Source organism: Eubalaena glacialis, chromosome 11 (genome assembly GCF_028564815.1).
Source record: "Eubalaena glacialis isolate mEubGla1 chromosome 11, mEubGla1.1.hap2.+ XY, whole genome shotgun sequence".
Lineage (NCBI taxonomy): Eukaryota > Metazoa > Chordata > Mammalia > Artiodactyla > Balaenidae > Eubalaena > Eubalaena glacialis.
This window is the reverse complement of record NC_083726.1, coordinates 83,723,314-83,794,591: the sequence shown is the minus strand read 5'-3', so window position 1 is coordinate 83,794,591 and position 71,278 is coordinate 83,723,314.

Genomic DNA, 71,278 nt, shown 5'->3' with positions numbered 1-71,278 from the left:
AGCACGGTAACAACAGTGCTTTTCACGTAGCTTCTGGGCCGCATCAACGGAGCTTTCATAATGGGAAAACTAGCCTTGTGTCATCAGTCTCTAATTTCTAGGTTGACAGGCAGCATACACGCAGGAGCAGGGCTTCCTGGTTCTACGCAGTCTTCTGGTACTGAAACGGGTGCTGAAGCAAGGCCCCTAGGAGTGTTGAAAAGCTTACTACCTTGACACTAAAGCAGAACAACGATGAAGGCCTCATGGAGCCGCTGCACGCCTCTCGTTTTGCAAGGATAATCAGGGCCTTACTTCGAAGCTTGGGCTCACGGTGACTTTCACTTTAGGTATACAGCAGAGCAGGGTGAGCTTCCAACAAGGAACTGGAAACCCAAGGTTTCTTAGGAGAAAACTCATTTTCTTCTCAGAACCATGCCGGCAGTGAGGAAAACCCCGGCAACAACAATGCTTTTCAGGTAGCTTCGAGGCCGCATGAACGGAGCTTTCATAATGGGAAAAGAAGCCTTATGCCATCAGTCTCCAATTTCTAGGTTGACACGCAGCATACACGCAGGACCAGAGCTTACTGTCTCTACGCAGTGTTCTGGTACCGAAACGGTTGCTTAAGCAAAGTCCCTAGGAGTCTTGGAAAGCTTACTACCGTGAAACTAAAGCAGAACAGCGATGAAGGCCTCATGGAGCTGCTGCACGCCTCCCGTTTTGCCAGGATAATCAGGGCCTTACTTCGAGGCTAGTGCTCACATTGACTTTCACGTTTGGTATAGAGCAGAGCAGGGTGAGCTTCCAACTAGGAACTGGAAGCACAAGGTTTCTTTCGAGAAAACTCATTTTCTTCTATGAGCCATGCCGGCTGTAAGTAAAAGCACGGTAACAACAGTGCTTTTCAGGTAGCTTCGGGGCCGCATCAACGGAGCTTTCATAATGGGAAAACTAGCCTTGTGCCATCAGTCTCTAATTTCTAGGTTGACACGCAGCATACACGCAGGAGCAGAGCTTCCTGGTTCTACGCAGTCTTCTGGTACTGAAACGGGTGCTGAAGCAAGGCCCCTAGGAGTGTTGAAAAGCTTACTACCTTGACACTAAAGCAGAACCACGATGAAGGCCTCATGGAGCCGCTGCACGCCTCTCGTTTTGCAAGGATAATCAGGGCCTTACTTCGAAGCTTGGGCTCACGTTGACTTTCACTTTAGGTATAGAGCAGAGCAGGGTGAGCTTCCAACAAGGAACTGGAAACCCAAGGTTTCTTAGGAGAAAACTCATTTTCTTCTCAGAACCATGCCGGCAGTGAGGAAAACCCCGGCAACAACAATGCTTTTCAGGTAGCTTCGAGGCCGCATGAACGGAGCTTTCATAATGGGAAAAGAAGCCTTATGCCATCAGTCTCCAATTTCTAGGTTGACACGCAGCATACACGCAGGACCAGAGCTTACTGTCTCTACGCAGTGTTCTGGTACCGAAACGGTTGCTTAAGCAAAGTCCCTAGGAGTCTTGGAAAGCTTACTACCGTGAAACTAAAGCAGAACAGCGATGAAGGCCTCATGGAGCTGCTGCACGCCTCCCGTTTTGCCAGGATAATCAGGGCCTTACTTCGAGGCTAGTGCTCACATTGACTTTCACGTTTGGTATAGAGCAGAGCAGGGTGAGCTTCCAACTAGGAACTGGAAGCACAAGGTTTCTTTCGAGAAAACTCATTTTCTTCTATGAGCCATGCCGGCTGTAAGTAAAAGCACGGTAACAACAGTGCTTTTCAGGTAGCTTCGGGGCCGCATCAACGGAGCTTTCATAATGGGAAAACTAGCCTTGTGCCATCAGTCTCTAATTTCTAGGTTGACACGCAGCATACACGCAGGAGCAGAGCTTCCTGGTTCTACGCAGTGTTCTGGTACTGAAACGGGTGCTGAAGCAAGGCCCCTAGGAGTGTTGAAAATCTTACTACCTTGACACTAAAGCAGAACAACGATGAAGGCCTCATGGAGCCGCTGCACGCCTCTCGTTTTGCAAGGATAATCAGGGCCTTACTTCGAAGCTTGGGCTCACGTTGACTTTCACTTTAGGTATAGAGCAGAGCAGGGTGAGCTTCCAACAAGGAACTGGAAACCCAAGGTTTCTTAGGAGAAAACTCATTTTCTTCTCAGAACCATGCCGGCAGTGAGGAAAACCCCGGCAACAACAATGCTTTTCAGGTAGCTTCGAGGCCGCATGAACGGAGCTTTCATAATGGGAAAAGAAGCCTTATGCCATCAGTCTCCAATTTCTAGGTTGACACGCAGCATACACGCAGGACCAGAGCTTACTGTCTCTACGCAGTGTTCTGGTACCGAAACGGTTGCTTAAGCAAAGTCCCTAGGAGTCTTGGAAAGCTTACTACCGTGAAACTAAAGCAGAACAGCGATGAAGGCCTCATGGAGCTGCTGCACGCCTCCCGTTTTGCCAGGATAATCAGGGCCTTACTTCGAGGCTAGTGCTCACATTGACTTTCACGTTTGGTATAGAGCAGAGCAGGGTGAGCTTCCAACTAGGAACTGGAAGCACAAGGTTTCTTTCGAGAAAACTCATTTTCTTCTATGAGCCATGCCGGCTGTAAGTAAAAGCACGGTAACAACAGTGCTTTTCAGGTAGCTTCGGGGCCGCATCAACGGAGCTTTCATAATGGGAAAACTAGCCTTGTGCCATCAGTCTCTAATTTCTAGGTTGACACGCAGCATACACGCAGGAGCAGAGCTTCCTGGTTCTACGCAGTCTTCTGGTACTGAAACGGGTGCTGAAGCAAGGCCCCTAGGAGTGTTGAAAAACTTACTACCTTGACACTAAAGCAGAACAACGATGAAGGCCTCATGGAGCCGCTGCACGCCTCTCGTTTTGCAAGGATAATCAGGGCCTTACTTCGAAGCTTGGGCTCACGTTGACTTTCACTTTAGGTATAGAGCAGAGCAGGGTGAGCTTCCAACAAGGAACTGGAAACCCAAGGTTTCTTAGGAGAAAACTCATTTTCTTCTCAGAACCATGCCGGCAGTGAGGAAAACCCCGGCAACAACAATGCTTTTCAGGTAGCTTCGAGGCCGCATGAACGGAGCTTTCATAATGGGAAAAGAAGCCTTATGCCATCAGTCTCCAATTTCTAGGTTGACACGCAGCATACACGCAGGACCAGAGCTTACTGTCTCTACGCAGTGTTCTGGTACCGAAACGGTTGCTTAAGCAAAGTCCCTAGGAGTCTTGGAAAGCTTACTACCGTGAAACTAAAGCAGAACAGCGATGAAGGCCTCATGGAGCTGCTGCACGCCTCCCGTTTTGCCAGGATAATCAGGGCCTAACTTCGAGGCTAGTGCTCTCATTGACTTTCACGTTTGGTATAGAGCAGAGCAGGGTGAGCTTCCAACTAGGAACTGGAAGCACAAGGTTTCTTTCGAGAAAACTCATTTTCTTCTATGAGCCATGCCGGCTGTAAGTAAAAGCACGGTAACAACAGTGCTTTTCACGTAGCTTCTGGGCCGCATCAACGGAGCTTTCATAATGGGAAAACTAGCCTTGTGTCATCAGTCTCTAATTTCTAGGTTGACAGGCAGCATACACGCAGGAGCAGGGCTTCCTGGTTCTACGCAGTCTTCTGGTACTGAAACGGGTGCTGAAGCAAGGCCCCTAGGAGTGTTGAAAAGCTTACTACCTTGACACTAAAGCAGAACAACGATGAAGGCCTCATGGAGCCGCTGCACGCCTCTCGTTTTGCAAGGATAATCAGGGCCTTACTTCGAAGCTTGGGCTCACGGTGACTTTCACTTTAGGTATACAGCAGAGCAGGGTGAGCTTCCAACAAGGAACTGGAAACCCAAGGTTTCTTAGGAGAAAACTCATTTTCTTCTCAGAACCATGCCGGCAGTGAGGAAAACCCCGGCAACAACAATGCTTTTCAGGTAGCTTCGAGGCCGCATGAACGGAGCTTTCATAATGGGAAAAGAAGCCTTATGCCATCAGTCTCCAATTTCTAGGTTGACACGCAGCATACACGCAGGACCAGAGCTTACTGTCTCTACGCAGTGTTCTGGTACCGAAACGGTTGCTTAAGCAAAGTCCCTAGGAGTCTTGGAAAGCTTACTACCGTGAAACTAAAGCAGAACAGCGATGAAGGCCTCATGGAGCTGCTGCACGCCTCCCGTTTTGCCAGGATAATCAGGGCCTTACTTCGAGGCTAGTGCTCACATTGACTTTCACGTTTGGTATAGAGCAGAGCAGGGTGAGCTTCCAACTAGGAACTGGAAGCACAAGGTTTCTTTCGAGAAAACTCATTTTCTTCTATGAGCCATGCCGGCTGTAAGTAAAAGCACGGTAACAACAGTGCTTTTCAGGTAGCTTCGGGGCCGCATCAACGGAGCTTTCATAATGGGAAAACTAGCCTTGTGCCATCAGTCTCTAATTTCTAGGTTGACACGCAGCATACACGCAGGAGCAGAGCTTCCTGGTTCTACGCAGTCTTCTGGTACTGAAACGGGTGCTGAAGCAAGGCCCCTAGGAGTGTTGAAAAGCTTACTACCTTGACACTAAAGCAGAACCACGATGAAGGCCTCATGGAGCCGCTGCACGCCTCTCGTTTTGCAAGGATAATCAGGGCCTTACTTCGAAGCTTGGGCTCACGTTGACTTTCACTTTAGGTATAGAGCAGAGCAGGGTGAGCTTCCAACAAGGAACTGGAAACCCAAGGTTTCTTAGGAGAAAACTCATTTTCTTCTCAGAACCATGCCGGCAGTGAGGAAAACCCCGGCAACAACAATGCTTTTCAGGTAGCTTCGAGGCCGCATGAACGGAGCTTTCATAATGGGAAAAGAAGCCTTATGCCATCAGTCTCCAATTTCTAGGTTGACACGCAGCATACACGCAGGACCAGAGCTTACTGTCTCTACGCAGTGTTCTGGTACCGAAACGGTTGCTTAAGCAAAGTCCCTAGGAGTCTTGGAAAGCTTACTACCGTGAAACTAAAGCAGAACAGCGATGAAGGCCTCATGGAGCTGCTGCACGCCTCCCGTTTTGCCAGGATAATCAGGGCCTTACTTCGAGGCTAGTGCTCACATTGACTTTCACGTTTGGTATAGAGCAGAGCAGGGTGAGCTTCCAACTAGGAACTGGAAGCACAAGGTTTCTTTCGAGAAAACTCATTTTCTTCTATGAGCCATGCCGGCTGTAAGTAAAAGCACGGTAACAACAGTGCTTTTCAGGTAGCTTCGGGGCCGCATCAACGGAGCTTTCATAATGGGAAAACTAGCCTTGTGCCATCAGTCTCTAATTTCTAGGTTGACACGCAGCATACACGCAGGAGCAGAGCTTCCTGGTTCTACGCAGTGTTCTGGTACTGAAACGGGTGCTGAAGCAAGGCCCCTAGGAGTGTTGAAAATCTTACTACCTTGACACTAAAGCAGAACAACGATGAAGGCCTCATGGAGCCGCTGCACGCCTCTCGTTTTGCAAGGATAATCAGGGCCTTACTTCGAAGCTTGGGCTCACGTTGACTTTCACTTTAGGTATAGAGCAGAGCAGGGTGAGCTTCCAACAAGGAACTGGAAACCCAAGGTTTCTTAGGAGAAAACTCATTTTCTTCTCAGAACCATGCCGGCAGTGAGGAAAACCCCGGCAACAACAATGCTTTTCAGGTAGCTTCGAGGCCGCATGAACGGAGCTTTCATAATGGGAAAAGAAGCCTTATGCCATCAGTCTCCAATTTCTAGGTTGACACGCAGCATACACGCAGGACCAGAGCTTACTGTCTCTACGCAGTGTTCTGGTACCGAAACGGTTGCTTAAGCAAAGTCCCTAGGAGTCTTGGAAAGCTTACTACCGTGAAACTAAAGCAGAACAGCGATGAAGGCCTCATGGAGCTGCTGCACGCCTCCCGTTTTGCCAGGATAATCAGGGCCTTACTTCGAGGCTAGTGCTCACATTGACTTTCACGTTTGGTATAGAGCAGAGCAGGGTGAGCTTCCAACTAGGAACTGGAAGCACAAGGTTTCTTTCGAGAAAACTCATTTTCTTCTATGAGCCATGCCGGCTGTAAGTAAAAGCACGGTAACAACAGTGCTTTTCACGTAGCTTCGGGGCCGCATCAACGGAGCTTCCATAATGTGAAAACTAGCCTTGTGCCATCAGTCTCTAATTTCTAGGTTGACACGCAGCATACACGCAGGAGCAGAGCTTCCTGGTTCTACGCAGTCTTCTGGTACTGAAACGGGTGCTGAAGCAAGGCCCCTAGGAGTGTTGAAAAGCTTACTACCTTGACACTAAAGCAGAACCACGATGAAGGCCTCATGGAGCCGCTGCACGCCTCTCGTTTTGCAAGGATAATCAGGGCCTTACTTCGAAGCTTGGGCTCACGTTGACTTTCACTTTAGGTATAGAGCAGAGCAGGGTGAGCTTCCAACAAGGAACTGGAAACCCAAGGTTTCTTAGGAGAAAACTCATTTTCTTCTCAGAACCATGCCGGCAGTGAGGAAAACCCCGGCAACAACAATGCTTTTCAGGTAGCTTCGAGGCCGCATGAACGGAGCTTTCATAATGGGAAAAGAAGCCTTATGCCATCAGTCTCCAATTTCTAGGTTGACACGCAGCATACACGCAGGACCAGAGCTTACTGTCTCTACGCAGTGTTCTGGTACCGAAACGGTTGCTTAAGCAAAGTCCCTAGGAGTCTTGGAAAGCTTACTACCGTGAAACTAAAGCAGAACAGCGATGAAGGCCTCATGGAGCTGCTGCACGCCTCCCGTTTTGCCAGGATAATCTGGGCCTTACTTCGAGGCTAGTGCTCACATTGACTTTCACGTTTGGTATAGAGCAGAGCAGGGTGAGCTTCCAACTAGGAACTGGAAGCACAAGGTTTCTTTCGAGAAAACTCATTTTCTTCTATGAGCCATGCCGGCTGTAAGTAAAAGCACGGTAACAACAGTGCTTTTCAGGTAGCTTCGGGGCCGCATCAACGGAGCTTTCATAATGGGAAAACTAGCCTTGTGCCATCAGTCTCTAATTTCTAGGTTGACACGCAGCATACACGCAGGAGCAGAGCTTCCTGGTTCTACGCAGTCTTCTGGTACTGAAACGGGTGCTGAAGCAAGGCCCCTAGGAGTGTTGAAAAGCTTACTACCTTGACACTAAAGCAGAACAACGATGAAGGCCTCATGGAGCCGCTGCACGCCTCTCGTTTTGCAAGGCTAATCAGGGCCTTACTTCGAAGCTTGGGCTCACGTTGACTTTCACTTTAGGTATAGAGCAGAGCAGGGTGAGCTTCCAACAAGGAACTGGAAACCCAAGGTTTCTTAGGAGAAAACTCATTTTCTTCTCAGAACCATGCCGGCAGTGAGGAAAACCCCGGCAACAACAATGCTTTTCAGGTAGCTTCGAGGCCGCATGAACGGAGCTTTCATAATGGGAAAAGAAGCCTTATGCCATCAGTCTCCAATTTCTAGGTTGACACGCAGCATACACGCAGGACCAGAGCTTACTGTCTCTACGCAGTGTTCTGGTACCGAAACGGTTGCTTAAGCAAAGTCCCTAGGAGTCTTGGAAAGCTTACTACCGTGAAACTAAAGCAGAACAGCGATGAAGGCCTCATGGAGCTGCTGCACGCCTCCCGTTTTGCCAGGATAATCAGGGCCTTACTTCGAGGCTAGTGCTCACATTGACTTTCACGTTTGGTATAGAGCAGAGCAGGGTGAGCTTCCAACTAGGAACTGGAAGCACAAGGTTTCTTTCGAGAAAACTCATTTTCTTCTATGAGCCATGCCGGCTGTAAGTAAAAGCACGGTAACAACAGTGCTTTTCAGGTAGCTTCGGGGCCGCATCAACGGAGCTTTCATAATGGGAAAACTAGCCTTGTGCCATCAGTCTCTAATTTCTAGGTTGACACGCAGCATACACGCAGGAGCAGAGCTTCCTGGTTCTACGCAGTCTTCTGGTACTGAAACGGGTGCTGAAGCAAGGCCCCTAGGAGTGTTGAAAAGCTTACTACCTTGACACTAAAGCAGAACCACGATGAAGGCCTCATGGAGCCGCTGCACGCCTCTCGTTTTGCAAGGATAATCAGGGCCTTACTTCGAAGCTTGGGCTCACGTTGACTTTCACTTTAGGTATAGAGCAGAGCAGGGTGAGCTTCCAACAAGGAACTGGAAACCCAAGGTTTCTTCGGAGAAAACTCATTTTCTTCTCAGAACCATGCCGGCAGTGAGGAAAACCCCGGCAACAACAATGCTTTTCAGGTAGCTTCGAGCCCGCATGAACGGAGCTTTCATAATGGGAATAGAAGCTTTATGTCATCAGTCTCCAATTTCTAGGTTGACACGCAGCATACACGCAGGACCAGAGCTTACTGTCTCTACGCAGTGTTCTGGTACCGAAACGGTTGCTTAAGCAAAGTCCCTAGGAGTCTTGGAAAGCTTACTACCGTGAAACTAAAGCAGAACAGCGATGAAGGCCTCATGGAGTTGCTGCACGCCTCCCGTTTTGCCAGGATAATCAGGGCCTTACTTCGAGGCTAGTGCTCACATTGACTTTCAAGTTTGGTATAGAGCAGAGCAGGGTGAGCTTCCAACTAGGAACTGGAAGCACAAGGTTTCTTTCGAGAAAACTCATTTTCTTCTATGTGCCATGCCGGCTGTAAGTAAAAGCACGGTAACAACAGTGCTTTTCAGGTAGCTTCGAGGCCGCATGAATGGAGCTTTCAAAACGGGAAAACAAGCGTTGTGCCATCAGTCTCTAATTTCTAGGTTGACACGCAGCATACACGCAGGAGCAGAGCTTCCTGGTTCTACGCAGTGTTCTGGTACTGAAACGGGTGCTGAAGCAAGGCCCCTAGGAGTGTTGAAAAGCTTACTACCTTGAAACTAAAGCAGAACAACGATGAAGGCCTCAGGGAGCTGCTGCACGCCTCTCGTTTTACAAGGGTAATCAGGGCCTACTTCGAAGCTTGGGCTCACGTTGACTTTCACTTTAGGTATAGCGCAGAGCAGGGTGAGCTTCCAACAAGGAACTGGAAACCCAAGGTTTCTTAGGAGAAAACTCATTGTCTTCTCAGAACCATGCCGGCAGTGAAGAAAACCCCGGCAACAACAATGCTTTTCAGGTAGCTTCGAGGCCGCATGAACGGAGCTTTCATAATGGGAAAAGAAGCCTTATGCCATCAGTCTCCAATTTCTAGGTTGACACGCAGCATACACGCAGGACCAGAGCTTACTGTCTCTACGCAGTGTTCTGGTACCGAAACGGTTGCTTAAGCAAAGTCCCTAGGAGTTTTGGAAAGCTTACTACCGTGAAACTAAAGCAGAACAGCGATGAAGGCCTCATGGAGCTGCTGCACGCCTCCCGTTTTGCCAGGATAACCAGGTTCTTACTTCGAGGCTAGTGCTCACATTGACTTTCACGTTTGGTATAGAGTAGAGAAGGGTGAGCTTCCAACTAGGAACTGGAAGCACAAGGTTTCTTTCGAGAAAAGTCATTTTCTTCTATGTGCCATGCCGGCTGTAAGTAAAAGCACGGTAACAACAGTGCTTTTCAGGTAGCTTCGAGGCCGCATGAATGGAGCTTTCAAAACGGGAAAACAAGCGTTGTGCCATCAGTCTCTAATTTCTAGGTTGACACGCAGCATACACGCAGGAGCAGAGCTTCCTGGTTCTACACAGTGTTCTGGTACTGAAACGGGTGCTGAAGCAAGGCCCCTAGGAGTGTTGAAAAGCTTACTACCTTGAAACTAAAGCAGAACAACGATGAAGGCCTCAGGGAGCTGCTGCACGCCTCTCGTTTTACAAGGGTAATCAGGGCCTACTTCGAAGCTTGGGCTCACGTTGACTTTCACTTTAGGTATAGCGCAGAGCAGGGTGAGCTTCCAACAAGGAACTGGAAACCCAAGGTTTCTTAGGAGAAAACTCATTTTCTTCTCAGAACCATGCCGGCAGTGAAGAAAACCCCGGCAACAACAATGCTTTTCAGGTAGCTTCGAGGCCGCATGAACGGAGCTTTCATAATGGGAAAAGAAGCCTTATGCCATCAGTCTCCAATTTCTAGGTTGACACGCAGCATACACGCAGGACCAGAGCTTACTGTCTCTACGCAGTGTTCTGGTACCGAAACGGTTGCTTAAGCAAAGTCCCTAGGAGTCTTGGAAAGCTTACTACCGTGAAACTAAAGCAGAACAGCGATGAAGGCCTCATGGAGCTGCTGCACGCCTCCCGTTTTGCCAGGATAATCAGGGCCTTACTTCGAGGCTAGTGCTCACATTGACTTTCACGTTTGGTATAGAGCAGAGCAGGGTGAGCTTCCAACTAGGAACTGGAAGCACAAGGTTTCTTTCGAGAAAACTCATTTTCTTCTATGAGCCATGCCGGCTGTAAGTAAAAGCACGGTAACAACAGTGCTTTTCAGGTAGCTTCGGGGCCGCATCAACGGAGCTTTCATAATGGGAAAACTAGCCTTGTGCCATCAGTCTCTAATTTCTAGGTTGACACGCAGCATACACGCAGGAGCAGAGCTTCCTGGTTCTACGCAGTCTTCTGGTACTGAAACGGGTGCTGAAGCAAGGCCCCTAGGAGTGTTGAAAAGCTTACTACCTTGACACTAAAGCAGAACCACGATGAAGGCCTCATGGAGCCGCTGCACGCCTCTCGTTTTGCAAGGATAATCAGGGCCTTACTTCGAAGCTTGGGCTCACGTTGACTTTCACTTTAGGTATAGAGCAGAGCAGGGTGAGCTTCCAACAAGGAACTGGAAACCCAAGGTTTCTTAGGAGAAAACTCATTTTCTTCTCAGAACCATGCCGGCAGTGAGGAAAACCCCGGCAACAACAATGCTTTTCAGGTAGCTTCGAGCCCGCATGAACGGAGCTTTCATAATGGGAATAGAAGCTTTATGTCATCAGTCTCCAATTTCTAGGTTGACACGCAGCATACACGCAGGACCAGAGCTTACTGTCTCTACGCAGTGTTCTGGTACCGAAACGGTTGCTTAAGCAAAGTCCCTAGGAGTCTTGGAAAGCTTACTACCGTGAAACTAAAGCAGAACAGCGATGAAGGCCTCATGGAGTTGCTGCACGCCTCCCGTTTTGCCAGGATAATCAGGGCCTTACTTCGAGGCTAGTGCTCACATTGACTTTCAAGTTTGGTATAGAGCAGAGCAGGGTGAGCTTCCAACTAGGAACTGGAAGCACAAGGTTTCTTTCGAGAAAACTCATTTTCTTCTATGTGCCATGCCGGCTGTAAGTAAAAGCACGGTAACAACAGTGCTTTTCAGGTAGCTTCGAGGCCGCATGAATGGAGCTTTCAAAACGGGAAAACAAGCGTTGTGCCATCAGTCTCTAATTTCTAGGTTGACACGCAGCATACACGCAGGAGCAGAGCTTCCTGGTTCTACGCAGTGTTCTGGTACTGAAACGGGTGCTGAAGCAAGGCCCCTAGGAGTGTTGAAAAGCTTACTACCTTGAAACTAAAGCAGAACAACGATGAAGGCCTCAGGGAGCTGCTGCACGCCTCTCGTTTTACAAGGGTAATCAGGGCCTACTTCGAAGCTTGGGCTCACGTTGACTTTCACTTTAGGTATAGCGCAGAGCAGGGTGAGCTTCCAACAAGGAACTGGAAACCCAAGGTTTCTTAGGAGAAAACTCATTGTCTTCTCAGAACCATGCCGGCAGTGAAGAAAACCCCGGCAACAACAATGCTTTTCAGGTAGCTTCGAGGCCGCATGAACGGAGCTTTCATAATGGGAAAAGAAGCCTTATGCCATCAGTCTCCAATTTCTAGGTTGACACGCAGCATACACGCAGGACCAGAGCTTACTGTCTCTACGCAGTGTTCTGGTACCGAAACGGTTGCTTAAGCAAAGTCCCTAGGAGTTTTGGAAAGCTTACTACCGTGAAACTAAAGCAGAACAGCGATGAAGGCCTCATGGAGCTGCTGCACGCCTCCCGTTTTGCCAGGATAACCAGGTTCTTACTTCGAGGCTAGTGCTCACATTGACTTTCACGTTTGGTATAGAGTAGAGAAGGGTGAGCTTCCAACTAGGAACTGGAAGCACAAGGTTTCTTTCGAGAAAAGTCATTTTCTTCTATGTGCCATGCCGGCTGTAAGTAAAAGCACGGTAACAACAGTGCTTTTCAGGTAGCTTCGAGGCCGCATGAATGGAGCTTTCAAAACGGGAAAACAAGCGTTGTGCCATCAGTCTCTAATTTCTAGGTTGACACGCAGCATACACGCAGGAGCAGAGCTTCCTGGTTCTACGCAGTGTTCTGGTACTGAAACGGGTGCTGAAGCAAGGCCCCTAGGAGTGTTGAAAAGCTTACTACCTTGAAACTAAAGCAGAACAACGATGAAGGCCTCAGGGAGCTGCTGCACGCCTCTCGTTTTACAAGGGTAATCAGGGCCTACTTCGAAGCTTGGGCTCACGTTGACTTTCACTTTAGGTATAGCGCAGAGCAGGGTGAGCTTCCAACAAGGAACTGGAAACCCAAGGTTTCTTAGGAGAAAACTCATTTTCTTCTCAGAACCATGCCGGCAGTGAAGAAAACCCCGGCAACAACAATGCTTTTCAGGTAGCTTCGAGGCCGCATGAACGGAGCTTTCATAATGGGAAAAGAAGCCTTATGCCATCAGTCTCCAATTTCTAGGTTGACACGCAGCATACACGCAGGACCAGAGCTTACTGTCTCTACGCAGTGTTCTGGTACCGAAACGGTTGCTTAAGCAAAGTCCCTAGGAGTCTTGGAAAGCTTACTACCGTGAAACTAAAGCAGAACAGCGATGAAGGCCTCATGGAGCTGCTGCACGCCTCCCGTTTTGCCAGCATAATCAGGGCCTTACTTCGAGGCTAGTGCTCACATTGACTTTCACGTTTGGTATAGAGTAGAGCAGGGTGAGCTTCCAACTAGGAACTGGAAGCACAAGGTTTCTTTCGAGAAAACTCATTTTCTTCTATGTGCCATGCCGGCTGTAAGTAAAAGCACGGTAACAACAGTGCTTTTCAGGTAGCTTCGAGGCCGCATGAATGGAGCTTTCAAAACGGGAAAACAAGCGTTGTGCCATCAGTCTCTAATTTCTAGGTTGACACGCAGCATACACGCAGGAGCAGAGCTTCCTGGTTCTACGCAGTGTTCTGGTACTGAAACGGGTGCTGAAGCAAGGCCCCTAGGAGTGTTGAAAAGCTTACTACCTTGAAACTAAAGCAGAATAACGTTGAAGGCCTCATGGAGCTGCTGCACGCCTCTCGTTTTACAAGGGTAATCAGGGCCTACTTCGAAGCTTGGGCTCACGTTGACTTTCACTTTAGGTATAGCGCAGAGCAGGGTGAGCTTCCAACAAGGAACTGGAAACCCAAGGTTTCTTAGGAGAAAACTCATTTTCTTCTCAGAACCATGCCGGCAGTGAAGAAAACCCCGGCAACAACAATGCTTTTCAGGTAGCTTCGCGGCCGCATGAACGGAGCTTTCATAATGGGAAAAGAAGCCTTATGCCATCAGTCTCCAATTTCTAGGTTGACACGCAGCATACACGCAGGACCAGAGCTTACTGTCTCTACGCAGTGTTCTGGTACCGAAACGGTTGCTTAAGCAAAGTCCCTAGGAGTCTTGGAAAGCTTACTACCGTGAAACTAAAGCAGAACAGCGATGAAGGCCTCATGGAGCTGCTGCACGCCTCCCGTTTTGCCAGGATAATCTGGGCCTTACTTCGAGGCTAGTGCTCACATTGACTTTCACGTTTGGTATAGAGCAGAGCAGGGTGAGCTTCCAACTAGGAACTGGAAGCACAAGGTTTCTTTCGAGAAAACTCATTTTCTTCTATGAGCCATGCCGGCTGTAAGTAAAAGCACGGTAACAACAGTGCTTTTCAGGTAGCTTCGGGGCCGCATCAACGGAGCTTTCATAATGGGAAAACTAGCCTTGTGCCATCAGTCTCTAATTTCTAGGTTGACACGCAGCATACACGCAGGAGCAGAGCTTCCTGGTTCTACGCAGTCTTCTGGTACTGAAACGGGTGCTGAAGCAAGGCCCCTAGGAGTGTTGAAAAGCTTACTACCTTGACACTAAAGCAGAACAACGATGAAGGCCTCATGGAGCCGCTGCACGCCTCTCGTTTTGCAAGGCTAATCAGGGCCTTACTTCGAAGCTTGGGCTCACGTTGACTTTCACTTTAGGTATAGAGCAGAGCAGGGTGAGCTTCCAACAAGGAACTGGAAACCCAAGGTTTCTTAGGAGAAAACTCATTTTCTTCTCAGAACCATGCCGGCAGTGAGGAAAACCCCGGCAACAACAATGCTTTTCAGGTAGCTTCGAGGCCGCATGAACGGAGCTTTCATAATGGGAAAAGAAGCCTTATGCCATCAGTCTCCAATTTCTAGGTTGACACGCAGCATACACGCAGGACCAGAGCTTACTGTCTCTACGCAGTGTTCTGGTACCGAAACGGTTGCTTAAGCAAAGTCCCTAGGAGTCTTGGAAAGCTTACTACCGTGAAACTAAAGCAGAACAGCGATGAAGGCCTCATGGAGCTGCTGCACGCCTCCCGTTTTGCCAGGATAATCAGGGCCTTACTTCGAGGCTAGTGCTCACATTGACTTTCACGTTTGGTATAGAGCAGAGCAGGGTGAGCTTCCAACTAGGAACTGGAAGCACAAGGTTTCTTTCGAGAAAACTCATTTTCTTCTATGAGCCATGCCGGCTGTAAGTAAAAGCACGGTAACAACAGTGCTTTTCAGGTAGCTTCGGGGCCGCATCAACGGAGCTTTCATAATGGGAAAACTAGCCTTGTGCCATCAGTCTCTAATTTCTAGGTTGACACGCAGCATACACGCAGGAGCAGAGCTTCCTGGTTCTACGCAGTCTTCTGGTACTGAAACGGGTGCTGAAGCAAGGCCCCTAGGAGTGTTGAAAAGCTTACTACCTTGACACTAAAGCAGAACCACGATGAAGGCCTCATGGAGCCGCTGCACGCCTCTCGTTTTGCAAGGATAATCAGGGCCTTACTTCGAAGCTTGGGCTCACGTTGACTTTCACTTTAGGTATAGAGCAGAGCAGGGTGAGCTTCCAACAAGGAACTGGAAACCCAAGGTTTCTTCGGAGAAAACTCATTTTCTTCTCAGAACCATGCCGGCAGTGAGGAAAACCCCGGCAACAACAATGCTTTTCAGGTAGCTTCGAGCCCGCATGAACGGAGCTTTCATAATGGGAATAGAAGCTTTATGTCATCAGTCTCCAATTTCTAGGTTGACACGCAGCATACACGCAGGACCAGAGCTTACTGTCTCTACGCAGTGTTCTGGTACCGAAACGGTTGCTTAAGCAAAGTCCCTAGGAGTCTTGGAAAGCTTACTACCGTGAAACTAAAGCAGAACAGCGATGAAGGCCTCATGGAGTTGCTGCACGCCTCCCGTTTTGCCAGGATAATCAGGGCCTTACTTCGAGGCTAGTGCTCACATTGACTTTCAAGTTTGGTATAGAGCAGAGCAGGGTGAGCTTCCAACTAGGAACTGGAAGCACAAGGTTTCTTTCGAGAAAAGTCATTTTCTTCTATGTGCCATGCCGGCTGTAAGTAAAAGCACGGTAACAACAGTGCTTTTCAGGTAGCTTCGAGGCCGCATGAACGGAGCTTTCATAATGGGAAAAGAAGCCTTATGCCATCAGTCTCCAATTTCTAGGTTGACACGCAGCATACACGCAGGACCAGAGCTTACTGTCTCTACGCAGTGTTCTGGTACCGAAACGGTTGCTTAAGCAAAGTCCCTAGGAGTCTTGGAAAGCTTACTACCGTGAAACTAAAGCAGAACAGCGATGAAGGCCTCATGGAGCTGCTGCACGCCTCCCGTTTTGCCAGCATAATCAGGGCCTTACTTCGAGGCTAGTGCTCACATTGACTTTCACGTTTGGTATAGAGTAGAGCAGGGTGAGCTTCCAACTAGGAACTGGAAGCACAAGGTTTCTTTCGAGAAAACTCATTTTCTTCTATGTGCCATGCCGGCTGTAAGTAAAAGCACGGTAACAACAGTGCTTTTCAGGTAGCTTCGAGGCCGCATGAATGGAGCTTTCAAAACGGGAAAACAAGCGTTGTGCCATCAGTCTCTAATTTCTGGGTTGACACGCAGCATACACGCAGGAGCAGAGCTTCCTGGTTCTACGCAGTGTTCTGGTACTGAAACGGGTGCTGAAGCAAGGCCCCTAGGAGTGTTGAAAAGCTTACTACCTTGAAACTAAAGCAGAATAACGTTGAAGGCCTCATGGAGCTGCTGCACGCCTCTCGTTTTACAAGGGTAATCAGGGCCTACTTCGAAGCTTGGGCTCACGTTTACTTTCACTTTAGGTATAGCGCAGAGCAGGGTGAGCTTCCAACAAGGAACTGGAAACCCAAGGTTTCTTAGGAGAAAACTCATTTTCTTCTCAGAACCATGCCGGCAGTGAAGAAAACCCCGGCAACAACAATGCTTTTCAGGTAGCTTCGCGGCCGCATGAACGGAGCTTTCATAATGGGAAAAGAAGCCTTATGCCATCAGTCTCCAATTTCTAGGTTGACACGCAGCATACACGCAGGACCAGAGCTTACTGTCTCTACGCAGTGTTCTGGTACCGAAACGGTTGCTTAAGCAAAGTCCCTAGGAGTCTTGGAAAGCTTACTACCGTGAAACTAAAGCAGAACAGCAATGAAGGCCTCATGGAGCTGCTGCACGCCTCCCGTTTTGCCAGCATAACCAGGGCCTTACTTCGAGGCTAGTGCTCACATTGACTTTCACGTTTGGTATAGAGTAGAGAAGGTTGAGCTTCCAACTAGGAACTGGAAGCACAAGGTTTCTTTCGAGAAAAGTCATTTTCTTCTATGTGCCATGCCGGCTGTAAGTAAAAGCACGGTAACAACAGTGCTTTTCAGGTAGCTTCGGGGCCGCATCAACAGAGCTTTCATAATGGGAAAACTAGCCTTGTGCCATCAGTCTGTAATTTCTAGGTTGACACGCAGCATACACGCAGGAGCAGAGCTTCCTGGTTCTACGCAGTGTTCTGGTACTGAAACGGGTGCTGAAGCAAGGCCCCTAGGAGTGTTGAAAAGCTTACTATCTTGAAACTAAAGCAGAACAGCGATGAAGGCCTCATGGAGCTGCTGCACGCCTCTCGTTTTACAAGGGTAATCAGGGCCTACTTCGAAGCTTGGGCTCACGTTGACTTTCACTTTAGGTATAGCGCAGAGCAGGGTGAGCTTCCAACAAAGAACTGGAAACCCAAGGTTTCTTAGGAGAAAACTCATTGTCTTCTCAGAACCATGCCGGCAGTGAAGAAAACCCCGGCAACAACAATGCTTTTCAGGTAGCTTCGAGGCCGCATGAACGGAGCTTTCATAATGGGAAAAGAAGCCTTATGCCATCAGTCTCCAATTTCTAGGTTGACACGCAGCATACACGCAGGACCAGAGCTTACTGTCTCTACGCAGTGTTCTGGTACCGAAACGGTTGCTTAAGCAAAGTCCCTAGGAGTCTTGGAAAGCTTACTACCGTGAAACTAAAGCAGAACAGCGATGAAGGCCTCATGGAGCTGCTGCACGCCTCCCGTTTTGCCAGCATAATCAGGGCCTTACTTCGAGGCTAGTGCTCACATTGACTTTCACGTTTGGTATAGAGTAGAGCAGGGTGAGCTTCCAACTAGGAACTGGAAGCACAAGGTTTCTTTCGAGAAAACTCATTTTCTTCTATGTGCCATGCCGGCTGTAAGTAAAAGCACGGTAACAACAGTGCTTTTCAGGTAGCTTCGAGGCCGCATGAATGGAGCTTTCAAAACGGGAAAACAAGCGTTGTGCCATCAGTCTCTAATTTCTAGGTTGACACGCAGCATACACGCAGGAGCAGAGCTTCCTGGTTCTACGCAGTGTTCTGGTACTGAAACGGGTGCTGAAGCAAGGCCCCTAGGAGTGTTGAAAAGCTTACTACCTTGAAACTAAAGCAGAATAACGTTGAAGGCCTCATGGAGCTGCTGCACGCCTCTCGTTTTACAAGGGTAATCAGGGCCTACTTCGAAGCTTGGGCTCACGTTGACTTTCACTTTAGGTATAGCGCAGAGCAGGGTGAGCTTCCAACAAGGAACTGGAAACCCAAGGTTTCTTAGGAGAAAACTCATTTTCTTCTCAGAACCATGCCGGCAGTGAAGAAAACCCCGGCAACAACAATGCTTTTCAGGTAGCTTCGCGGCCGCATGAACGGAGCTTTCATAATGGGAAAAGAAGCCTTATGCCATCAGTCTCCAATTTCTAGGTTGACACGCAGCATACACGCAGGACCAGAGCTTACTGTCTCTACGCAGTGTTCTGGTACCGAAACGGTTGCTTAAGCAAAGTCCCTAGGAGTCTTGGAAAGCTTACTACCGTGAAACTAAAGCAGAACAGCGATGAAGGCCTCATGGAGCTGCTGCACGCCTCCCGTTTTGCCAGGATAATCTGGGCCTTACTTCGAGGCTAGTGCTCACATTGACTTTCACGTTTGGTATAGAGCAGAGCAGGGTGAGCTTCCAACTAGGAACTGGAAGCACAAGGTTTCTTTCGAGAAAACTCATTTTCTTCTATGAGCCATGCCGGCTGTAAGTAAAAGCACGGTAACAACAGTGCTTTTCAGGTAGCTTCGGGGCCGCATCAACGGAGCTTTCATAATGGGAAAACTAGCCTTGTGCCATCAGTCTCTAATTTCTAGGTTGACACGCAGCATACACGCAGGAGCAGAGCTTCCTGGTTCTACGCAGTCTTCTGGTACTGAAACGGGTGCTGAAGCAAGGCCCCTAGGAGTGTTGAAAAGCTTACTACCTTGACACTAAAGCAGAACAACGATGAAGGCCTCATGGAGCCGCTGCACGCCTCTCGTTTTGCAAGGCTAATCAGGGCCTTACTTCGAAGCTTGGGCTCACGTTGACTTTCACTTTAGGTATAGAGCAGAGCAGGGTGAGCTTCCAACAAGGAACTGGAAACCCAAGGTTTCTTAGGAGAAAACTCATTTTCTTCTCAGAACCATGCCGGCAGTGAGGAAAACCCCGGCAACAACAATGCTTTTCAGGTAGCTTCGAGGCCGCATGAACGGAGCTTTCATAATGGGAAAAGAAGCCTTATGCCATCAGTCTCCAATTTCTAGGTTGACACGCAGCATACACGCAGGACCAGAGCTTACTGTCTCTACGCAGTGTTCTGGTACCGAAACGGTTGCTTAAGCAAAGTCCCTAGGAGTCTTGGAAAGCTTACTACCGTGAAACTAAAGCAGAACAGCGATGAAGGCCTCATGGAGCTGCTGCACGCCTCCCGTTTTGCCAGGATAATCAGGGCCTTACTTCGAGGCTAGTGCTCACATTGACTTTCACGTTTGGTATAGAGCAGAGCAGGGTGAGCTTCCAACTAGGAACTGGAAGCACAAGGTTTCTTTCGAGAAAACTCATTTTCTTCTATGAGCCATGCCGGCTGTAAGTAAAAGCACGGTAACAACAGTGCTTTTCAGGTAGCTTCGGGGCCGCATCAACGGAGCTTTCATAATGGGAAAACTAGCCTTGTGCCATCAGTCTCTAATTTCTAGGTTGACACGCAGCATACACGCAGGAGCAGAGCTTCCTGGTTCTACGCAGTCTTCTGGTACTGAAACGGGTGCTGAAGCAAGGCCCCTAGGAGTGTTGAAAAGCTTACTACCTTGACACTAAAGCAGAACCACGATGAAGGCCTCATGGAGCCGCTGCACGCCTCTCGTTTTGCAAGGATAATCAGGGCCTTACTTCGAAGCTTGGGCTCACGTTGACTTTCACTTTAGGTATAGAGCAGAGCAGGGTGAGCTTCCAACAAGGAACTGGAAACCCAAGGTTTCTTCGGAGAAAACTCATTTTCTTCTCAGAACCATGCCGGCATTGAGGAAAACCCCGGCAACAACAATGCTTTTCAGGTAGCTTCGAGCCCGCATGAACGGAGCTTTCATAATGGGAATAGAAGCTTTATGTCATCAGTCTCCAATTTCTAGGTTGACACGCAGCATACACGCAGGACCAGAGCTTACTGTCTCTACGCAGTGTTCTGGTACCGAAACGGTTGCTTAAGCAAAGTCCCTAGGAGTCTTGGAAAGCTTACTACCGTGAAACTAAAGCAGAACAGCGATGAAGGCCTCATGGAGTTGCTGCACGCCTCCCGTTTTGCCAGGATAATCAGGGCCTTACTTCGAGGCTAGTGCTCACATTGACTTTCAAGTTTGGTATAGAGCAGAGCAGGGTGAGCTTCCAACTAGGAACTGGAAGCACAAGGTTTCTTTCGAGAAAAGTCATTTTCTTCTATGTGCCATGCCGGCTGTAAGTAAAAGCACGGTAACAACAGTGCTTTTCAGGTAGCTTCGAGGCCGCATGAATGGAGCTTTCAAAACGGGAAAACAAGCGTTGTGCCATCAGTCTCTAATTTCTAGGTTGACACGCAGCATACACGCAGGAGCAGAGCTTCCTGGTTCTACGCAGTGTTCTGGTACTGAAACGGGTGCTGAAGCAAGGCCCCTAGGAGTGTTGAAAAGCTTACTACCTTGAAACTAAAGCAGAACAACGATGAAGGCCTCAGGGAGCTGCTGCACGCCTCTCGTTTTACAAGGGTAATCAGGGCCTACTTCGAAGCTTGGGCTCACGTTGACTTTCACTTTAGGTATAGCGCAGAGCAGGGTGAGCTTCCAACAAGGAACTGGAAACCCAAGGTTTCTTAGGAGAAAACTCATTGTCTTCTCAGAACCATGCCGGCAGTGAAGAAAACCCCGGCAACAACAATGCTTTTCAGGTAGCTTCGAGGCCGCATGAACGGAGCTTTCATAATGGGAAAAGAAGCCTTATGCCATCAGTCTCCAATTTCTAGGTTGACACGCAGCATACACGCAGGACCAGAGCTTACTGTCTCTACGCAGTGTTCTGGTACCGAAACGGTTGCTTAAGCAAAGTCCCTAGGAGTTTTGGAAAGCTTACTACCGTGAAACTAAAGCAGAACAGCGATGAAGGCCTCATGGAGCTGCTGCACGCCTCCCGTTTTGCCAGGATAACCAGGTTCTTACTTCGAGGCTAGTGCTCACATTGACTTTCACGTTTGGTATAGAGTAGAGAAGGGTGAGCTTCCAACTAGGAACTGGAAGCACAAGGTTTCTTTCGAGAAAAGTCATTTTCTTCTATGTGCCATGCCGGCTGTAAGTAAAAGCACGGTAACAACAGTGCTTTTCAGGTAGCTTCGAGGCCGCATGAATGGAGCTTTCAAAACGGGAAAACAAGCGTTGTGCCATCAGTCTCTAATTTCTAGGTTGACACGCAGCATACACGCAGGAGCAGAGCTTCCTGGTTCTACGCAGTGTTCTGGTACTGAAACGGGTGCTGAAGCAAGGCCCCTAGGAGTGTTGAAAAGCTTACTACCTTGAAACTAAAGCAGAACAACGATGAAGGCCTCAGGGAGCTGCTGCACGCCTCTCGTTTTACAAGGGTAATCAGGGCCTACTTCGAAGCTTGGGCTCACGTTGACTTTCACTTTAGGTATAGCGCAGAGCAGGGTGAGCTTCCAACAAGGAACTGGAAACCCAAGGTTTCTTAGGAGAAAACTCATTTTCTTCTCAGAACCATGCCGGCAGTGAAGAAAACCCCGGCAACAAAAATGCTTTTCAGGTAGCTTCGAGGCCGCATGAACGGAGCTTTCATAATGGGAAAAGAAGCCTTATGCCATCAGTCTCCAATTTCTAGGTTGACACGCAGCATACACGCAGGACCAGAGCTTACTGTCTCTACGCAGTGTTCTGGTACCGAAACGGTTGCTTAAGCAAAGTCCCTAGGAGTCTTGGAAAGCTTACTACCGTGAAACTAAAGCAGAACAGCGATGAAGGCCTCATGGAGCTGCTGCACGCCTCCCGTTTTGCCAGGATAATCAGGGCCTTACTTCGAGGCTAGTGCTCACATTGACTTTCACGTTTGGTATAGAGCAGAGCAGGGTGAGCTTCCAACTAGGAACTGGAAGCACAAGGTTTCTTTCGAGAAAACTCATTTTCTTCTATGAGCCATGCCGGCTGTAAGTAAAAGCACGGTAACAACAGTGCTTTTCAGGTAGCTTCGGGGCCGCATCAACGGAGCTTTCATAATGGGAAAACTAGCCTTGTGCCATCAGTCTCTAATTTCTAGGTTGACACGCAGCATACACGCAGGAGCAGAGCTTCCTGGTTCTACGCAGTCTTCTGGTACTGAAACGGGTGCTGAAGCAAGGCCCCTAGGAGTGTTGAAAAGCTTACTACCTTGACACTAAAGCAGAACCACGATGAAGGCCTCATGGAGCCGCTGCACGCCTCTCGTTTTGCAAGGATAATCAGGGCCTTACTTCGAAGCTTGGGCTCACGTTGACTTTCACTTTAGGTATAGAGCAGAGCAGGGTGAGCTTCCAACAAGGAACTGGAAACCCAAGGTTTCTTAGGAGAAAACTCATTTTCTTCTCAGAACCATGCCGGCAGTGAGGAAAACCCCGGCAACAACAATGCTTTTCAGGTAGCTTCGAGCCCGCATGAACGGAGCTTTCATAATGGGAATAGAAGCTTTATGTCATCAGTCTCCAATTTCTAGGTTGACACGCAGCATACACGCAGGACCAGAGCTTACTGTCTCTACGCAGTGTTCTGGTACCGAAACGGTTGCTTAAGCAAAGTCCCTAGGAGTCTTGGAAAGCTTACTACCGTGAAACTAAAGCAGAACAGCGATGAAGGCCTCATGGAGTTGCTGCACGCCTCCCGTTTTGCCAGGATAATCAGGGCCTTACTTCGAGGCTAGTGCTCACATTGACTTTCAAGTTTGGTATAGAGCAGAGCAGGGTGAGCTTCCAACTAGGAACTGGAAGCACAAGGTTTCTTTCGAGAAAACTCATTTTCTTCTATGTGCCATGCCGGCTGTAAGTAAAAGCACGGTAACAACAGTGCTTTTCAGGTAGCTTCGAGGCCGCATGAATGGAGCTTTCAAAACGGGAAAACAAGCGTTGTGCCATCAGTCTCTAATTTCTAGGTTGACACGCAGCATACACGCAGGAGCAGAGCTTCCTGGTTCTACGCAGTGTTCTGGTACTGAAACGGGTGCTGAAGCAAGGCCCCTAGGAGTGTTGAAAAGCTTACTACCTTGAAACTAAAGCAGAACAACGATGAAGGCCTCAGGGAGCTGCTGCACGCCTCTCGTTTTACAAGGGTAATCAGGGCCTACTTCGAAGCTTGGGCTCACGTTGACTTTCACTTTAGGTATAGCGCAGAGCAGGGTGAGCTTCCAACAAGGAACTGGAAACCCAAGGTTTCTTAGGAGAAAACTCATTGTCTTCTCAGAACCATGCCGGCAGTGAAGAAAACCCCGGCAACAACAATGCTTTTCAGGTAGCTTCGAGGCCGCATGAACGGAGCTTTCATAATGGGAAAAGAAGCCTTATGCCATCAGTCTCCAATTTCTAGGTTGACACGCAGCATACATGCAGGACCAGAGCTTACTGTCTCTACGCAGTGTTCTGGTACCGAAACGGTTGCTTAAGCAAAGTCCCTAGGAGTTTTGGAAAGCTTACTACCGTGAAACTAAAGCAGAACAGCGATGAAGGCCTCATGGAGCTGCTGCACGCCTCCCGTTTTGCCAGGATAACCAGGTTCTTACTTCGAGGCTAGTGCTCACATTGACTTTCACGTTTGGTATAGAGTAGAGAAGGGTGAGCTTCCAACTAGGAACTGGAAGCACAAGGTTTCTTTCGAGAAAAGTCATTTTCTTCTATGTGCCATGCCGGCTGTAAGTAAAAGCACGGTAACAACAGTGCTTTTCAGGTAGCTTCGAGGCCGCATGAATGGAGCTTTCAAAACGGGAAAACAAGCGTTGTGCCATCAGTCTCTAATTTCTAGGTTGACACGCAGCATACACGCAGGAGCAGAGCTTCCTGGTTCTACGCAGTGTTCTGGTACTGAAACGGGTGCTGAAGCAAGGCCCCTAGGAGTGTTGAAAAGCTTACTACCTTGAAACTAAAGCAGAACAACGACGAAGGCCTCAGGGAGCTGCTGCACGCCTCTCGTTTTACAAGGGTAATCAGGGCCTACTTCGAAGCTTGGGCTCACGTTGACTTTCACTTTAGGTATAGCGCAGAGCAGGGTGAGCTTCCAACAAGGAACTGGAAACCCAAGGTTTCTTAGGAGAAAACTCATTTTCTTCTCAGAACCATGCCGGCAGTGAAGAAAACCCCGGCAACAACAATGCTTTTCAGGTAGCTTCGAGGCCACATGAACGGAGCTTTCATAATGGGAAAAGAAGCCTTATGCCATCAGTCTCCAATTTCTAGGTTGACACGCAGCATACACGCAGGACCAGAGCTTACTGTCTCTACGCAGTGTTCTGGTACCGAAACGGTTGCTTAAGCAAAGTCCCTAGGAGTCTTGGAAAGCTTACTACCGTGAAACTAAAGCAGAACAGCGATGAAGGCCTCATGGAGCTGCTGCACGCCTCCCGTTTTGCCAGCATAATCAGGGCCTTACTTCGAGGCTAGTGCTCACATTGACTTTCACGTTTGGTATAGAGCAGAGCAGGGTGAGCTTCCAACTAGGAACTGGAAGCACAAGGTTTCTTTCGAGAAAACTCATTTTCTTCTATGAGCCATGCCGGCTGTAAGTAAAAGCACGGTAACAACAGTGCTTTTCAGGTAGCTTCGGGGCCGCATCAACGGAGCTTTCATAATGGGAAAACTAGCCTTGTGCCATCAGTCTCTAATTTCTAGGTTGACACGCAGCATACACGCAGGAGCAGAGCTTCCTGGTTCTACGCAGTGTTCTGGTACTGAAACGAGTGCTGAAGCAAGGCCCCTAGGAGTGTTGAAAAGCTCACTACCTTGAACTAAAGAAGAACAACGATGAAGGCCTCATGGAGCTGCTGCACGCCTCTCGTTTTGCAAGGATAATCAGGGCCTTACTTCGAAGCTTGGGCTCACGTTGACTTTCACTTTAGGTATGGAGCAGAGCAGGGTAAGCTTCCAACAAGGAACTGGAAACCCAAGGTTTCTTAGGAGAAAACTCATTTTCTTCTCAGAACCATGCCGGCAGTGAGGAAAACCCCGGCAACAACAATGCTTTTCAGGTAGCTTCGAGGCCGCATGAACGGAGCTTTCATAATGGGAAAAGAAGCCTTATGCCATCAGTCTCCAATTTCTAGGTTGACACGCAGCATACACGCAGGACCAGAGCTTACTGTCTCTACGCAGTGTTCTGGTACCGAAACGGTTGCTTAAGCAAAGTCCCTAGGAGTCTTGGAAAGCTTACTACCGTGAAACTAAAGCAGAACAGCAATGAAGGCCTCATGGAGCTGCTGCACGCCTCCCGTTTTGAAAGGATAACCAGGGCCTTACTTCGAGGCTAGTGCTCACATTGACTTTCACGTTTGGTATAGAGTAGAGAAGGTTGAGCTTCCAACTAGGAACTGGAAGCACAAGGTTTCTTTCGAGAAAAGTCATTTTCTTCTATGTGCCATGCCGGCTGTAAGTAAAAGCACGGTAACAACAGTGCTTTTCAGGTAGCTTCGGGGCCGCATCAACAGAGCTTTCATAATGGGAAAACTAGCCTTGTGCCATCAGTCTCTAATTTCTAGGTTGACACGCAGCATACACGCAGGAGCAGAGCTTCCTGGTTCTACGCAGTGTTCTGGTACTGAAACGGGTGCTGAAGCAAGGCCCCTAGGAGTGTTGAAAAGCTTACTATCTTGAAACTAAAGCAGAACAGCGATGAAGGCCTCATGGAGCTGCTGCACGCCTCTCGTTTTACAAGGGTAATCAGGGCCTACTTCGAAGCTTGGGCTCACGTTGACTTTCACTTTAGGTATAGCGCAGAGCAGGGTGAGCTTCCAACAAAGAACTGGAAACCCAAGGTTTCTTAGGAGAAAACTCATTGTCTTCTCAGAACCATGCCGGCAGTGAAGAAAACCCCGGCAACAACAATGCTTTTCAGGTAGCTTCGAGGCCGCATGAACGGAGCTTTCATAATGGGAAAAGAAGCCTTATGCCATCAGTCTCCAATTTCTAGGTTGACACGCAGCATACACGCAGGACCAGAGCTTACTGTCTCTACGCAGTGTTCTGGTACCGAAACGGTTGCTTAAGCAAAGTCCCTAGGAGTCTTGGAAAGCTTACTACCGTGAAACTAAAGCAGAACAGCGATGAAGGCCTCATGGAGCTGCTGCACGCCTCCCGTTTTGCCAGCATAATCAGGGCCTTACTTCGAGGCTAGTGCTCACATTGACTTTCACGTTTGGTATAGAGTAGAGCAGGGTGAGCTTCCAACTAGGAACTGGAAGCACAAGGTTTCTTTCGAGAAAACTCATTTTCTTCTATGTGCCATGCCGGCTGTAAGTAAAAGCACGGTAACAACAGTGCTTTTCAGGTAGCTTCGAGGCCGCATGAATGGAGCTTTCAAAACGGGAAAACAAGCGTTGTGCCATCAGTCTCTAATTTCTAGGTTGACACGCAGCATACACGCAGGAGCAGAGCTTCCTGGTTCTACGCAGTGTTCTGGTACTGAAACGGGTGCTGAAGCAAGGCCCCTAGGAGTGTTGAAAAGCTTACTATCTTGAAACTAAAGCAGAATAACGTTGAAGGCCTCATGGAGCTGCTGCACGCCTCTCGTTTTACAAGGGTAATCAGGGCCTACTTCGAAGCTTGGGCTCACGTTGACTTTCACTTTAGGTATAGCGCAGAGCAGGGTGAGCTTCCAACAAGGAACTGGAAACCCAAGGTTTCTTAGGAGAAAACTCATTTTCTTCTCAGAACCATGCCGGCAGTGAAGAAAACCCCGGCAACAACAATGCTTTTCAGGTAGCTTCGCGGCCGCATGAACGGAGCTTTCATAATGGGAAAAGAAGCCTTATGCCATCAGTCTCCAATTTCTAGGTTGACACGCAGCATACACGCAGGACCAGAGCTTACTGTCTCTACGCAGTGTTCTGGTACCGAAACGGTTGCTTAAGCAAAGTCCCTAGGAGTCTTGGAAAGCTTACTACCGTGAAACTAAAGCAGAACAGCAATGAAGGCCTCATGGAGCTGCTGCACGCCTCCCGTTTTGCCAGCATAACCAGGGCCTTACTTCGAGGCTAGTGCTCACATTGACTTTCACGTTTGGTATAGAGTAGAGAAGGTTGAGCTTCCAACTAGGAACTGGAAGCACAAGGTTTCTTTCGAGAAAAGTCATTTTCTTCTATGTGCCATGCCGGCTGTAAGTAAAAGCACGGTAACAACAGTGCTTTTCAGGTAGCTTCGGGGCCGCATCAACAGAGCTTTCATAATGGGAAAACTAGCCTTGTGCCATCAGTCTGTAATTTCTAGGTTGACACGCAGCATACACGCAGGAGCAGAGCTTCCTGGTTCTACGCAGTGTTCTGGTACTGAAACGGGTGCTGAAGCAAGGCCCCTAGGAGTGTTGAAAAGCTTACTATCTTGAAACTAAAGCAGAACAGCGATGAAGGCCTCATGGAGCTGCTGCACGCCTCTCGTTTTACAAGGGTAATCAGGGCCTACTTCGAAGCTTGGGCTCACGTTGACTTTCACTTTAGGTATAGCGCAGAGCAGGGTGAGCTTCCAACAAAGAACTGGAAACCCAAGGTTTCTTAGGAGAAAACTCATTGTCTTCTCAGAACCATGCCGGCAGTGAAGAAAACCCCGGCAACAACAATGCTTTTCAGGTAGCTTCGAGGCCGCATGAACGGAGCTTTCATAATGGGAAAAGAAGCCTTATGCCATCAGTCTCCAATTTCTAGGTTGACACGCAGCATACACGCAGGACCAGAGCTTACTGTCTCTACGCAGTGTTCTGGTACCGAAACGGTTGCTTAAGCAAAGTCCCTAGGAGTCTTGGAAAGCTTACTACCGTGAAACTAAAGCAGAACAGCGATGAAGGCCTCATGGAGCTGCTGCACGCCTCCCGTTTTGCCAGCATAATCAGGGCCTTACTTCGAGGCTAGTGCTCACATTGACTTTCACGTTTGGTATAGAGTAGAGCAGGGTGAGCTTCCAACTAGGAACTGGAAGCACAAGGTTTCTTTCGAGAAAACTCATTTTCTTCTATGTGCCATGCCGGCTGTAAGTAAAAGCACGGTAACAACAGTGCTTTTCAGGTAGCTTCGAGGCCGCATGAATGGAGCTTTCAAAACAGGAAAACAAGCGTTGTGCCATCAGTCTCTAATTTCTAGGTTGACACGCAGCATACACGCAGGAGCAGAGCTTCCTGGTTCTACGCAGTGTTCTGGTACTGAAACGGGTGCTGAAGCAAGGCCCCTAGGAGTGTTGAAAAGCTTACTACCTTGAAACTAAAGCAGAATAACGTTGAAGGCCTCATGGAGCTGCTGCACGCCTCTCGTTTTACAAGGGTAATCAGGGCCTACTTCGAAGCTTGGGCTCACGTTGACTTTCACTTTAGGTATAGCGCAGAGCAGGGTGAGCTTCCAACAAGGAACTGGAAACCCAAGGTTTCTTAGGAGAAAACTCATTTTCTTCTCAGAACCATGCCGGCAGTGAAGAAAACCCCGGCAACAACAATGCTTTTCAGGTAGCTTCGCGGCCGCATGAACGGAGCTTTCATAATGGGAAAAGAAGCCTTATGCCATCAGTCTCCAATTTCTAGGTTGACACGCAGCATACACGCAGGACCAGAGCTTACTGTCTCTACGCAGTGTTCTGGTACCGAAACGGTTGCTTAAGCAAAGTCCCTAGGAGTCTTGGAAAGCTTACTACCGTGAAACTAAAGCAGAACAGCGATGAAGGCCTCATGGAGCTGCTGCACGCCTCCCGTTTTGCCAGGATAACCAGGTTCTTACTTCGAGGCTAGTGCTCACATTGACTTTCACGTTTGGTATAGAGTAGAGAAGGGTGAGCTTCCAACTAGGAACTGGAAGCACAAGGTTTCTTTCGAGAAAAGTCATTTTCTTCTATGTGCCATGCCGGCTGTAAGTAAAAGCACGGTAACAACAGTGCTTTTCAGGTAGCTTCGAGGCCGCATGAATGGAGCTTTCAAAACGGGAAAACAAGCGTTGTGCCATCAGTCTCTAATTTCTAGGTTGACACGCAGCATACACGCAGGAGCAGAGCTTCCTGGTTCTACGCAGTGTTCTGGTACTGAAACGGGTGCTGAAGCAAGGCCCCTAGGAGTGTTGAAAAGCTTACTACCTTGAAACTAAAGCAGAACAACGATGAAGGCCTCAGGGAGCTGCTGCACGCCTCTCGTTTTACAAGGGTAATCAGGGCCTACTTCGAAGCTTGGGCTCACGTTGACTTTCACTTTAGGTATAGCGCAGAGCAGGGTGAGCTTCCAACAAGGAACTGGAAACCCAAGGTTTCTTAGGAGAAAACTCATTGTCTTCTCAGAACCATGCCGGCAGTGAAGAAAACCCCGGCAACAACAATGCTTTTCAGGTAGCTTCGAGGCCGCATGAACGGAGCTTTCATAATGGGAAAAGAAGCCTTATGCCATCAGTCTCCAATTTCTAGGTTGACACGCAGCATACACGCAGGACCAGAGCTTACTGTCTCTACGCAGTGTTCTGGTACCGAAACGGTTGCTTAAGCAAAGTCCCTAGGAGTTTTGGAAAGCTTACTACCGTGAAACTAAAGCAGAACAGCGATGAAGGCCTCATGGAGCTGCTGCACGCCTCCCGTTTTGCCAGGATAACCAGGTTCTTACTTCGAGGCTAGTGCTCACATTGACTTTCACGTTTGGTATAGAGTAGAGAAGGGTGAGCTTCCAACTAGGAACTGGAAGCACAAGGTTTCTTTCGAGAAAAGTCATTTTCTTCTATGTGCCATGCCGGCTGTAAGTAAAAGCACGGTAACAACAGTGCTTTTCAGGTAGCTTCGAGGCCGCATGAATGGAGCTTTCAAAACGGGAAAACAAGCGTTGTGCCATCAGTCTCTAATTTCTAGGTTGACACGCAGCATACACGCAGGAGCAGAGCTTCCTGGTTCTACGCAGTGTTCTGGTACTGAAACGGGTGCTGAAGCAAGGCCTCTAGGAGTGTTGAAAAGCTTACTACCTTGAAACTAAAGCAGAACAACGATGAAGGTCTCAGGGAGCTGCTGCACGCCTCTCGTTTTACAAGGGTAATCAGGGCCTACTTCGAAGCTTGGGCTCACGTTGACTTTCACTTTAGGTATAGCGCAGAGCAGGGTGAGCTTCCAACAAGGAACTGGAAACCCAAGGTTTCTTAGGAGAAAACTCATTTTCTTCTCAGAACCATGCCGGCAGTGAAGAAAACCCCGGCAACAACAATGCTTTTCAGGTAGCTTCGAGGCCGCATGAACGGAGCTTTCATAATGGGAAAAGAAGCCTTATGCCATCAGTCTCCAATTTCTAGGTTGACACGCAGCATACACGCAGGACCAGAGCTTACTGTCTCTACGCAGTGTTCTGGTACCGAAACGGTTGCTTAAGCAAAGTCCCTAGGAGTCTTGGAAAGCTTACTACCGTGAAACTAAAGCAGAACAGCGATGAAGGCCTCATGGAGCTGCTGCACGCCTCCCGTTTTGCCAGGATAATCAGGGCCTTACTTCGAGGCTAGTGCTCACATTGACTTTCACGTTTGGTATAGAGCAGAGCAGGGTGAGCTTCCAACTAGGAACTGGAAGCACAAGGTTTCTTTCGAGAAAACTCATTTTCTTCTATGAGCCATGCCGGCTGTAAGTAAAAGCACGGTAACAACAGTGCTTTTCAGGTAGCTTCGGGGCCGCATCAACGGAGCTTTCATAATGGGAAAACTAGCCTTGTGCCATCAGTCTCTAATTTCTAGGTTGACACGCAGCATACACGCAGGAGCAGAGCTTCCTGGTTCTACGCAGTCTTCTGGTACTGAAACGGGTGCTGAAGCAAGGCCCCTAGGAGTGTTGAAAAGCTTACTACCTTGACACTAAAGCAGAACCACGATGAAGGCCTCATGGAGCCGCTGCACGCCTCTCGTTTTGCAAGGATAATCAGGGCCTTACTTCGAAGCTTGGGCTCACGTTGACTTTCACTTTAGGTATAGAGCAGAGCAGGGTGAGCTTCCAACAAGGAACTGGAAACCCAAGGTTTCTTAGGAGAAAACTCATTTTCTTCTCAGAACCATGCCGGCAGTGAGGAAAACCCCGGCAACAACAATGCTTTTCAGGTAGCTTCGAGCCCGCATGAACGGAGCTTTCATAATGGGAATAGAAGCTTTATGTCATCAGTCTCCAATTTCTAGGTTGACACGCAGCATACACGCAGGACCAGAGCTTACTGTCTCTACGCAGTGTTCTGGTACCGAAACGGTTGCTTAAGCAAAGTCCCTAGGAGTCTTGGAAAGCTTACTACCGTGAAACTAAAGCAGAACAGCGATGAAGGCCTCATGGAGTTGCTGCACGCCTCCCGTTTTGCCAGGATAATCAGGGCCTTACTTCGAGGCTAGTGCTCACATTGACTTTCAAGTTTGGTATAGAGCAGAGCAGGGTGAGCTTCCAACTAGGAACTGGAAGCACAAGGTTTCTTTCGAGAAAACTCATTTTCTTCTATGTGCCATGCCGGCTGTAAGTAAAAGCACGGTAACAACAGTGCTTTTCAGGTAGCTTCGAGGCCGCATGAATGGAGCTTTCAAAACGGGAAAACAAGCGTTGTGCCATCAGTCTCTAATTTCTAGGTTGACACGCAGCATACACGCAGGAGCAGAGCTTCCTGGTTCTACGCAGTGTTCTGGTACTGAAACGGGTGCTGAAGCAAGGCCCCTAGGAGTGTTGAAAAGCTTACTACCTTGAAACTAAAGCAGAACAACGATGAAGGCCTCAGGGAGCTGCTGCACGCCTCTCGTTTTACAAGGGTAATCAGGGCCTACTTCGAAGCTTGGGCTCACGTTGACTTTCACTTTAGGTATAGCGCAGAGCAGGGTGAGCTTCCAACAAGGAACTGGAAACCCAAGGTTTCTTAGGAGAAAACTCATTGTCTTCTCAGAACCATGCCGGCAGTGAAGAAAACCCCGGCAACAACAATGCTTTTCAGGTAGCTTCGAGGCCGCATGAACGGAGCTTTCATAATGGGAAAAGAAGCCTTATGCCATCAGTCTCCAATTTCTAGGTTGACACGCAGCATACACGCAGGACCAGAGCTTACTGTCTCTACGCAGTGTTCTGGTACCGAAACGGTTGCTTAAGCAAAGTCCCTAGGAGTTTTGGAAAGCTTACTACCGTGAAACTAAAGCAGAACAGCGATGAAGGCCTCATGGAGCTGCTGCACGCCTCCCGTTTTGCCAGGATAACCAGGTTCTTACTTCGAGGCTAGTGCTCACATTGACTTTCACGTTTGGTATAGAGTAGAGAAGGGTGAGCTTCCAACTAGGAACTGGAAGCACAAGGTTTCTTTCGAGAAAAGTCATTTTCTTCTATGTGCCATGCCGGCTGTAAGTAAAAGCACGGTAACAACAGTGCTTTTCAGGTAGCTTCGAGGCCGCATGAATGGAGCTTTCAAAACGGGAAAACAAGCGTTGTGCCATCAGTCTCTAATTTCTAGGTTGACACGCAGCATACACGCAGGAGCAGAGCTTCCTGGTTCTACGCAGTGTTCTGGTACTGAAACGGGTGCTGAAGCAAGGCCCCTAGGAGTGTTGAAAAGCTTACTACCTTGAAACTAAAGCAGAACAACGATGAAGGCCTCAGGGAGCTGCTGCACGCCTCTCGTTTTACAAGGGTAATCAGGGCCTACTTCGAAGCTTGGGCTCACGTTGACTTTCACTTTAGGTATAGCGCAGAGCAGGGTGAGCTTCCAACAAGGAACTGGAAACCCAAGGTTTCTTAGGAGAAAACTCATTTTCTTCTCAGAACCATGCCGGCAGTGAAGAAAACCCCGGCAACAACAATGCTTTTCAGGTAGCTTCGAGGCCGCATGAACGGAGCTTTCATAATGGGAAAAGAAGCCTTATGCCATCAGTCTCCAATTTCTAGGTTGACACGCAGCATACACGCAGGACCAGAGCTTACTGTCTCTACGCAGTGTTCTGGTACCGAAACGGTTGCTTAAGCAAAGTCCCTAGGAGTCTTGGAAAGCTTACTACCGTGAAACTAAAGCAGAACAGCGATGAAGGCCTCATGGAGCTGCTGCACGCCTCCCGTTTTGCCAGCATAATCAGGGCCTTACTTCGAGGCTAGTGCTCACATTGACTTTCACGTTTGGTATAGAGCAGAGCAGGGTGAGCTTCCAACTAGGAACTGGAAGCACAAGGTTTCTTTCGAGAAAACTCATTTTCTTCTATGAGCCATGCCGGCTGTAAGTAAAAGCACGGTAACAACAGTGCTTTTCAGGTAGCTTCGGGGCCGCATCAACGGAGCTTTCATAATGGGAAAACTAGCCTTGTGCCATCAGTCTCTAATTTCTAGGTTGACACGCAGCATACACGCAGGAGCAGAGCTTCCTGGTTCTACGCAGTGTTCTGGTACTGAAACGAGTGCTGAAGCAAGGCCCCTAGGAGTGTTGAAAAGCTCACTACCTTGAACTAAAGAAGAACAACGATGAAGGCCTCATGGAGCTGCTGCACGCCTCTCGTTTTGCAAGGATAATCAGGGCCTTACTTCGAAGCTTGGGCTCACGTTGACTTTCACTTTAGGTATGGAGCAGAGCAGGGTAAGCTTCCAACAAGGAACTGGAAACCCAAGATTTCTTAGGAGAAAACTCATTTTCTTCTCAGAACCATGCCGGCAGTGAGGAAAACCCCGGCAACAACAATGCTTTTCAGGTAGCTTCGAGGCCGCATGAACGGAGCTTTCATAATGGGAAAAGAAGCCTTATGCCATCAGTCTCCAATTTCTAGGTTGACACGCAGCATACACGCAGGACCAGAGCTTACTGTCTCTACGCAGTGTTCTGGTACCGAAACGGTTGCTTAAGCAAAGTCCCTAGGAGTCTTGGAAAGCTTACTACCGTGAAACTAAAGCAGAACAGCAATGAAGGCCTCATGGAGCTGCTGCACGCCTCCCGTTTTGCCAGGATAACCAGGGCCTTACTTCGAGGCTAGTGCTCACATTGACTTTCACGTTTGGTATAGAGTAGAGAAGGTTGAGCTTCCAACTAGGAACTGGAAGCACAAGGTTTCTTTCGAGAAAAGTCATTTTCTTCTATGTGCCATGCCGGCTGTAAGTAAAAGCACGGTAACAACAGTGCTTTTCAGGTAGCTTCGGGGCCGCATCAACAGAGCTTTCATAATGGGAAAACTAGCCTTGTGCCATCAGTCTGTAATTTCTAGGTTGACACGCAGCATACACGCAGGAGCAGAGCTTCCTGGTTCTACGCAGTGTTCTGGTACTGAAACGGGTGCTGAAGCAAGGCCCCTAGGAGTGTTGAAAAGCTTACTATCTTGAAACTAAAGCAGAACAGCGATGAAGGCCTCATGGAGCTGCTGCACGCCTCTCGTTTTACAAGGGTAATCAGGGCCTACTTCGAAGCTTGGGCTCACGTTGACTTTCACTTTAGGTATAGCGCAGAGCAGGGTGAGCTTCCAACAAAGAACTGGAAACCCAAGGTTTCTTAGGAGAAAACTCATTGTCTTCTCAGAACCATGCCGGCAGTGAAGAAAACCCCGGCAACAACAATGCTTTTCAGGTAGCTTCGAGGCCGCATGAACGGAGCTTTCATAATGGGAAAAGAAGCCTTATGCCATCAGTCTCCAATTTCTAGGTTGACACGCAGCATACACGCAGGACCAGAGCTTACTGTCTCTACGCAGTGTTCTGGTACCGAAACGGTTGCTTAAGCAAAGTCCCTAGGAGTCTTGGAAAGCTTACTACCGTGAAACTAAAGCAGAACAGCGATGAAGGCCTCATGGAGCTGCTGCACGCCTCCCGTTTTGCCAGCATAATCAGGGCCTTACTTCGAGGCTAGTGCTCACATTGACTTTCACGTTTGGTATAGAGTAGAGCAGGGTGAGCTTCCAACTAGGAACTGGAAGCACAAGGTTTCTTTCGAGAAAACTCATTTTCTTCTATGTGCCATGCCGGCTGTAAGTAAAAGCACGGTAACAACAGTGCTTTTCAGGTAGCTTCGAGGCCGCATGAATGGAGCTTTCAAAACGGGAAAACAAGCGTTGTGCCATCAGTCTCTAATTTCTAGGTTGACACGCAGCATACACGCAGGAGCAGAGCTTCCTGGTTCTACGCAGTGTTCTGGTACTGAAACGGGTGCTGAAGCAAGGCCCCTAGGAGTGTTGAAAAGCTTACTACCTTGAAACTAAAGCAGAATAACGTTGAAGGCCTCATGGAGCTGCTGCACGCCTCTCGTTTTACAAGGGTAATCAGGGCCTACTTCGAAGCTTGGGCTCACGTTGACTTTCACTTTAGGTATAGCGCAGAGCAGGGTGAGCTTCCAACAAGGAACTGGAAACCCAAGGTTTCTTAGGAGAAAACTCATTTTCTTCTCAGAACCATGCCGGCAGTGAAGAAAACCCCGGCAACAACAATGCTTTTCAGGTAGCTTCGCGGCCGCATGAACGGAGCTTTCATAATGGGAAAAGAAGCCTTATGCCATCAGTCTCCAATTTCTAGGTTGACACGCAGCATACACGCAGGACCAGAGCTTACTGTCTCTACGCAGTGTTCTGGTACCGAAACGGTTGCTTAAGCAAAGTCCCTAGGAGTCTTGGAAAGCTTACTACCGTGAAACTAAAGCAGAACAGCAATGAAGGCCTCATGGAGCTGCTGCACGCCTCCCGTTTTGCCAGCATAACCAGGGCCTTAGTTCGAGGCTAGTGCTCACATTGACTTTCACGTTTGGTATAGAGTAGAGAAGGTTGAGCTTCCAACTAGGAACTGGAAGCACAAGGTTTCTTTCGAGAAAAGTCATTTTCTTCTATGTGCCATGCCGGCTGTAAGTAAAAGCACGGTAACAACAGTGCTTTTCAGGTAGCTTCGGGGCCGCATCAACAGAGCTTTCATAATGGGAAAACTAGCCTTGTGCCATCAGTCTGTAATTTCTAGGTTGACACGCAGCATACACGCAGGAGCAGAGCTTCCTGGTTCTACGCAGTGTTCTGGTACTGAAACGGGTGCTGAAGCAAGGCCCCTAGGAGTGTTGAAAAGCTTACTATCTTGAAACTAAAGCAGAACAGCGATGAAGGCCTCATGGAGCTGCTGCACGCCTCTCGTTTTACAAGGGTAATCAGGGCCTACTTCGAAGCTTGGGCTCACGTTGACTTTCACTTTAGGTATAGCGCAGAGCAGGGTGAGCTTCCAACAAAGAACTGGAAACCCAAGGTTTCTTAGGAGAAAACTCATTGTCTTCTCAGAACCATGCCGGCAGTGAAGAAAACCCCGGCAACAACAATGCTTTTCAGGTAGCTTCGAGGCCGCATGAACGGAGCTTTCATAATGGGAAAAGAAGCCTTATGCCATCAGTCTCCAATTTCTAGGTTGACACGCAGCATACACGCAGGACCAGAGCTTACTGTCTCTACGCAGTGTTCTGGTACCGAAACGGTTGCTTAAGCAAAGTCCCTAGGAGTCTTGGAAAGCTTACTACCGTGAAACTAAAGCAGAACAGCGATGAAGGCCTCATGGAGCTGCTGCACGCCTCCCGTTTTGCCAGCATAATCAGGGCCTTACTTCGAGGCTAGTGCTCACATTGACTTTCACGTTTGGTATAGAGTAGAGCAGGGTGAGCTTCCAACTAGGAACTGGAAGCACAAGGTTTCTTTCGAGAAAACTCATTTTCTTCTATGTGCCATGCCGGCTGTAAGTAAAAGCACGGTAACAACAGTGCTTTTCAGGTAGCTTCGAGGCCGCATGAATGGAGCTTTCAAAACGGGAAAACAAGCGTTGTGCCATCAGTCTCTAATTTCTAGGTTGACACGCAGCATACACGCAGGAGCAGAGCTTCCTGGTTCTACGCAGTGTTCTGGTACTGAAACGGGTGCTGAAGCAAGGCCCCTAGGAGTGTTGAAAAGCTTACTACCTTGAAACTAAAGCAGAATAACGTTGAAGGCCTCATGGAGCTGCTGCACGCCTCTCGTTTTACAAGGGTAATCAGGGCCTACTTCGAAGCTTGGGCTCACGTTGACTTTCACTTTAGGTATAGCGCAGAGCAGGGTGAGCTTCCAACAAGGAACTGGAAACCCAAGGTTTCTTAGGAGAAAACTCATTTTCTTCTCAGAACCATGCCGGCAGTGAAGAAAACCCCGGCAACAACAATGCTTTTCAGGTAGCTTCGCGGCCGCATGAACGGAGCTTTCATAATGGGAAAAGAAGCCTTATGCCATCAGTCTCCAATTTCTAGGTTGACACGCAGCATACACGCAGGACCAGAGCTTACTGTCTCTACGCAGTGTTCTGGTACCGAAACGGTTGCTTAAGCAAAGTCCCTAGGAGTCTTGGAAAGCTTACTACCGTGAAACTAAAGCAGAACAGCGATGAAGGCCTCATGGAGCTGCTGCACGCCTCCCGTTTTGCCAGCATAATCAGGGCCTTACTTCGAGGCTAGTGCTCACATTGACTTTCACGTTTGGTATAGAGCAGAGCACGGTGAGCTTCCAACTAGGAACTGGAAGCACAAGGTTTCTTTCGAGAAAACTCATTTTCTTCTATGTGCCATGCCGGCTGTAAGTAAAAGCACGGTAACAACAGTGCTTTTCAGGTAGCTTCGAGGCCGCATGAATGGAGCTTTCAAAACGGGAAAACAAGCGTTGTGCCATCAGTCTCTAATTTCTAGGTTGACACGCAGCATACACGCAGGAGCAGAGCTTCCTGGTTCTACGCAGTGTTCTGGTACTGAAACGGGTGCTGAAGCAAGGCCCCTAGGAGTGTTGAAAAGCTTACTACCTTGAAACTAAAGCAGAACAACGATGAAGGCCTCATGGAGCTGCTGCACGCCTCTCGTTTTGCAAGGATAATCAGGGCCTTACTTCGAAGCTTGGGCTCACGTTGACTTTCACTTTAGGTATAGCGCAGAGCAGGGTGAGCTTCCAACAAGGAACTGGAAACCCAAGGTTTCTTAGGAGAAAATATCATTTTCTTCTCAGAACCATGCCGGCAGTGAGGAAAACCCCGGCAACAACAATGCTTTTCAGGTAGCTTCGAGCCCGCATGAACGGAGCTTTCATAATGGGAATAGAAGCTTTATGCCATCAGTCTCCAATTTCTAGGTTGACACGCAGCATACACGCAGGACCAGAGCTTACTGTCTCTACGCAGTGTTCTGGTACCGAAACGGTTGCTTAAGCAAAGTCCCTAGGAGTCTTGGAAAGCTTACTACCGTGAAACTAAAGCAGAACAGCGATGAAGGCCTCATGGAGTTGCTGCACGCCTCCCGTTTTGCCAGGATAATCAGGGCCTTACTTCGAGGCTAGTGCTCACATTGACTTTCAAGTTTGGTATAGAGCAGAGCAGGGTGAGCTTCCAACTAGGAACTGGAAGCACAAGGTTTCTTTCGAGAAAACTCATTTTCTTCTATGTGCCATGCCGGCTGTAAGTAAAAGCACGGTAACAACAGTGCTTTTCAGGTAGCTTCGAGGCCGCATGAATGGAGCTTTCAAAACGGGAAAACAAGCGTTGTGCCATCAGTCTCTAATTTCTAGGTTGACACGCAGCATACACGCAGGAGCAGAGCTTCCTGGTTCTACGCAGTGTTCTGGTACTGAAACGGGTGCTGAAGCAAGGCCCCTAGGAGTGTTGAAAAGCTTACTACCTTGAAACTAAAGCAGAACAACGATGAAGGCCTCAGGGAGCTGCTGCACGCCTCTCGTTTTACAAGGGTAATCAGGGCCTACTTCGAAGCTTGGGCTCACGTTGACTTTCACTTTAGGTATAGCGCAGAGCAGGGTGAGCTTCCAACAAGGAACTGGAAACCCAAGGTTTCTTAGGAGAAAACTCATTGTCTTCTCAGAACCATGCCGGCAGTGAAGAAAACCCCGGCAACAACAATGCTTTTCAGGTAGCTTCGAGGCCGCATGAACGGAGCTTTCATAATGGGAAAAGAAGCCTTATGCCATCAGTCTCCAATTTCTAGGTTGACACGCAGCATACACGCAGGACCAGAGCTTACTGTCTCTACGCAGTGTTCTGGTACCGAAACGGTTGCTTAAGCAAAGTCCCTAGGAGTTTTGGAAAGCTTACTACCGTGAAACTAAAGCAGAACAGCGATGAAGGCCTCATGGAGCTGCTGCACGCCTCCCGTTTTGCCAGGATAACCAGGTTCTTACTTCGAGGCTAGTGCTCACATTGACTTTCACGTTTGGTATAGAGTAGAGAAGGGTGAGCTTCCAACTAGGAACTGGAAGCACAAGGTTTCTTTCGAGAAAAGTCATTTTCTTCTATGTGCCATGCCGGCTGTAAGTAAAAGCACGGTAACAACAGTGCTTTTCAGGTAGCTTCGAGGCCGCATGAATGGAGCTTTCAAAACGGGAAAACAAGCGTTGTGCCATCAGTCTCTAATTTCTAGGTTGACACGCAGCATACACGCAGGAGCAGAGCTTCCTGGTTCTACGCAGTGTTCTGGTACTGAAACGGGTGCTGAAGCAAGGCCCCTAGGAGTGTTGAAAAGCTTACTACCTTGAAACTAAAGCAGAACAACGATGAAGGCCTCAGGGAGCTGCTGCACGCCTCTCGTTTTACAAGGGTAATCAGGGCCTACTTCGAAGCTTGGGCTCACGTTGACTTTCACTTTAGGTATAGCGCAGAGCAGGGTGAGCTTCCAACAAGGAACTGGAAACCCAAGGTTTCTTAGGAGAAAACTCATTTTCTTCTCAGAACCATGCCGGCAGTGAAGAAAACCCCGGCAACAACAATGCTTTTCAGGTAGCTTCGAGGCCGCATGAACGGAGCTTTCATAATGGGAAAAGAAGCCTTATGCCATCAGTCTCCAATTTCTAGGTTGACACGCAGCATACACGCAGGACCAGAGCTTACTGTCTCTACGCAGTGTTCTGGTACCGAAACGGTTGCTTAAGCAAAGTCCCTAGGAGTCTTGGAAAGCTTACTACCGTGAAACTAAAGCAGAACAGCGATGAAGGCCTCATGGAGCTGCTGCACGCCTCCCGTTTTGCCAGCATAATCAGGGCCTTACTTCGAGGCTAGTGCTCACATTGACTTTCACGTTTGGTATAGAGCAGAGCAGGGTGAGCTTCCAACTAGGAACTGGAAGCACAAGGTTTCTTTCGAGAAAACTCATTTTCTTCTATGAGCCATGCCGGCTGTAAGTAAAAGCACGGTAACAACAGTGCTTTTCAGGTAGCTTCGGGGCCGCATCAACGGAGCTTTCATAATGGGAAAACTAGCCTTGTGCCATCAGTCTCTAATTTCTAGGTTGACACGCAGCATACACGCAGGAGCAGAGCTTCCTGGTTCTACGCAGTGTTCTGGTACTGAAACGAGTGCTGAAGCAAGGCCCCTAGGAGTGTTGAAAAGCTCACTACCTTGAACTAAAGAAGAACAACGATGAAGGCCTCATGGAGCTGCTGCACGCCTCTCGTTTTGCAAGGATAATCAGGGCCTTACTTCGAAGCTTGGGCTCACGTTGACTTTCACTTTAGGTATGGAGCAGAGCAGGGTAAGCTTCCAACAAGGAACTGGAAACCCAAGGTTTCTTAGGAGAAAACTCATTTTCTTCTCAGAACCATGCCGGCAGTGAAGAAAACCCCGGCAACAACAATGCTTTTCAGGTAGCTTCGCGGCCGCATGAACGGAGCTTTCATAATGGGAAAAGAAGCCTTATGCCATCAGTCTCCAATTTCTAGGTTGACACGCAGCATACACGCAGGACCAGAGCTTACTGTCTCTACGCAGTGTTCTGGTACCGAAACGGTTGCTTAAGCAAAGTCCCTAGGAGTCTTGGAAAGCTTACTACCGTGAAACTAAAGCAGAACAGCAATGAAGGCCTCATGGAGCTGCTGCACGCCTCCCGTTTTGCCAGCATAACCAGGGCCTTACTTCGAGGCTAGTGCTCACATTGACTTTCACGTTTGGTATAGAGTAGAGAAGGTTGAGCTTCCAACTAGGAACTGGAAGCACAAGGTTTCTTTCGAGAAAAGTCATTTTCTTCTATGTGCCATGCCGGCTGTAAGTAAAAGCACGGTAACAACAGTGCTTTTCAGGTAGCTTCGAGGCCGCATGAATGGAGCTTTCAAAACGGGAAAACAAGCGTTGTGCCATCAGTCTCTAATTTCTAGGTTGACACGCAGCATACACGCAGGAGCAGAGCTTCCTGGTTCTACGCAGTGTTCTGGTACTGAAACGGGTGCTGAAGCAAGGCCCCTAGGAGTGTTGAAAAGCTTACTACCTTGAAACTAAAGCAGAACAACGATGAAGGCCTCAGGGAGCTGCTGCACGCCTCTCGTTTTACAAGGGTAATCAGGGCCTACTTCGAAGCTTGGGCTCACGTTGACTTTCACTTTAGGTATAGCGCAGAGCAGGGTGAGCTTCCAACAAGGAACTGGAAACCCAAGGTTTCTTAGGAGAAAACTCATTTTCTTCTCAGAACCATGCCGGCAGTGAAGAAAACCCCGGCAACAACAATGCTTTTCAGGTAGCTTCGAGGCCGCATGAACGGAGCTTTCATAACGGGAAAAGAAGCCTTATGCCATCAGTCTCCAATTTCTAGGTTGACACGCAGCATACACGCAGGACCAGAGCTTACTGTCTCTACGCAGTGTTCTGGTACCGAAACGGTTGCTTAAGCAAAGTCCCTAGGAGTCTTGGAAAGCTTACTACCGTGAAACTAAAGCAGAACAGCGATGAAGGCCTCATGGAGCTGCTGCACGCCTCCCGTTTTGCCAGCATAATCAGGGCCTTACTTCGAGGCTAGTGCTCACATTGACTTTCACGTTTGGTATAGAGCAGAGCAGGGTGAGCTTCCAACTAGGAACTGGAAGCACAAGGTTTCTTTCGAGAAAACTCATTTTCTTCTATGAGCCATGCCGGCTGTAAGTAAAAGCACGGTAACAACAGTGCTTTTCAGGTAGCTTCGGGGCCGCATCAACGGAGCTTTCATAATGGGAAAACTAGCCTTGTGCCATCAGTCTCTAATTTCTAGGTTGACACGCAGCATACACGCAGGAGCAGAGCTTCCTGGTTCTACGCAGTGTTCTGGTACTGAAACGAGTGCTGAAGCAAGGCCCCTAGGAGTGTTGAAAAGCTCACTACCTTGAACTAAAGAAGAACAACGATGAAGGCCTCATGGAGCTGCTGCACGCCTCTCGTTTTGCAAGGATAATCAGGGCCTTACTTCGAAGCTTGGGCTCACGTTGACTTTCACTTTAGGTATGGAGCAGAGCAGGGTAAGCTTCCAACAAGGAACTGGAAACCCAAGGTTTCTTAGGAGAAAACTCATTTTCTTCTCAGAACCATGCCGGCAGTGAAGAAAACCCCGGCAACAACAATGCTTTTCAGGTAGCTTCGCGGCCGCATGAACGGAGCTTTCATAATGGGAAAAGAAGCCTTATGCCATCAGTCTCCAATTTCTAGGTTGACACGCAGCATACACGCAGGACCAGAGCTTACTGTCTCTACGCAGTGTTCTGGTACCGAAACGGTTGCTTAAGCAAAGTCCCTAGGAGTCTTGGAAAGCTTACTACCGTGAAACTAAAGCAGAACAGCAATGAAGGCCTCATGGAGCTGCTGCACGCCTCCCGTTTTGCCAGCATAACCAGGGCCTTACTTCGAGGCTAGTGCTCACATTGACTTTCACGTTTGGTATAGAGTAGAGAAGGTTGAGCTTCCAACTAGGAACTGGAAGCACAAGGTTTCTTTCGAGAAAAGTCATTTTCTTCTATGTGCCATGCCGGCTGTAAGTAAAAGCACGGTAACAACAGTGCTTTTCAGGTAGCTTCGGGGCCGCATCAACAGAGCTTTCATAATGGGAAAACTAGCCTTGTGCCATCAGTCTGTAATTTCTAGGTTGACACGCAGCATACACGCAGGAGCAGAGCTTCCTGGTTCTACGCAGTGTTCTGGTACTGAAACGGGTGCTGAAGCAAGGCCCCTAGGAGTGTTGAAAAGCTTACTATCTTGAAACTAAAGCAGAACAGCGATGAAGGCCTCATGGAGCTGCTGCACGCCTCTCGTTTTACAAGGGTAATCAGGGCCTACTTCGAAGCTTGGGCTCACGTTGTCTTTCACTTTAGGTATAGCGCAGAGCAGGGTGAGCTTCCAACAAAGAACTGGAAACCCAAGGTTTCTTAGGAGAAAACTCATTGTCTTCTCAGAACCATGCCGGCAGTGAAGAAAACCCCGGCAACAACAATGCTTTTCAGGTAGCTTCGAGGCCGCATGAACGGAGCTTTCATAATGGGAAAAGAAGCCTTATGCCATCAGTCTCCAATTTCTAGGTTGACACGCAGCATACACGCAGGACCAGAGCTTACTGTCTCTACGCAGTGTTCTGGTACCGAAACGGTTGCTTAAGCAAAGTCCCTAGGAGTCTTGGAAAGCTTACTACCGTGAAACTAAAGCAGAACAGCGATGAAGGCCTCATGGAGCTGCTGCACGCCTCCCGTTTTGCCAGCATAATCAGGGCCTTACTTCGAGGCTAGTGCTCACATTGACTTTCACGTTTGGTATAGAGTAGAGCAGGGTGAGTTTCCAACTAGGAACTGGAAGCACAAGGTTTCTTTCGAGAAAACTCATTTTCTTCTATGTGCCATGCCGGCTGTAAGTAAAAGCACGGTAACAACAGTGCTTTTCAGGTAGCTTCGAGGCCGCATGAATGGAGCTTTCAAAACGGGAAAACAAGCGTTGTGCCATCAGTCTCTAATTTCTAGGTTGACACGCAGCATACACGCAGGAGCAGAGCTTCCTGGTTCTACGCAGTGTTCTGGTACTGAAACGGGTGCTGAAGCAAGGCCCCTAGGAGGGTTGAAAAGCTTACTACCTTGAAACTAAAGCAGAACAACGATGAAGGTCTCAGGGAGCTGCTGCACGCCTCTCGTTTTACAAGGGTAATCAGGGCCTACTTCGAAGCTTGGGCTCACGTTGACTTTCACTTTAGGTATAGCGCAGAGCAGGGTGAGCTTCCAACAAGGAACTGGAAACCCAAGGTTTCTTAGGAGAAAACTCATTTTCTTCTCAGAACCATGCCGGCAGTGAAGAAAACCCCGGCAACAACAATGCTTTTCAGGTAGCTTCGAGGCCGCATGAACGGAGCTTTCATAATGGGAAAAGAAGCCTTATGCCATCAGTCTCCAATTTCTAGGTTGACACGCAGCATACACGCAGGACCAGAGCTTACTGTCTCTACGCAGTGTTCTGGTACTGAAACGGTTGCTTAAGCAAAGTCCCTAGGAGTCTTGGAAAGCTTACTACCGTGAAACTAAAGCAGAACAGCGATGAAGGCCTCATGGAGCTGCTGCACGCCTCCCGTTTTGCCAGGATAACCAGGTTCTTACTTCGAGGCTAGTGCTCACATTGACTTTCACGTTTGGTATAGAGTAGAGAAGGGTGAGCTTCCAACTAGGAACTGGAAGCACAAGGTTTCTTTCGAGAAAAGTCATTTTCTTCTATGTGCCATGCCGGCTGTAAGTAAAAGCACGGTAACAACAGTGCTTTTCAGGTAGCTTCGAGGCCGCATGAATGGAGCTTTCAAAACGGGAAAACAAGCGTTGAGCCATCAGTCTCTAATTTCTAGGTTGACACGCAGCACACACGCAGGAGCAGAGCTTCCTGGTTCTACGCAGTGTTCTGGTACTGAAACGGGTGCTGAAGCAAGGCCCCTAGGAGTGTTGAAAAGCTTACTACCTTGAAACTAAAGCAGAACAACGATGAAGGCCTCAGGGAGCTGCTGCACGCCTCTCTTTTTACAAGGGTAATCAGGGCCTACTTCGAAGCTTGGGCTCACGTTGACTTTCACTTTAGGTATAGCGCAGAGCAGGGTGAGCTTCCAACAAGGAACTGGAAACCCAAGGTTTCTTAGGAGAAAACTCATTTTCTTCTCAGAACCATGCCGGCAGTGAGGAAAACCCCGGCAACAACAATGCTTTTCAGGTAGCTTCGAGCCCGCATGAACGGAGCTTTCATAATGGGAATAGAAGCTTTATGCCATCAGTCTCCAATTTCTAGGTTGACACGCAGCATACACGCAGGACCAGAGCTTACTGTCTCTACGCAGTGTTCTGGTACCGAAACGGTTGCTTAAGCAAAGTCCCTAGGAGTCTTGGAAAGCTTACTACCGTGAAACTAAAGCAGAACCGCGATGAAGGCCTCATGGAGTTGCTGCACGCCTCCCGTTTTGCCAGGATAATCAGGGCCTTACTTCGAGGCTAGTGCTCACATTGACTTTCACGTTTGGTATAGAGCAGAGCAGGGTGAGCTTCCAACTAGGAACTGGAAGCACAAGGTTTCTTTCGAGAAAAGTCATTTTCTTCTATGTGCCATGCCGGCTGTAAGTAAAAGCACGGTAACAACAGTGCTTTTCAGGTAGCTTCTAGGCCGCATGAATGGAGCTTTCAAAACGGGAAAACAAGCGTTGTGCCATCAGTCTCTAATTTCTAGGTTGACACGCAGCATACACGCAGGAGCAGAGCTTCCTGGTTCTACGCAGTGTTCTGGTACTGAAACGGGTGCTGAAGCAAGGCCCCTAGGAGTGTTGAAAAGCTTACTACCTTGAAACTAAAGCAGAACAACGATGAACGCCTCAAGAGCTGCTGCACGCCTCTCGTTTGGCAAGGATAATCAGGGCCTTACTTCGAAGCTTGGGCTCACGTTGACTTTCACTTTAGGTATAGCGCAGAGCAGGGTGAGCTTCCAACAAGGAACTGGAAACCCAAGGTTTCTTAGGAGAAAACTCATTTTCTTCTCAGAACCATGCCGGCAGTGAGGAAAACCCCGGCAACAACAATGCTTTTCAGGTAGCTTCGAGGCCGCATGAACGGAGCTTTCATAATGGGAAAAGAAGCTTTATGCCATCAGTCTCCAATTTCTAGGTTGACACGCAGCATACACGCAGGACCAGAGCTTACTGTCTCTACGCAGTGTTCTGGTACCGAAACGGTTGCTTAAGCAAAGTCCCTAGGAGTCTTGGAAAGCTTACTACCGTGAAACTAAAGCAGAACAGCGATGAAGGCCTCATGGAGTTGCTGCACGCCTCCCGTTTTGCCAGGATAACCAGGGCCTTACTTCGAGGCTAGTGCTCACATTGACTTTCATGTTTGGTATAGAGCAGAGCAGGGTGAGCTTCCAACTAGGAACTGGAAGCACAAGGTTTCTTTCGAGAAAACTCATTTTCTTCTATGTGCCATGCCGGCTGTAAGTAAAGCACGGTAACAACCGTGCTTTTCAGGTAGCTTCGAGGCCGCATGAATGGAGCTTTCAAAACGGGAAAACAAGCGTTGTGCCATCAGTCTCTAATTTCTAGGTTGACACGCAGCATACACGCAGGAGCAGAGCTTCCTGGTTCTACGCAGTGTTCTGGTACTGAAACGGGTGCTGAAGCAAGGCCCCTAGGAGGGTTGAAAAGCTTACTACCTTGAAACTAAAGCAGAACAACGATGAAGGTCTCAGGGAGCTGCTGCACGCCTCTCGTTTTACAAGGGTAATCAGGGCCTACTTCGAAGCTTGGGCTCACGTTGACTTTCACTTTAGGTATAGCGCAGAGCAGGGTGAGCTTCCAACAAGGAACTGGAAACCCAAGGTTTCTTAGGAGAAAACTCATTTTCTTCTCAGAACCATGCCGGCAGTGAAGAAAACCCCGGCAACAACAATGCTTTTCAGGTAGCTTCGAGGCCGCATGAACGGAGCTTTCATAATGGGAAAAGAAGCCTTATGCCATCAGTCTCCAATTTCTAGGTTGACACGCAGCATACACGCAGGACCAGAGCTTACTGTCTCTACGCAGTGTTTTGGTACTGAAACGGTTGCTTAAGCAAAGTCCCTAGGAGTCTTGGAAAGCTTACTACCGTGAAACTAAAGCAGAACAGCGATGAAGGCCTCATGGAGCTGCTGCACGCCTCCCGTTTTGCCAGGATAACCAGGTTCTTACTTCGAGGCTAGTGCTCACATTGACTTTCACGTTTGGTATAGAGTAGAGAAGGGTGAGCTTCCAACTAGGAACTGGAAGCACAAGGTTTCTTTCGAGAAAAGTCATTTTCTTCTATGTGCCATGCCGGCTGTAAGTAAAAGCACGGTAACAACAGTGCTTTTCAGGTAGCTTCGAGGCCGCATGAATGGAGCTTTCAAAACGGGAAAACAAGCGTTGAGCCATCAGTCTCTAATTTCTAGGTTGACACGCAGCACACACGCAGGAGCAGAGCTTCCTGGTTCTACGCAGTGTTCTGGTACTGAAACGGGTGCTGAAGCAAGGCCCCTAGGAGTGTTGAAAAGCTTACTACCTTGAAACTAAAGCAGAACAACGATGAAGGCCTCAGGGAGCTGCTGCACGCCTCTCTTTTTACAAGGGTAATCAGGGCCTACTTCGAAGCTTGGGCTCACGTTGACTTTCACTTTAGGTATAGCGCAGAGCAGGGTGAGCTTCCAACAAGGAACTGGAAACCCAAGGTTTCTTAGGAGAAAACTCATTTTCTTCTCAGAACCATGCCGGCAGTGAGGAAAACCCCGGCAACAACAATGCTTTTCAGGTAGCTTCGAGCCCGCATGAACGGAGCTTTCATAATGGGAATAGAAGCTTTATGCCATCAGTCTCCAATTTCTAGGTTGACACGCAGCATACACGCAGGACCAGAGCTTACTGTCTCTACGCAGTGTTCTGGTACCGAAACGGTTGCTTAAGCAAAGTCCCTAGGAGTCTTGGAAAGCTTACTACCGTGAAACTAAAGCAGAACCGCGATGAAGGCCTCATGGAGTTGCTGCACGCCTCCCGTTTTGCCAGGATAATCAGGGCCTTACTTCGAGGCTAGTGCTCACATTGACTTTCACGTTTGGTATAGAGCAGAGCAGGGTGAGCTTCCAACTAGGAACTGGAAGCACAAGGTTTCTTTCGAGAAAAGTCATTTTCTTCTATGTGCCATGCCGGCTGTAAGTAAAAGCACGGTAACAACAGTGCTTTTCAGGTAGCTTCGAGGCCGCATGAATGGAGCTTTCAAAACGGGAAAACAAGCGTTGTGCCATCAGTCTCTAATTTCTAGGTTGACACGCAGCATACACGCAGGAGCAGAGCTTCCTGGTTCTACGCAGTGTTCTGGTACTGAAACGGGTGCTGAAGCAAGGCCCCTAGGAGTGTTGAAAAGCTTACTACCTTGAAACTAAAGCAGAACAACGATGAACGCCTCAAGAGCTGCTGCACGCCTCTCGTTTGGCAAGGATAATCAGGGCCTTACTTCGAAGCTTGGGCTCACGTTGACTTTCACTTTAGGTATAGCGCAGAGCAGGGTGAGCTTCCAACAAGGAACTGGAAACCCAAGGTTTCTTAGGAGAAAACTCATTTTCTTCTCAGAACCATGCCGGCAGTGAGGAAAACCCCGGCAACAACAATGCTTTTCAGGTAGCTTCGAGGCCGCATGAACGGAGCTTTCATAATGGGAAAAGAAGCTTTATGCCATCAGTCTCCAATTTCTAGGTTGACACGCAGCATACACGCAGGACCAGAGCTTACTGTCTCTACGCAGTGTTCTGGTACCGAAACGGTTGCTTAAGCAAAGTCCCTAGGAGTCTTGGAAAGCTTACTACCGTGAAACTAAAGCAGAACAGCGATGAAGGCCTCATGGAGTTGCTGCACGCCTCCCGTTTTGCCAGGATAACCAGGGCCTTACTTCGAGGCTAGTGCTCACATTGACTTTCATGTTTGGTATAGAGCAGAGCAGGGTGAGCTTCCAACTAGGAACTGGAAGCACAAGGTTTCTTTCTAGAAAACTCATTTTCTTCTATGTGCCATGCCGGCTGTAAGTAAAGCACGGTAACAACCGTGCTTTTCAGGTAGCTTCGAGGCCGCATGAATGGAGCTTTCAAAACGGGAAAACAAGCGTTGTGCCATCAGTCTCTAATTTCTAGGTTGACACGCAGCATACACGCAGGAGCAGAGCTTCCTGGTTCTACGCAGTGTTCTGGTACTGAAACGGGTGCTGAAGCAAGGCCCCTAGGAGTGTTGAAAAGCTTACTACCTTGAAACTAAAGCAGAACAACGATGAAGGCCTCAGGGAGCTGCTTCACGCCTCTCGTTTTACAAGGGTAATCAGGGCCTACTTCGAAGCTTGGGCTCACGTTGACTTTCACTTTAGGTATAGCGCAGAGCAGGGTGAGCTTCCAACAAGGAACTGGAAACCCAAGGTTTCTTAGGAGAAAACTCATTTTCTTCTCAGAACCATGCCGGCAGTGAAGAAAACCCCGGCAACAACAATGCTTTTCAGGTAGCTTCGAGGCCGCATGAACGGAGCTTTCATAATGGGAAAAGAAGCCTTATGCCATCAGTCTCCAATTTCTAGGTTGACACGCAGCATACACGCAGGACCAGAGCTTACTGTCTCTACGCAGTGTTCTGGTACCGAAACGGTTGCTTAAGCAAAGTCCCTAGGAGTCTTGGAAAGCTTACTACCGTGAAACTAAAGCAGAACAGCGATGAAGGCCTCATGGAGCTGCTGCACGCCTCCCGTTTTGCCAGGATAACCAGGTTCTTACTTCGAGGCTAGTGCTCACATTGACTTTCACGTTTGGTATAGAGTAGAGAAGGGTGAGCTTCCAACTAGGAACTGGAAGCACAAGGTTTCTTTCGAGAAAAGTCATTTTCTTCTATATGCCATGCCGGCTGTAAGTAAAAGCACGGTAACAACAGTGCTTTTCAGGTAGCTTCGAGGCCGCATGAATGGAGCTTTCAAAACGGGAAAACAAGCGTTGTGCCATCAGTCTCTAATTTCTAGGTTGACACGCAGCACACACGCAGGAGCAGATCTTCCTGGTTCTACGCAGTGTTCTGGTACTGAAACGGGTGCTGAAGCAAGGCCCCTAGGAGTGTTGAAAAGCTTACTACCTTGAAACTAAAGCAGAACAACGATGAAGGCCTCAGGGAGCTGCTGCACGCCTCTCTTTTTACAAGGGTAATCAGGGCCTACTTCGAAGCTTGGGCTCACGTTGACTTTCACTTTAGGTATAGCGCAGAGCAGGGTGAGCTTCCAACAAGGAACTGGAAACCCAAGGTTTCTTAGGAGAAAACTCATTTTCTTCTCAGAACCATGCCGGCAGTGAGGAAAACCCCGGCAACAACAATGCTTTTCAGGTAGCTTCGAGCCCGCATGAACGGAGCTTTCATAATGGGAATAGAAGCTTTATGCCATCAGTCTCCAATTTCTAGGTTGACACGCAGCATACACGCAGGACCAGAGCTTACTGTCTCTACGCAGTGTTCTGGTACCGAAACGGTTGCTTAAGCAAAGTCCCTAGGAGTCTTGGAAAGCTTACTACCGTGAAACTAAAGCAGAACAGCGATGAAGGCCTCATGGAGTTGCTGCACGCCTCCCGTTTTGCCAGGATAATCAGGGCCTTACTTCGAGGCTAGTGCTCACATTGACTTTCAAGTTTGGTATAGAGCAGAGCAGGGTGAGCTTCCAACTAGGAACTGGAAGCACAAGGTTTCTTTCGAGAAAACTCATTTTCTTCTATGAACCATGCCGGCTGTAAGTAAAAGCACGGTAACTACAGTGCTTTTCAGGGAGCTTCGGGGCCGCATCAACGGAGCTTTCATAATGGGAAAACTAGCCTTGTGCCATCAGTCTCTAATTTCTAGGTTGACACGCAGCATACACGCAGGAGCAGAGCTTCCTGGTTCTACGCAGTGTTCTGGTACTGAAACGGGTGCTGAAGCAAGGCCCCTAGGAGTGTTGAAAAGCTTACTACCTTGAAACTAAAGCAGAACAACGATGAAGGCCTCAGGGAGCTGCTGCACGCCTCTCGTTTTACAAGGGTAATCAGGGCCTACTTCGAAGCTTGGGCTCACGTTGACTTTCACTTTAGGTATAGCGCAGAGCAGGGTGAGTTTCCAACAAGGAACTGGAAACCCAAGGTTTCTTAGGAGAAAACTCATTGTCTTCTCAGAACCATGCCGGCAGTGAAGAAAACCACGGCAACAACAATGCTTTTCAGGTAGCTTCGAGGCCGCATGAACGGAGCTTTCATAATGGGAAAAGAAGCCTTATGCCATCAGTCTCCAATTTCTAGGTTGACACGCAGCATACACGCAGGACCAGAGCTTACTGTCTCTACGCAGTGTTCTGGTACCGAAACGGTTGCTTAAGCAAAGTCCCTAGGAGTCTTGGAAAGCTTACTACCGTGAAACTAAAGCAGAACAGCGATGAAGGCCTCATGGAGCTGCTGCACGCCTCCCGTTTTGCCAGCATAATCAGGGCCTTACTTCGAGGCTAGTGCTCACATTGACTTTCACGTTTGGTATAGAGTAGAGCAGGGTGAGCTTCCAACTAGGAACTGGAAGCACAAGGTTTCTTTCGAGAAAACTCATTTTCTTCTATGTGCCATGCCGGCTGTAAGTAAAAACACGGTAACAACAGTGCTTTTCAGGTAGCTTCGAGGCCGCATGAATGGAGCTTTCAAAACGGGAAAACAAGCGTTGTGCCATCAGTCTCTAATTTCTAGGTTGACACGCAGCATACAGGCAGGAGCAGAGCTTCCTGGTTCTACGCAGTCTTCTGGTACTGAAACGGGTGCTGAAGCAAGGCCCCTAGGAGTGTTGAAAAGCTTACTACCTTGAAACTAAAGCAGAACAACGATGAAGGCCTCATGGAGCTGCTGCACGCCTCTCGTTTTACAAGGGTAATCAGGGCCTACTTCGAAGCTTGGGCTCACGTTGACTTTCACTTTAGGTATAGCGCAGAGCAGGGTGAGCTTCCAACAAGGAACTGGAAACCCAAGGTTTCTTAGGAGAAAACTCATTTTCTTCTCAGAACCATGCCGGCAGTGAGGAAAACCCCGGCAACAACAATGCTTTTCAGGTAGCTTCGAGCCCGCATGAACGGAGCTTTCATAATGGGAATAGAAGCTTTATGCCATCAGTCTCCAATTTCTAGGTTGACACGCAGCATACACGCAGGACCAGAGCTTACTGTCTCTACGCAGTGTTCTGGTACCGAAACGGTTGCTTAAGCAAAGTCCCTAGGAGTTTTGGAAAGCTTACTACCGTGAAACTAAAGCAGAACAGCGATGAAGGCCTCATGGAGCTGCTGCACGCCTCCCGTTTGCCAGGATAATCAGGGCCTTATTTCGAGGCTAGTGCTCACATTGAATTTCACGTTTGGTATAGAGCAGAGCAGGGTGAGCTTCCAACTAGGAACTGGAAGCACAAGGTTTCTTTCGAGAAAAGTCATTTTCTTCTATGTGCCATGCCGGCTGTAAGTAAAAGCACGGTAACAACAGTGCTTTTCAGGTAGCTTCGAGGCCGCATGAATGGAGCTTTCAAAACGGGAAAACAAGCGTTGTGCCATCAGTCTCTAATTTCTAGGTTGACACGCAGCATACACGCAGGAGCAGAGCTTCCTGGTTCTACGCAGTGTTCTGGTACTGAAACGGGTGCTGAAGCAAGGCCCCTAGGAGTGTTGAAAAGCTTACTACCTTGAAACTAAAGCAGAACAACGATGAACGCCTCAAGAGCTGCTGCACGCCTCTCGTTTGGCAAGGATAATCAGGGCCTTACTTCGAAGCTTGGGCTCACGTTGACTTTCACTTTAGGTATAGCGCAGAGCAGGGTGAGCTTCCAACAAGGAACTGGAAACCCAAGGTTTCTTAGGAGAAAACTCATTTTCTTCTCAGAACCATGCCGGCAGTGAGGAAAACCCCGGCAACAACAATGCTTTTCAGGTAGCTTCGAGCCCGCATGAACGGAGCTTTCATAATGGGAATAGAAGCTTTATGCCATCAGTCTCCAATTTCTAGGTTGACACGCAGCATACACGCAGGACCAGAGCTTACTGTCTCTACGCAGTGTTCTGGTACCGAAACGGTTGCTTAAGCAAAGTCCCTAGGAGTCTTGGAAAGCTTACTACCGTGAAACTAAAGCAGAACAGCGATGAAGGCCTCATGGAGCTGCTGCACGCCTCCCGTTTTGCCAGCATAATCAGGGCCTTACTTCGAGGCTAGTGCTCACATTGACTTTCACGTTTGGTATAGAGTAGAGCAGGGTGAGCTTCCAACTAGGAACTGGAAGCACAAGGTTTCTTTCGAGAAAACTCATTTTCTTCTATGAGCCATGCCGGCTGTAAGTAAAAGCACGGTAACAACAGTGCTTTTCAGGTAGCTTCGAGGCCGCATGAATGGAGCTTTCAAAACGGGAAAACAAGCGTTGTGCCATCAGTCTCTAATTTCTAGGTTGACACGCAGCATACACGCAGGAGCAGAGCTTCCTGGTTCTACGCAGTGTTCTGGTACTGAAACGGGTGCTGAAGCAAGGCCCCTAGGAGTGTTGAAAAGCTTACTACCTTGAAACTAAAGCAGAACAACGATGAAGGCCTCAGGGAGCTGCTTCACGCCTCTCGTTTTACAAGGGTAATCAGGGCCTACTTCGAAGCTTGGGCTCACGTTGACTTTCACTTTAGGTATAGCGCAGAGCAGGGTGAGCTTCCAACAAGGAACTGGAAACCCAAGGTTTCTTAGGAGAAAACTCATTTTCTTCTCAGAACCATGCCGGCAGTGAAGAAAACCCCGGCAACAACAATGCTTTTCAGGTAGCTTCGAGGCCGCATGAACGGAGCTTTCATAATGGGAAAAGAAGCCTTATGCCATCAGTCTCCAATTTCTAGGTTGACACGCAGCATACACGCAGGACCAGAGCTTACTGTCTCTACGCAGTGTTCTGGTACCGAAACGGTTGCTTAAGCAAAGTCCCTAGGAGTCTTGGAAAGCTTACTACCGTGAAACTAAAGCAGAACAGCGATGAAGGCCTCATGGAGCTGCTGCACGCCTCCCGTTTTGCCAGGATAACCAGGTTCTTACTTCGAGGCTAGTGCTCACATTGACTTTCACGTTTGGTATAGAGTAGAGAAGGGTGAGCTTCCAACTAGGAACTGGAAGCACAAGGTTTCTTTCGAGAAAAGTCATTTTCTTCTATGTGCCATGCCGGCTGTAAGTAAAAGCACGGTAACAACAGTGCTTTTCAGGTAGCTTCGAGGCCGCATGAATGGAGCTTTCAAAACGGGAAAACAAGCGTTGTGCCATCAGTCTCTAATTTCTAGGTTGACACGCAGCACACACGCAGGAGCAGATCTTCCTGGTTCTACGCAGTGTTCTGGTACTGAAACGGGTGCTGAAGCAAGGCCCCTAGGAGTGTTGAAAAGCTTACTACCTTGAAACTAAAGCAGAACAACGATGAAGGCCTCAGGGAGCTGCTGCACGCCTCTCTTTTTACAAGGGTAATCAGGGCCTACTTCGAAGCTTGGGCTCACGTTGACTTTCACTTTAGGTATAGCGCAGAGCAGGGTGAGCTTCCAACAAGGAACTGGAAACCCAAGGTTTCTTAGGAGAAAACTCATTTTCTTCTCAGAACCATGCCGGCAGTGAGGAAAACCCCGGCAACAACAATGCTTTTCAGGTAGCTTCGAGCCCGCATGAACGGAGCTTTCATAATGGGAATAGAAGCTTTATGCCATCAGTCTCCAATTTCTAGGTTGACACGCAGCATACACGCAGGACCAGAGCTTACTGTCTCTACGCAGTGTTCTGGTACCGAAACGGTTGCTTAAGCAAAGTCCCTAGGAGTCTTGGAAAGCTTACTACCGTGAAACTAAAGCAGAACAGCGATGAAGGCCTCATGGAGTTGCTGCACGCCTCCCGTTTTGCCAGGATAATCAGGGCCTTACTTCGAGGCTAGTGCTCACATTGACTTTCAAGTTTGGTATAGAGCAGAGCAGGGTGAGCTTCCAACTAGGAACTGGAAGCACAAGGTTTCTTTCGAGAAAACTCATTTTCTTCTATGAACCATGCCGGCTGTAAGTAAAAGCACGGTAACTACAGTGCTTTTCAGGGAGCTTCGGGGCCGCATCAACGGAGCTTTCATAATGGGAAAACTAGCCTTGTGCCATCAGTCTCTAATTTCTAGGTTGACACGCAGCATACACGCAGGAGCAGAGCTTCCTGGTTCTACGCAGTGTTCTGGTACTGAAACGGGTGCTGAAGCAAGGCCCCTAGGAGTGTTGAAAAGCTTACTACCTTGAAACTAAAGCAGAACAACGATGAAGGCCTCAGGGAGCTGCTGCACGCCTCTCGTTTTACAAGGGTAATCAGGGCCTACTTCGAAGCTTGGGCTCACGTTGACTTTCACTTTAGGTATAGCGCAGAGCAGGGTGAGTTTCCAACAAGGAACTGGAAACCCAAGGTTTCTTAGGAGAAAACTCATTGTCTTCTCAGAACCATGCCGGCAGTGAAGAAAACCACGGCAACAACAATGCTTTTCAGGTAGCTTCGAGGCCGCATGAACGGAGCTTTCATAATGGGAAAAGAAGCCTTATGCCATCAGTCTCCAATTTCTAGGTTGACACGCAGCATACACGCAGGACCAGAGCTTACTGTCTCTACGCAGTGTTCTGGTACCGAAACGGTTGCTTAAGCAAAGTCCCTAGGAGTCTTGGAAAGCTTACTACCGTGAAACTAAAGCAGAACAGCGATGAAGGCCTCATGGAGCTGCTGCACGCCTCCCGTTTTGCCAGCATAATCAGGGCCTTACTTCGAGGCTAGTGCTCACATTGACTTTCACGTTTGGTATAGAGTAGAGCAGGGTGAGCTTCCAACTAGGAACTGGAAGCACAAGGTTTCTTTCGAGAAAACTCATTTTCTTCTATGTGCCATGCCGGCTGTAAGTAAAAACACGGTAACAACAGTGCTTTTCAGGTAGCTTCGAGGCCGCATGAATGGAGCTTTCAAAACGGGAAAACAAGCGTTGTGCCATCAGTCTCTAATTTCTAGGTTGACACGCAGCATACACGCAGGAGCAGAGCTTCCTGGTTCTACGCAGTCTTCTGGTACTGAAACGGGTGCTGAAGCAAGGCCCCTAGGAGTGTTGAAAAGCTTACTACCTTGAAACTAAAGCAGAACAACGATGAAGGCCTCATGGAGCTGCTGCACGCCTCTCGTTTTACAAGGGTAATCAGGGCCTACTTCGAAGCTTGGGCTCACGTTGACTTTCACTTTAGGTATAGCGCAGAGCAGGGTGAGCTTCCAACAAGGAACTGGAAACCCAAGGTTTCTTAGGAGAAAACTCATTTTCTTCTCAGAACCATGCCGGCAGTGAGGAAAACCCCGGCAACAACAATGCTTTTCAGGTAGCTTCGAGCCCGCATGAACGGAGCTTTCATAATGGGAATAGAAGCTTTATGCCATCAGTCTCCAATTTCTAGGTTGACACGCAGCATACACGCAGGACCAGAGCTTACTGTCTCTACGCAGTGTTCTGGTACCGAAACGGTTGCTTAAGCAAAGTCCCTAGGAGTTTTGGAAAGCTTACTACCGTGAAACTAAAGCAGAACAGCGATGAAGGCCTCATGGAGCTGCTGCACGCCTCCCGTTTGCCAGGATAATCAGGGCCTTATTTCGAGGCTAGTGCTCACATTGAATTTCACGTTTGGTATAGAGCAGAGCAGGGTGAGCTTCCAACTAGGAACTGGAAGCACAAGGTTTCTTTCGAGAAAACTCATTTTCTTCTATGAACCATGCCGACTGTAAGTAAAAGCACGGTAACAACAGTGCTTTTCAGGTAGCTTCGGGGCCGGATCAACGGAGCTTTCATAATGGGAAAACTAGCCTTGTGCCATCAGTCTCTAATTTCTAGGTTGACACGCAGCATACACGCAGGAGCAGAGCTTCCTGGTTCTACGCAGTGTTCTGGTACTGAAACGGGTGCTGAAGCAAGGCCCCTAGGAGTGTTGAAAAGCTTACTACCTTGAAACTAAAGCAGAACAACGATGAAGGCCTCATGGAGCTGCTGCACGCCTCTTGTTTTGCAAGGATAATCAGGGCCTTACTTCGAAGCTTGGGCTCACGTTGACTTTCACTTTAGGTATAGAGCAGAGCAGGGTGAGCTTCCAACAAGGAACTGGAAACCCAAGGTTTCTTAGGAGAAAACTCATTTTCTTCCCAGAACCATGCCGGCAGTGAGGAAAACCCCGGCAACAACAATGCTTTTCAGGTAGCTTCGAGCCCGCATGAACGGAGCTTTCATAATGGGAATAGAAGCTTTATGCCATCAGTCTCCAATTTCTAGGTTGACACGCAGCATACATGCAGGACCAGAGCTTACTGTCTCTACGCAGTGTTCTGGTACCGAAACGGTTGCTTAAGCAAAGTCCCTAGGAGTCTTGGAAAGCTTACTACCGTGAAACTAAAGCAGAACAGCGATGAAAGCCTCATGGAGCTGCTGCACGCCTACCGTTTTGCCAGGATAATCAGGGCTTTACTTCGAGGCTAGTGCTCACATTGACTTTCACGTTTGGTATAGAGCAGAGCAGGGTGAGCTTCCAACTAGGAACTGGAAGCACAAGGTTTCTTTCGAGAAAACTCATTTTCTTCTATGAACCATGCCGGCTGTAAGTAAAAGCACGGTAACTACAGTGCTTTTCAGGGAGCTTCGGGGCCGCATCAACGGAGCTTTCATAATGGGAAAACTAGCCTTGTGCCATCAGTCTCTAATTTCTAGGTTGACACGCAGCATACACGCAGGAGCAGAGCTTCCTGGTTCTACGCAGTGTTCTGGTACTGAAACGGGTGCTGAAGCAAGGCCCCTAGGAGTGTTGAAAAGCTTACTACCTTGAAACTAAAGCAGAACAGCGATGAAGGCCTCAGGGAGCTGCTGCACGCCTCTCGTTTTACAAGGGTAATCAGGGCCTACTTCGAAGCTTGGGCTCACGTTGACTTTCACTTTAGGTATAGCGCAGAGCAGGGTGAGCTTCCAACAAGGAACTGGAAACCCAAGGTTTCTTAGGAGAAAACTCATTGTCTTCTCAGAACCATGCCGGCAGTGAAGAAAACCACGGCAACAACAATGCTTTTCAGGTAGCTTCGAGGCCGCATGAACGGAGCTTTCATAATGGGAAAAGAAGCCTTATGCCATCAGTCTCCAATTTCTAGGTTGACACGCAGCATACACGCAGGACCAGAGCTTACTGTCTCTACGCAGTGTTCTGGTACCGAAACGGTTGCTTAAGCAAAGTCCCTAGGAGTCTTGGAAAGCTTACTACCGTGAAACTAAAGCAGAACAGCGATGAAGGCCTCATGGAGCTGCTGCACGCCTCCCGTTTTGCCAGCATAATCAGGGCCTTACTTCGAGGCTAGTGCTCACATTGACTTTCACGTTTGGTATAGAGTAGAGCAGGGTGAGCTTCCAACTAGGAACTGGAAGCACAAGGTTTCTTTCGAGAAAAGTCATTTTCTTCTATGTGCCATGCCGGCTGTAAGTAAAAGCACGGTAACAACAGTGCTTTTCAGGTAGCTTCGAGGCCGCATGAATGGAGCTTTCAAAACGGGAAAACAAGCGTTGTGCCATCAGTCTCTAATTTCTAGGTTGACACGCAGCATACACGCAGGAGCAGAGCTTCCTGGTTCTACGCAGTGTTCTGGTACTGAAACGGGTGCTGAAGCAAGGCCCCTAGGAGTGTTGAAAAGCTTACTACCTTGAAACTAAAGCAGAACAACGATGAACGCCTCAAGAGCTGCTGCACGCCTCTCGTTTGGCAAGGATAATCAGGGCCTTACTTCGAAGCTTGGGCTCACGTTGACTTTCACTTTAGGTATAGCGCAGAGCAGGGTGAGCTTCCAACAAGGAACTGGAAACCCAAGGTTTCTTAGGAGAAAACTCATTTTCTTCTCAGAACCATGCCGGCAGTGAGGAAAACCCCGGCAACAACAATGCTTTTCAGGTAGCTTCGAGGCCGCATGAACGGAGCTTTCATAATGGGAAAAGAAGCTTTATGCCATCAGTCTCCAATTTCTAGGTTGACACGCAGCATACACGCAGGACCAGAGCTTACTGTCTCTACGCAGTGTTCTGGTACCGAAACGGTTGCTTAAGCAAAGTCCCTAGGAGTCTTGGAAAGCTTACTACCGTGAAACTAAAGCAGAACAGCGATGAAGGCCTCATGGAGTTGCTGCACGCCTCCCGTTTTGCCAGGATAACCAGGGCCTTACTTCGAGGCTAGTGCTCACATTGACTTTCATGTTTGGTATAGAGCAGAGCAGGGTGAGCTTCCAACTAGGAACTGGAAGCACAAGGTTTCTTTCTAGAAAACTCATTTTCTTCTATGTGCCATGCCGGCTGTAAGTAAAGCACGGTAACAACCGTGCTTTTCAGGTAGCTTCGAGGCCGCATGAATGGAGCTTTCAAAACGGGAAAACAAGCGTTGTGCCATCAGTCTCTAATTTCTAGGTTGACACGCAGCATACACGCAGGAGCAGAGCTTCCTGGTTCTACGCAGTGTTCTGGTACTGAAACGGGTGCTGAAGCAAGGCCCCTAGGAGTGTTGAAAAGCTTACTACCTTGAAACTAAAGCAGAACAACGATGAAGGCCTCAGGGAGCTGCTTCACGCCTCTCGTTTTACAAGGGTAATCAGGGCCTACTTCGAAGCTTGGGCTCACGTTGACTTTCACTTTAGGTATAGCGCAGAGCAGGGTGAGCTTCCAACAAGGAACTGGAAACCCAAGGTTTCTTAGGAGAAAACTCATTTTCTTCTCAGAACCATGCCGGCAGTGAAGAAAACCCCGGCAACAACAATGCTTTTCAGGTAGCTTCGAGGCCGCATGAACGGAGCTTTCATAATGGGAAAAGAAGCCTTATGCCATCAGTCTCCAATTTCTAGGTTGACACGCAGCATACACGCAGGACCAGAGCTTACTGTCTCTACGCAGTGTTCTGGTACCGAAACGGTTGCTTAAGCAAAGTCCCTAGGAGTCTTGGAAAGCTTACTACCGTGAAACTAAAGCAGAACAGCGATGAAGGCCTCATGGAGCTGCTGCACGCCTCCCGTTTTGCCAGGATAACCAGGGCCTTACTTCGAGGCTAGTGCTCACATTGACTTTCACGTTTGGTATAGAGTAGAGAAGGGTGAGCTTCCAACTAGGAACTGGAAGCACAAGGTTTCTTTCGAGAAAAGTCATTTTCTTCTATATGCCATGCCGGCTGTAAGTAAAAGCACGGTAACAACAGTGCTTTTCAGGTAGCTTCGAGGCCGCATGAATGGAGCTTTCAAAACGGGAAAACAAGCGTTGTGCCATCAGTCTCTAATTTCTAGGTTGACACGCAGCACACACGCAGGAGCAGATCTTCCTGGTTCTACGCAGTGTTCTGGTACTGAAACGGGTGCTGAAGCAAGGCCCCTAGGAGTGTTGAAAAGCTTACTACCTTGAAACTAAAGCAGAACAACGATGAAGGCCTCAGGGAGCTGCTGCACGCCTCTCTTTTTACAAGGGTAATCAGGGCCTACTTCGAAGCTTGGGCTCACGTTGACTTTCACTTTAGGTATAGCGCAGAGCAGGGTGAGCTTCCAACAAGGAACTGGAAACCCAAGGTTTCTTAGGAGAAAACTCATTGTCTTCTCAGAACCATGCCGGCAGTGAGGAAAACCCCGGCAACAACAATGCTTTTCAGGTAGCTTCGAGCCCGCATGAACGGAGCTTTCATAATGGGAATAGAAGCTTTATGCCATCAGTCTCCAATTTCTAGGTTGACACGCAGCATACACGCAGGACCAGAGCTTACTGTCTCTACGCAGTGTTCTGGTACCGAAACGGTTGCTTAAGCAAAGTCCCTAGGAGTCTTGGAAAGCTTACTACCGTGAAACTAAAGCAGAACAGCGATGAAGGCCTCATGGAGTTGCTGCACGCCTCCCGTTTTGCCAGGATAATCAGGGCCTTACTTCGAGGCTAGTGCTCACATTGACTTTCAAGTTTGGTATAGAGCAGAGCAGGGTGAGCTTCCAACTAGGAACTGGAAGCACAAGGTTTCTTTCGAGAAAACTCATTTTCTTCTATGAACCATGCCGGCTGTAAGTAAAAGCACGGTAACTACAGTGCTTTTCAGGGAGCTTCGGGGCCGCATCAACGGAGCTTTCATAATGGGAAAACTAGCCTTGTGCCATCAGTCTCTAATTTCTAGGTTGACACGCAGCATACACGCAGGAGCAGTGCTTCCTGGTTCTACGCAGTGTTCTGGTACTGAAACGGGTGCTGAAGCAAGGCCCCTAGGAGTGTTGAAAAGCTTACTACCTTGAAACTAAAGCAGAACAACGATGAAGGCCTCAGGGAGCTGCTGCACGCCTCTCGTTTTACAAGGGTAATCAGGGCCTACTTCGAAGCTTGGGCTCACGTTGACTTTCACTTTAGGTATAGCGCAGAGCAGGGTGAGTTTCCAACAAGGAACTGGAAACCCAAGGTTTCTTAGGAGAAAACTCATTGTCTTCTCAGAACCATGCCGGCAGTGAAGAAAACCACGGCAACAACAATGCTTTTCAGGTAGCTTCGAGGCCGCATGAACGGAGCTTTCATAATGGGAAAAGAAGCCTTATGCCATCAGTCTCCAATTTCTAGGTTGACACGCAGCATACACGCAGGACCAGAGCTTACTGTCTCTACGCAGTGTTCTGGTACCGAAACGGTTGCTTAAGCAAAGTCCCTAGGAGTCTTGGAAAGCTTACTACCGTGAAACTAAAGCAGAACAGCGATGAAGGCCTCATGGAGCTGCTGCACGCCTCCCGTTTTGCCAGCATAATCAGGGCCTTACTTCGAGGCTAGTGCTCACATTGACTTTCACGTTTGGTATAGAGTAGAGCAGGGTGAGCTTCCAACTAGGAACTGGAAGCACAAGGTTTCTTTCGAGAAAACTCATTTTCTTCTATGTGCCATGCCGGCTGTAAGTAAAAACACGGTAACAACAGTGCTTTTCAGGTAGCTTCGAGGCCGCATGAATGGAGCTTTCAAAACGGGAAAACAAGCGTTGTGCCATCAGTCTCTAATTTCTAGGTTGACACGCAGCATACAGGCAGGAGCAGAGCTTCCTGGTTCTACGCAGTCTTCTGGTACTGAAACGGGTGCTGAAGCAAGGCCCCTAGGAGTGTTGAAAAGCTTACTACCTTGAAACTAAAGCAGAACAACGATGAAGGCCTCATGGAGCTGCTGCACGCCTCTCGTTTTACAAGGGTAATCAGGGCCTACTTCGAAGCTTGGGCTCACGTTGACTTTCACTTTAGGTATAGCGCAGAGCAGGGTGAGCTTCCAACAAGGAACTGGAAACCCAAGGTTTCTTAGGAGAAAACTCATTTTCTTCTCAGAACCATGCCGGCAGTGAGGAAAACCCCGGCAACAACAATGCTTTTCAGGTAGCTTCGAGCCCGCATGAACGGAGCTTTCATAATGGGAATAGAAGCTTTATGCCATCAGTCTCCAATTTCTAGGTTGACACGCAGCATACACGCAGGACCAGAGCTTACTGTCTCTACGCAGTGTTCTGGTACCGAAACGGTTGCTTAAGCAAAGTCCCTAGGAGTTTTGGAAAGCTTACTACCGTGAAACTAAAGCAGAACAGCGATGAAGGCCTCATGGAGCTGCTGCACGCCTCCCGTTTGCCAGGATAATCAGGGCCTTATTTCGAGGCTAGTGCTCACATTGAATTTCACGTTTGGTATAGAGCAGAGCAGGGTGAGCTTCCAACTAGGAACTGGAAGCACAAGGTTTCTTTCGAGAAAAGTCATTTTCTTCTATGTGCCATGCCGGCTGTAAGTAAAAGCACGGTAACAACAGTGCTTTTCAGGTAGCTTCGAGGCCGCATGAATGGAGCTTTCAAAACGGGAAAACAAGCGTTGTGCCATCAGTCTCTAATTTCTAGGTTGACACGCAGCATACACGCAGGAGCAGAGCTTCCTGGTTCTACGCAGTGTTCTGGTACTGAAACGGGTGCTGAAGCAAGGCCCCTAGGAGTGTTGAAAAGCTTACTACCTTGAAACTAAAGCAGAACAACGATGAACGCCTCAAGAGCTGCTGCACGCCTCTCGTTTGGCAAGGATAATCAGGGCCTTACTTCGAAGCTTGGGCTCACGTTGACTTTCACTTTAGGTATAGCGCAGAGCAGGGTGAGCTTCCAACAAGGAACTGGAAACCCAAGGTTTCTTAGGAGAAAACTCATTTTCTTCTCAGAACCATGCCGGCAGTGAGGAAAACCCCGGCAACAACAATGCTTTTCAGGTAGCTTCGAGCCCGCATGAACGGAGCTTTCATAATGGGAATAGAAGCTTTATGCCATCAGTCTCCAATTTCTAGGTTGACACGCAGCATACACGCAGGACCAGAGCTTACTGTCTCTACGCAGTGTTCTGGTACCGAAACGGTTGCTTAAGCAAAGTCCCTAGGAGTCTTGGAAAGCTTACTACCGTGAAACTAAAGCAGAACAGCGATGAAGGCCTCATGGAGCTGCTGCACGCCTCCCGTTTTGCCAGCATAATCAGGGCCTTACTTCGAGGCTAGTGCTCACATTGACTTTCACGTTTGGTATAGAGTAGAGCAGGGTGAGCTTCCAACTAGGAACTGGAAGCACAAGGTTTCTTTCGAGAAAACTCATTTTCTTCTATGAGCCATGCCGGCTGTAAGTAAAAGCACGGTAACAACAGTGCTTTTCAGGTAGCTTCGAGGCCGCATGAATGGAGCTTTCAAAACGGGAAAACAAGCGTTGTGCCATCAGTCTCTAATTTCTAGGTTGACACGCAGCATACACGCAGGAGCAGAGCTTCCTGGTTCTACGCAGTGTTCTGGTACTGAAACGGGTGCTGAAGCAAGGCCCCTAGGAGTGTTGAAAAGCTTACTACCTTGAAACTAAAGCAGAACAACGATGAAGGCCTCAGGGAGCTGCTTCACGCCTCTCGTTTTACAAGGGTAATCAGGGCCTACTTCGAAGCTTGGGCTCACGTTGACTTTCACTTTAGGTATAGCGCAGAGCAGGGTGAGCTTCCAACAAGGAACTGGAAACCCAAGGTTTCTTAGGAGAAAACTCATTTTCTTCTCAGAACCATGCCGGCAGTGAAGAAAACCCCGGCAACAACAATGCTTTTCAGGTAGCTTCGAGGCCGCATGAACGGAGCTTTCATAATGGGAAAAGAAGCCTTATGCCATCAGTCTCCAATTTCTAGGTTGACACGCAGCATACACGCAGGACCAGAGCTTACTGTCTCTACGCAGTGTTCTGGTACCGAAACGGTTGCTTAAGCAAAGTCCCTAGGAGTCTTGGAAAGCTTACTACCGTGAAACTAAAGCAGAACAGCGATGAAGGCCTCATGGAGCTGCTGCACGCCTCCCGTTTTGCCAGGATAACCAGGTTCTTACTTCGAGGCTAGTGCTCACATTGACTTTCACGTTTGGTATAGAGTAGAGAAGGGTGAGCTTCCAACTAGGAACTGGAAGCACAAGGTTTCTTTCGAGAAAAGTCATTTTCTTCTATGTGCCATGCCGGCTGTAAGTAAAAGCACGGTAACAACAGTGCTTTTCAGGTAGCTTCGAGGCCGCATGAATGGAGCTTTCAAAACGGGAAAACAAGCGTTGTGCCATCAGTCTCTAATTTCTAGGTTGACACGCAGCACACACGCAGGAGCAGATCTTCCTGGTTCTACGCAGTGTTCTGGTACTGAAACGGGTGCTGAAGCAAGGCCCCTAGGAGTGTTGAAAAGCTTACTACCTTGAAACTAAAGCAGAACAACGATGAAGGCCTCAGGGAGCTGCTGCACGCCTCTCTTTTTACAAGGGTAATCAGGGCCTACTTCGAAGCTTGGGCTCACGTTGACTTTCACTTTAGGTATAGCGCAGAGCAGGGTGAGCTTCCAACAAGGAACTGGAAACCCAAGGTTTCTTAGGAGAAAACTCATTTTCTTCTCAGAACCATGCCGGCAGTGAGGAAAACCCCGGCAACAACAATGCTTTTCAGGTAGCTTCGAGCCCGCATGAACGGAGCTTTCATAATGGGAATAGAAGCTTTATGCCATCAGTCTCCAATTTCTAGGTTGACACGCAGCATACACGCAGGACCAGAGCTTACTGTCTCTACGCAGTGTTCTGGTACCGAAACGGTTGCTTAAGCAAAGTCCCTAGGAGTCTTGGAAAGCTTACTACCGTGAAACTAAAGCAGAACAGCGATGAAGGCCTCATGGAGTTGCTGCACGCCTCCCGTTTTGCCAGGATAATCAGGGCCTTACTTCGAGGCTAGTGCTCACATTGACTTTCAAGTTTGGTATAGAGCAGAGCAGGGTGAGCTTCCAACTAGGAACTGGAAGCACAAGGTTTCTTTCGAGAAAACTCATTTTCTTCTATGAACCATGCCGGCTGTAAGTAAAAGCACGGTAACTACAGTGCTTTTCAGGGAGCTTCGGGGCCGCATCAACGGAGCTTTCATAATGGGAAAACTAGCCTTGTGCCATCAGTCTCTAATTTCTAGGTTGACACGCAGCATACACGCAGGAGCAGAGCTTCCTGGTTCTACGCAGTGTTCTGGTACTGAAACGGGTGCTGAAGCAAGGCCCCTAGGAGTGTTGAAAAGCTTACTACCTTGAAACTAAAGCAGAACAACGATGAAGGCCTCAGGGAGCTGCTGCACGCCTCTCGTTTTACAAGGGTAATCAGGGCCTACTTCGAAGCTTGGGCTCACGTTGACTTTCACTTTAGGTATAGCGCAGAGCAGGGTGAGTTTCCAACAAGGAACTGGAAACCCAAGGTTTCTTAGGAGAAAACTCATTGTCTTCTCAGAACCATGCCGGCAGTGAAGAAAACCACGGCAACAACAATGCTTTTCAGGTAGCTTCGAGGCCGCATGAACGGAGCTTTCATAATGGGAAAAGAAGCCTTATGCCATCAGTCTCCAATTTCTAGGTTGACACGCAGCATACACGCAGGACCAGAGCTTACTGTCTCTACGCAGTGTTCTGGTACCGAAACGGTTGCTTAAGCAAAGTCCCTAGGAGTCTTGGAAAGCTTACTACCGTGAAACTAAAGCAGAACAGCGATGAAGGCCTCATGGAGCTGCTGCACGCCTCCCGTTTTGCCAGCATAATCAGGGCCTTACTTCGAGGCTAGTGCTCACATTGACTTTCACGTTTGGTATAGAGTAGAGCAGGGTGAGCTTCCAACTAGGAACTGGAAGCACAAGGTTTCTTTCGAGAAAACTCATTTTCTTCTATGTGCCATGCCGGCTGTAAGTAAAAACACGGTAACAACAGTGCTTTTCAGGTAGCTTCGAGGCCGCATGAATGGAGCTTTCAAAACGGGAAAACAAGCGTTGTGCCATCAGTCTCTAATTTCTAGGTTGACACGCAGCATACACGCAGGAGCAGAGCTTCCTGGTTCTACGCAGTCTTCTGGTACTGAAACGGGTGCTGAAGCAAGGCCCCTAGGAGTGTTGAAAAGCTTACTACCTTGAAACTAAAGCAGAACAACGATGAAGGCCTCATGGAGCTGCTGCACGCCTCTCGTTTTACAAGGGTAATCAGGGCCTACTTCGAAGCTTGGGCTCACGTTGACTTTCACTTTAGGTATAGCGCAGAGCAGGGTGAGCTTCCAACAAGGAACTGGAAACCCAAGGTTTCTTAGGAGAAAACTCATTTTCTTCTCAGAACCATGCCGGCAGTGAGGAAAACCCCGGCAACAACAATGCTTTTCAGGTAGCTTCGAGCCCGCATGAACGGAGCTTTCATAATGGGAATAGAAGCTTTATGCCATCAGTCTCCAATTTCTAGGTTGACACGCAGCATACACGCAGGACCAGAGCTTACTGTCTCTACGCAGTGTTCTGGTACCGAAACGGTTGCTTAAGCAAAGTCCCTAGGAGTTTTGGAAAGCTTACTACCGTGAAACTAAAGCAGAACAGCGATGAAGGCCTCATGGAGCTGCTGCACGCCTCCCGTTTGCCAGGATAATCAGGGCCTTATTTCGAGGCTAGTGCTCACATTGAATTTCACGTTTGGTATAGAGCAGAGCAGGGTGAGCTTCCAACTAGGAACTGGAAGCACAAGGTTTCTTTCGAGAAAACTCATTTTCTTCTATGAACCATGCCGACTGTAAGTAAAAGCACGGTAACAACAGTGCTTTTCAGGTAGCTTCGGGGCCGGATCAACGGAGCTTTCATAATGGGAAAACTAGCCTTGTGCCATCAGTCTCTAATTTCTAGGTTGACACGCAGCATACACGCAGGAGCAGAGCTTCCTGGTTCTACGCAGTGTTCTGGTACTGAAACGGGTGCTGAAGCAAGGCCCCTAGGAGTGTTGAAAAGCTTACTACCTTGAAACTAAAGCAGAACAACGATGAAGGCCTCATGGAGCTGCTGCACGCCTCTTGTTTTGCAAGGATAATCAGGGCCTTACTTCGAAGCTTGGGCTCACGTTGACTTTCACTTTAGGTATAGAGCAGAGCAGGGTGAGCTTCCAACAAGGAACTGGAAACCCAAGGTTTCTTAGGAGAAAACTCATTTTCTTCCCAGAACCATGCCGGCAGTGAGGAAAACCCCGGCAACAACAATGCTTTTCAGGTAGCTTCGAGCCCGCATGAACGGAGCTTTCATAATGGGAATAGAAGCTTTATGCCATCAGTCTCCAATTTCTAGGTTGACACGCAGCATACATGCAGGACCAGAGCTTACTGTCTCTACGCAGTGTTCTGGTACCGAAACGGTTGCTTAAGCAAAGTCCCTAGGAGTCTTGGAAAGCTTACTACCGTGAAACTAAAGCAGAACAGCGATGAAAGCCTCATGGAGCTGCTGCACGCCTACCGTTTTGCCAGGATAATCAGGGCTTTACTTCGAGGCTAGTGCTCACATTGACTTTCACGTTTGGTATAGAGCAGAGCAGGGTGAGCTTCCAACTAGGAACTGGAAGCACAAGGTTTCTTTCGAGAAAACTCATTTTCTTCTATGAACCATGCCGGCTGTAAGTAAAAGCACGGTAACTACAGTGCTTTTCAGGGAGCTTCGGGGCCGCATCAACGGAGCTTTCATAATGGGAAAACTAGCCTTGTGCCATCAGTCTCTAATTTCTAGGTTGACACGCAGCATACACGCAGGAGCAGAGCTTCCTGGTTCTACGCAGTGTTCTGGTACTGAAACGGGTGCTGAAGCAAGGCCCCTAGGAGTGTTGAAAAGCTTACTACCTTGAAACTAAAGCAGAACAGCGATGAAGGCCTCAGGGAGCTGCTGCACGCCTCTCGTTTTACAAGGGTAATCAGGGCCTACTTCGAAGCTTGGGCTCACGTTGACTTTCACTTTAGGTATAGCGCAGAGCAGGGTGAGCTTCCAACAAGGAACTGGAAACCCAAGGTTTCTTAGGAGAAAACTCATTGTCTTCTCAGAACCATGCCGGCAGTGAAGAAAACCACGGCAACAACAATGCTTTTCAGGTAGCTTCGAGGCCGCATGAACGGAGCTTTCATAATGGGAAAAGAAGCCTTATGCCATCAGTCTCCAATTTCTAGGTTGACACGCAGCATACACGCAGGACCAGAGCTTACTGTCTCTACGCAGTGTTCTGGTACCGAAACGGTTGCTTAAGCAAAGTCCCTAGGAGTCTTGGAAAGCTTACTACCGTGAAACTAAAGCAGAACAGCGATGAAGGCCTCATGGAGCTGCTGCACGCCTCCCGTTTTGCCAGCATAATCAGGGCCTTACTTCGAGGCTAGTGCTCACATTGACTTTCACGTTTGGTATAGAGTAGAGCAGGGTGAGCTTCCAACTAGGAACTGGAAGCACAAGGTTTCTTTCGAGAAAAGTCATTTTCTTCTATGTGCCATGCCGGCTGTAAGTAAAAGCACGGTAACAACAGTGCTTTTCAGGTAGCTTCGAGGCCGCATGAATGGAGCTTTCAAAACGGGAAAACAAGCGTTGTGCCATCAGTCTCTAATTTCTAGGTTGACACGCAGCATACACGCAGGAGCAGAGCTTCCTGGTTCTACGCAGTGTTCTGGTACTGAAACGGGTGCTGAAGCAAGGCCCCTAGGAGTGTTGAAAAGCTTACTACCTTGAAACTAAAGCAGAACAACGATGAACGCCTCAAGAGCTGCTGCACGCCTCTCGTTTGGCAAGGATAATCAGGGCCTTACTTCGAAGCTTGGGCTCACGTTGACTTTCACTTTAGGTATAGCGCAGAGCAGGGTGAGCTTCCAACAAGGAACTGGAAACCCAAGGTTTCTTAGGAGAAAACTCATTTTCTTCTCAGAACCATGCCGGCAGTGAGGAAAACCCCGGCAACAACAATGCTTTTCAGGTAGCTTCGAGCCCGCATGAACGGAGCTTTCATAATGGGAATAGAAGCTTTATGCCATCAGTCTCCAATTTCTAGGTTGACACGCAGCATACACGCAGGACCAGAGCTTACTGTCTCTACGCAGTGTTCTGGTACCGAAACGGTTGCTTAAGCAAAGTCCCTAGGAGTCTTGGAAAGCTTACTACCGTGAAACTAAAGCAGAACAGCGATGAAGGCCTCATGGAGCTGCTGCACGCCTCCCGTTTTGCCAGCATAATCAGGGCCTTACTTCGAGGCTAGTGCTCACATTGACTTTCACGTTTGGTATAGAGTAGAGCAGGGTGAGCTTCCAACTAGGAACTGGAAGCACAAGGTTTCTTTCGAGAAAACTCATTTTCTTCTATGAGCCATGCCGGCTGTAAGTAAAAGCACGGTAACAACAGTGCTTTTCAGGTAGCTTCGAGGCCGCATGAATGGAGCTTTCAAAACGGGAAAACAAGCGTTGTGCCATCAGTCTCTAATTTCTAGGTTGACACGCAGCATACACGCAGGAGCAGAGCTTCCTGGTTCTACGCAGTGTTCTGGTACTGAAACGGGTGCTGAAGCAAGGCCCCTAGGAGTGTTGAAAAGCTTACTACCTTGAAACTAAAGCAGAACAACGATGAAGGCCTCATGGAGCTGCTGCACGCCTCTCGTTTTACAAGGGTAATCAGGGCCTACTTCGAAGCTTGGGCTCACGTTGACTTTCACTTTAGGTATAGCGCAGAGCAGGGTGAGCTTCCAACAAGGAACTGGAAACCCAAGGTTTCTTAGGAGAAAACTCATTGTCTTCTCAGAACCATGCCGGCAGTGAAGAAAACCCCGGCAACAACAATGCTTTTCAGGTAGCTTCGAGGCCGCATGAACGGAGCTTTCATAATGGGAAAAGAAGCCTTATGCCATCAGTCTCCAATTTCTAGGTTGACACGCAGCATACACGCAGGACCAGAGCTTACTGTCTCTACGCAGTGTTCTGGTACCGAAACGGTTGCTTAAGCAAAGTCCCTAGGAGTCTTGGAAAGCTTACTACCGTGAAACTAAAGCAGAACAGCGATGAAGGCCTCATGGAGCTGCTGCACGCCTCCCGTTTTGCCAGCATAATCAGGGCCTTACTTCGAGGCTAGTGCTCACATTGACTTTCACGTTTGGTATAGAGCAGAGCAGGGTGAGCTTCCAACTAGGAACTGGAAGCACAAGGTTTCTTTCGAGAAAACTCATTTTCTTCTATGAACCATGCCGGCTGTAAGTAAAAGCACGGTAACTACAGTGCTTTTCAGGGAGCTTCGGGGCCGCATCAACGGAGCTTTCATAATGGGAAAACTAGCCTTGTGCCATCAGTCTCTAATTTCTAGGTTGACACGCAGCATACACGCAGGAGCAGAGCTTCCTGGTTCTACGCAGTGTTCTGGTACTGAAACGGGTGCTGAAGCAAGGCCCCTAGGAGTGTTGAAAAGCTTACTACCTTGAAACTAAAGCAGAACAACGATGAAGGCCTCAGGGAGCTGCTGCACGCCTCTCGTTTTACAAGGGTAATCAGGGCCTACTTCGAAGCTTGGGCTCACGTTGACTTTCACTTTAGGTATAGCGCAGAGCAGTGTGAGTTTCCAACAAGGAACTGGAAACCCAAGGTTTCTTAGGAGAAAACTCATTGTCTTCTCAGAACCATGCCGGCAGTGAAGAAAACCACGGCAACAACAATGCTTTTCAGGTAGCTTCGAGGCCGCATGAACGGAGCTTTCATAATGGGAAAAGAAGCCTTATGCCATCAGTCTCCAATTTCTAGGTTGACACGCAGCATACACGCAGGACCAGAGCTTACTGTCTCTACGCAGTGTTCTGGTACCGAAACGGTTGCTTAAGCAAAGTCCCTAGGAGTCTTGGAAAGCTTACTACCGTGAAACTAAAGCAGAACAGCGATGAAGGCCTCATGGAGCTGCTGCACGCCTCCCGTTTTGCCAGGATAACCAGGTTCTTACTTCGAGGCTAGTGCTCACATTGACTTTCACGTTTGGTATAGAGTAGAGAAGGGTGAGCTTCCAACTAGGAACTGGAAGCACAAGGTTTCTTTCGAGAAAAGTCATTTTCTTCTATGTGCCATGCCGGCTGTAAGTAAAAGCACGGTAACAACAGTGCTTTTCAGGTAGCTTCGAGGCCGCATGAATGGAGCTTTCAAAACGGGA